The sequence below is a fragment of the Lampetra planeri genome, chromosome 1 (assembly GCF_965212315.1).
Source record: "Lampetra planeri chromosome 1, kcLamPlan1.2.h2, whole genome shotgun sequence".
Lineage (NCBI taxonomy): Eukaryota > Metazoa > Chordata > Hyperoartia > Petromyzontiformes > Petromyzontidae > Lampetra > Lampetra planeri.
Genome location: NC_136107.1, coordinates 26,421,647 through 26,492,102, shown reverse-complemented (window position 1 = coordinate 26,492,102; position 70,456 = coordinate 26,421,647). Strand labels below are relative to the sequence as shown.

At 46.7% G+C, this 70,456-nt stretch overlaps 4 protein-coding genes across 9 annotated transcripts; 2 read left to right on the top strand and 2 right to left on the bottom strand.

The window, feature by feature from the left end:
* The first annotated feature begins 11,940 nt into the window (after positions 1-11,940).
* Positions 11,941-24,813, top strand: LOC144720740 (uncharacterized). The gene is made up of 4 exons (XM_078597770.1): positions 11,941-12,405; positions 20,715-21,416; positions 21,776-21,870; positions 22,726-24,813. Exons 1-4 carry the CDS (start codon positions 12,076-12,078, stop codon positions 22,826-22,828), a joined length of 1,230 nt encoding a protein of 409 aa, XP_078453896.1. The 5' UTR covers positions 11,941-12,075; the 3' UTR covers positions 22,829-24,813.
* Positions 24,814-33,919: 9,106 nt separating this feature from the next.
* Positions 33,920-41,334, bottom strand: LOC144720727 (chromobox protein homolog 3-like). Of its 4 annotated transcripts, none has more exons than XM_078597728.1 (6): positions 41,056-41,334; positions 39,520-39,678; positions 39,209-39,274; positions 37,189-37,363; positions 36,425-36,510; positions 33,920-36,052 (listed from the first exon to the last, which is right to left on the bottom strand). In XM_078597728.1, exons 2-6 carry the CDS (start codon positions 39,666-39,668, stop codon positions 35,929-35,931), a joined length of 600 nt encoding a protein of 199 aa, XP_078453854.1. In that variant the 5' UTR covers positions 39,669-39,678; positions 41,056-41,334; the 3' UTR covers positions 33,920-35,928. The 4 variants fall into 4 exon arrangements, with proteins under 4 accessions (XP_078453854.1, XP_078453865.1, XP_078453875.1 ...); XM_078597739.1 differs by having other exon boundaries at positions 40,941-41,080; XM_078597749.1 differs by lacking the exon at positions 39,209-39,274.
* A 2,673-nt stretch (positions 41,335-44,007) lies between these two features.
* LOC144720719 (heterogeneous nuclear ribonucleoprotein A1-like) lies at positions 44,008-58,304 on the top strand. Of its 2 annotated transcripts, XR_013585792.1 has the most exons (12): positions 44,008-44,146; positions 47,077-47,193; positions 47,958-48,104; positions 48,779-48,989; positions 49,214-49,312; positions 50,548-50,622; positions 50,718-50,774; positions 51,347-51,484; positions 51,621-51,758; positions 52,142-52,250; positions 52,594-54,075; positions 54,261-58,304. XR_013585792.1 is itself a non-coding variant. In XM_078597714.1 (11 exons), the coding sequence occupies exons 1-10, from the start codon at positions 44,135-44,137 to the stop codon at positions 52,219-52,221; spliced, it is 1,074 nt and encodes a 357-aa protein (XP_078453840.1). In that variant the 5' UTR covers positions 44,008-44,134; the 3' UTR covers positions 52,222-52,250; positions 54,261-58,304. The 2 variants fall into 2 exon arrangements, 1 of the variants encoding a protein (XP_078453840.1); XM_078597714.1 differs by lacking the exon at positions 52,594-54,075.
* On the bottom strand, positions 57,302-69,657 carry LOC144720709 (uncharacterized). Of its 2 annotated transcripts, XM_078597689.1 has the most exons (3): positions 68,967-69,657; positions 62,240-62,555; positions 57,302-60,647 (listed from the first exon to the last, which is right to left on the bottom strand). In XM_078597689.1, exons 2-3 carry the CDS (start codon positions 62,429-62,431, stop codon positions 59,556-59,558), a joined length of 1,284 nt encoding a protein of 427 aa, XP_078453815.1. In that variant the 5' UTR covers positions 62,432-62,555; positions 68,967-69,657; the 3' UTR covers positions 57,302-59,555. The 2 variants fall into 2 exon arrangements, with proteins under 2 accessions (XP_078453815.1, XP_078453824.1); XM_078597698.1 differs by lacking the exon at positions 68,967-69,657 and having other exon boundaries at positions 62,240-62,589.
* Between the last annotated feature and the right edge of the window lie 799 nt (positions 69,658-70,456).

Sequence of the window (70,456 nt, the reverse complement as noted above, 5' to 3'; positions counted from 1 at the left end):
TCCGCTAAGTTGTCCCCACCTGAAGAAGGACGCTTGTGTTGCGCCCGAAACGTCGTGATTTAATTTAGTTTATTTTTTTACCTACGTGACTTTACCGAAAAAAAGAAAGAGTATGAATCCTCGCAGTCACGAAAACTTAAAATCTAGAGGCAATTAAAAAATCGCCATCGCACGCGCACAAGTACAAATATACACGACAATGTTTAACATTACAAGCATTACAACCTGCACCGTGAGAGATGGTGACGGCGTGGAGAAGGCCTTCATATACCAGTGGAAAGAAACTGGCTAATTGATGATTGATAGATGATGATGATGATGATGACCTCCACGTATGACCATTGTTTGTTGACTGCGCGACCCGAGTCGGTACTTACACATGCGGAATATACTGCAAGTACAACATTATTATTATTATTGTTAATTGGTTCTTTACCCTTCTATCTGGCAACAAAACTGACACCTTTTTTAACAAGGAGTCATGTTTGCATAGACCGCAATACCTGCAGTCATAATACAAACAAAAGAACATAACTCTGATAATGAGTTACACTGTCCTTGAAGTTGATTGGTCCACACCCGAGACAGCTTTCCTTAGAGCCTAGTCTCACATGGTGTTGGACCAGATGACACCAAAAGGCGCACAACTCAAAGACAATGCACCATCAGAGTATGAGAGCTCGGGGTAAGCATTTACACCATTGGAACCTCATTTGCCAGTAGCAAAATATGATAATTGTTTTTTACCCTTCTATCTGGCAACAAAACTGACACCTTTTTTAACAAGGAGTCATGTTTGCATAGACCGCAATACCTGCAGTCATAATGCAAACAAAAGAACATAACTCTGATAATGTGCACTGTCCTTAAAGTTGATTGATCCACACCCGAGACAGTGCACATTATCAGAGTTATGTTCTTTTGTTTGTATTATGACTGCAGGTACTGCGGTCTATGCAAACATGACTCCTTGTAAAAAAAGGTGTCAGTTTTGTTGCCAGATAGAAGGGTAAAGAACCAATTATCATATTTTTACTGGCAAATGAGGTTCCCATAGTGTAGATTATTATTATTATTTACCACGGCCAAGTGTTTAAATAATGTGGCGCTGTTCTCTATCCCTTAAAAGGACGCAGTTAGAAAAAAAAAGCCACGGGCTCAGAATCGCAGTCATAATTCTGCAGTCAATCACGTGCTCGGCTGTAAACACCGGTCGAAAGGTACTCAGGCAAACCTCGAGACCATTCTCAAATTAACCCATCACATCATCAGTCTTGACGGATATCCATTTGAGGCAAAGCAGCGCCAGAGTTCTGCTCCAGACTCAAGGTAATGTACGCCCTCTTTAGTAGTCAATCCACTGCTTCAGCCGTGTGGGTGGGAGCTGGTGGTAGGAGGTGGCGGCGGCATTCAGGGGAGGAGGAGGGGAGGTTGTTTGACTGAATTTCAGCAGCCTGGTCAGTCCGGGCTGGTGGTGGAGGGAGGGTCCGGGACTGGTTCATATCTCACTCGCCAATGACGTGAGTCGTGGCTGTGGGGAACTTACTCAAGTGGCCGCGTTCACACCGCAGAATTACGGACTGGACATCTGTGAATACTAGACATTTGTGAGATGAAGCTTCGTAGCTCATCGGATTCCTCCAGTATCAATACAAATCTTCTTAGGTTTTTTCGGTAAAGTCACGTAGGTAAAACATCAAAATGAATGAAAATAAAATAAAATAAAATCAAAAATCACGACGTTTCGGAGGCAACACAAGTCTCCGTCATCAGGTGGGACCGTCACAGCCAGATTAGCTGCATCAAGTGAGGCAATGATTCAAGATGTAATCCCTTAAAAGCGAGTTGAGGGGGGGAGGAGAGGGAGGGGGGAGCTCATCAGACTATGGTAGCCAATGAATGGAACGTATCGGGAGGGAGGGGGGGCGAGGCCAAAAGGGTGGGCGACGGCGTGCAAGCGATTGTGCGCAAGCGGCTAATTACTGCACACGCCAACACAATGGAGCGATTATGCGCAAGCGGCCAACTGCCGCACACGCCAACACAATGGGCAGAGAGGGGGAGGGAAGCTATAATACACATGATAGACAAAAGAACGAAAATGCCCATGTTAATACCAATGCTGGCTGAACAATGAAGAGAGTACTGTTAAAAAATAACTGGAGATGTTAACACTCGGTAAAGTAAAGTAAAATAGTGCCTGTCAGATAAGATGGTCCAAAAAATTGTAATTAAGTCTTTTTTGCGTGGTTGATAACATCTTTCCAATGATTACTATCATTGTTTTATTTTCATCATTTTATTGTTTTTGCCTGTACCACAGCGCCCCATGCTGGATTGTGCGAATAATGCGCCACAGGTCTGCAATGAACCAGTTCGGTACTTGCTAAACTGCTAAAGGGTTAGTGACAGCAGCTTCAAATCAGTTTCCCAAACTCAAGTCCTCGCATCCACCACCACCACGATGTCACGTATCTCCGCGTCTACCAGTTTACTCCTCCCATTCAAATACAAATTAACTCTATGGGACCTTTTTTCCAGTATCAAAATTATAAATATATATCAGAAGAGCATTGATAGTTCGCATTGAGCATTCATAGCTGGGGTTGAGCTATAAATGCTCTGATGCGTGCATTGTCTGTGCAATGTTCGCCTTTTGACGCTCTCTGGTTTAACGCTGGTGAGACAATGCCATTAAAAATACTTTCATGTGAAGGCCAATCAGTTTCAAAGACTGCATATATTATCAAAACGTGCTTTGATATTTTTTTGGCATGTTCTGTTCACGTGACAACCCTTACTAATTGGCTCCGTCGGGTGGTGGCGGGTTTAACGACACATTTATATTTACGCGATCTAACCCAATACACCTATATTGCATGTTTTTACACAAGTACGGGTGGTTAATGCAGACTCGATGCTTTGCAATATGTATCCATGTTTTTATTTGAACATCTTAACGCCTGCTTTACTGGTAGGAACCTCCTGGTTACACCAGCCCACAGGGGATTATTGTGTCCGTCCGTCCGTCGTGCAGGGAGGGGCTGGGTGGGGAGGGTGGGGTGGGGAGGGGCTGGGTGGGGAGGGTGGGGCTGGGTGGGTGGGAAGGGGCTGGGTGGGGAGGGGCTGGGTGGGGAGGGTGGGGCTGGGTGGGGAGGGGAGGGTGGGGAGGGGCTGGGTGGGGAGGGGAGGGTGGGGAGGGGCTGGGTGGGGAGGGTGGGGCTGGGTGGGGAGGGGAGGGTGGGGAGGGGCTGGGTGGGGAGGGTGGGGCTGGGTGGGGAGGGGAGGGTGGGGAGGGGCTGGGTGGAAAGGGTGGGGCTGGGTGGGGAGGGGAGGGTGGGAAGGGGCTGGGTGGGGAGGGGCTGGGTGGGGAGAGTGGGGTGGGGCTGGGTGGGGAGGGGCTGGTCACCCAGTGGTGCCCTTAGAAAACTCAACGTTTAACCTGCTCACGCCGGCTTGTGCCCGCCCTCACAGTCAGGCATGATTGTGGAATGCACCACGCCGCCGTTGACTCTGGCCATTGACCGAGCAACCCAACGTTCCTACCAGCTCCTTCCGCAGGAATGTGTTATTGTCAGACAGGGTAAAACCTATTCTTATTCACGGGACCTCCTTTGCCAGTACCAAAATATGATCATAGGTTTTTTCCCTTTTTTCTGGCAAAAAAACAGCTGTGTTAAGATGTTAAAACACCAAACTGAAACCTTTTACAAGGAATCATGCGTGCATTAACCACAATACTTGTGATCAGAATGCAAACAAACATACTCTGATAATATATGCATTGTCCTTAAAACTGATTGGTCCACACCAGAGACAGCTTTCATTTGAGCCTCGTCTCAAACGGTGTTAGACCAGAGGATGCCAAAAGGCGTACAGCTCAAAGACAATACATATATTATCAGAGTATGTTTTTAGTTTGCATTCTGACCACAAGCATTGTGGTTAATGCAGGCATGATTCCTTGTACAAGGTTTCAGTTTGGTGTTTTAACATCTTAACACAGCTGTTTTGTTGCCAGAAAAAAGTGTAAACCCTATTATCATATTCTTATTATTTCAACAAATTAACTCGTTTCTCGCTACACGCGCTCGATAATTGTTTAACACATGTCGCGTGCGTGAAGTTTGTAATCGGGTACGATTCCGTCGAGACAAACGCATCTTCCTTGTTGGAAATCAGAGCTGGAAAAAAGAAGAAATATTAAAAAAATACTTTTTTTTAAAACACGCTTTAATGAAATGTACCGTACGAGTAATGGCAGAACTCCACGACTCCAGGAAGTGGCCCCGCAGCTTGGCACAGCATAAGGGACCGTGGTGATTTACAGGCAACGTGAGTTGAGCGTGGACAATTAGACCAGTAAAAATGATTGTTTAAAAATCTATCTTTAAAATGTTTAATGATATAATATAGTATTGTCATCAGTATGACATACCTATACCAAGTTTGCAGTCGATACAACATCGGGAAAACGGTTGAAATTGAGTTACAAGATTTGAGGATACGACAACAGAGTTAAATAAAAGCGTGTAAAATGTTTAAAAATATATGTTTTGGATTTTTTTTTTATGATAAAATATAGTCTTGTCATCAGCTTCTTAGGTTTTTTCGGTAAAGTCACGTAGAAAGTAAAATAAAATTAAAACAAAAATCACGACGTTTCGGAGGCAACACAAGTCTCCGTCATCAGGTGGGACCGTCACAGCCAGATTAGCTGTATCAAGTGAGGCAATGATTCAAGATGTAATCCCTTAAAAGCGAGTTGAGGGGGGAGGGAGAGGGAGGGGGGAGCTCATCAGACTATGGTAGCCAATGAAAGGAACGTATCGGGAGGGAGGGGGGGCGAGGCCAAAAGGGTGGGCGATGGACGTGGAAGCGCTTGTGCGCAAGCGGCCAATTACTGCACACGCCAACACAATGGAGCGATTGTGCGCAAGCGGCCAGCCACTGCACCCGCCAACACAATGGGCAGAGAGGAGGAGGGGAGATCTAATACACATGATAGACAAAAGAACGAAAATGATGATGGGTACAAACTTAGGGGGAGCTCATCAGACTATGGTAGCCAATGAATGGAACGTATCGGGAGGGAGGGGGGGCGGGGGGGGGCGAGGCCAAAAGGGTGGGCGACGGACATGGAAGCGCTTGTGCGCAAGCGGCCAATTACTGCACACGCCAACACAATGGAGAGAGAGGGGGAGGGGGGGGTCTGATACACATGATGGACAAAAGAACGAAAATGCCCATGTTTATACCAATGCTGGCTGAACAATGAAGAGAGTACTGTTAAAATAACTGGGGATGTTAACACTCGGTAAAGTACAGTAAAATAGTGCCTGTCAGATAAGATGGTCCAAAAAAATTGTGATTAAGTCTTTTTTGCGTGGTTGATAACATCTTTCCAATGATTACTAAGTTTGTACCCATCATCACGGTTGAAATTATGTCTGTGTTTGTATATTTGTATGGCTTCGTGTACAAACCTTTGATGGTAGCCGGGAGGTTTGCAGAGAACCTTGGTCTCGGAAAAGACAAGTTCATGAGAGCCCACCGAGTTGTAGCAATGATCGGCCACGGCAGAAGAATCATCTTATCTGACAGGCACTATTTTACTGTACTTTACCTAGTGTTAACATCCCCAGTTATTTTAACAGTACTCTCTTCATTGTTCAGCCAGCATTGGTGTAAACATGGGCATTTTCGTTCTTTTGTCTATCATGTGTATCAGACCCCCCCTCCCCCTCTCTCTCCATTGTGTTGGCGTGTGCAGTAATTGGCCGCTTGCGCACAAGCGCTTCCACGTCCGATACCCACCCTTTTGGCCTCGCCCCCCCCCGCCCCCCCCCCTCCCTCCCGATACGCTCCATTCATTGGCTACCATAGTCTGATGAGCTCCCCCTAAGTTTGTACCCATCATCATTTTCGTTCTTTTGTCTATCATGTGTATTAGACCTCCCCTCCTCCTCTCTGCCCATTGTGTTGGCGGGTGCAGTGGCTGGCCGCTTGCGCACAATCGCTCCATTGTGTTGGCGTGTGCAGTAATTGGCCGCTTGCGCACAAGCGCTTCCACGTCCATCGCCCACCCTTTTGGCCTCGCCCCCCTCCCTCCCGATACGTTCCTTTCATTGGCTACCATAGTCTGATGAGCTCCCCCCTCCCTCTCCCTCCCCCCTGAACTCGCTTTTAAGGGATTACATCTTGAATCATTGCCTCACTTGATACAGCTAATCTGGCTGTGACGGTCCCACCTGATGACGGAGACTTGTGTTGCCTCCGAAACGTCGTGATTTTTGTTTTGTTTTATTTTATTTTACTTTCTACGTGACGTTACCGAAAAAACCTAAGAAGATGATTCCTTGCAGTCACGAAAGCTTCAAATCTAGAATCTTGTCATCAGTATGACATAAGTGTACCAAGTTTGCAGTCGATAGCTCATTGGGAAGTGGGTCAAAATTGAGTTACAACATTTTTTAGAGGATACAACAACGGACGGATTGAGTTAAATAAAAGCGTGTAAAATAATAATAATAATAATAAAAATCCTGTCCTATGTAACGACGTCACTAGAGAAACAAATAGGCAAATCATGAATAGATACTAAATCAGTGTTTTTCAACGTCAAAACCTAAATCTATATACGTCACTTTACCATCACACCGAGTTTGTCAGTGTCACGACAACTCTTTCCGACTGTCTTCCCACAAATTAAATGCTGCGGTTGTTGATGTTCATTTGTCGTCGCGAGCTCGTGGCGGAAATTCCACGTTCCCGTGGCGAGGGTCAGTCCATCCCGAAGATAACCTTCGTTGACCTCCAAAGAAGCGCTCATGAATGTCTCGAGTTCCAATCTGTGAACTGCTCACAAAAGGCTGAGAGTTACAATTCTCGGTCGGAGGTCAACTCAATCCATCAGACTTAAGGGGTCGATAAAATATTTCGCTTCATAATAGGGTTTTTCTCCTTTTTTCTGGCAACAACACTGAAACCTTTTTACAAGGATTCATGTCTGCATTAACCACAATACTAGCAGTCAAAATGCAAACAAAAAACGCTCTGATAATATATTGGCAATGTCCTTGAAACTGATTGGTCCACACCAAGGGACGGCTTTCTTTTGAGCCTCGACCCAATTGGTGCTCGACCAGAGGACGCCAAAAGGCGTCCACAGCTCAAAGACAATGCATTATCAAAGTAACGAGGGCTCGGGGTGAGCATCTACATCATTAGACCTCCTTTGCCAGTACCAAAATATAATAATAGGGTTTTCCCCTTTTTTCTGGCAACAAAATTGAGATATGCTTCGCTTGTTTAAACCAGGAAAAGCCTCGCTGAGCCTCAGGACTCCTTTTCAGGAGGGTCCTGCGACGTTTTTGAAGAAGCGATGTTGCTGTCATGCCGATTGGGGTCATTTTCCGGAACATTTTTACGCATCGTGATGTGTGACCAATACCAGGAATGCAGGAGAAACCGGACAAAATCCATGCGAAACAGGGGGGAGAAGCACAAACTCCACCCAGAAAGGCGCCCCCAGTCAGGCATCGAACCCAGGCCCTCCGTGCTGTGAGACGCGAGCATTACCGTTGTACCGCCCAGCCATACAATGCAGGCGAGCACCACTGTGCAAACACTTTCCTGTTAACGTGGGTAGACTGCTGCCCGCCATGAGAATGTGGAATCTCCCATCTCAGTGCCACCAACATGGACGCTTTGATGTGGGACTCTGCTCCGTTCGCACCAAGGTCTCATTGTGCTGTCCGGCACGGCAGCAGCGCCATCTGCTGGCCAATGATGGCATTCACAGTCGAGGTTTACTTCAAGTTTTCAAGTTTCAAGTTCATTTATTAGGCATAGCCCTGTGAGCCATTCGGCTCTTGAATCGGGTGCAACCGCAACAAACAAAAAACTAAAACATGAACAAGTAAACATCTTAAAGTGACTATGTGCAGAAAGAAAATCCAAGAAAAGACAGCAAAATATTGCAGTAAAAGCACCGTACACCAACACTGTGTGTAAAAATCCCAGTGGGATGCAAGTCAAACAACAACAACAACAACCAAAAGACAACTTAGATTAAGGCCATCAGTCTAACTCTGTACTACAACAAACAAACATGGCCAAACCAATATACTTTTCGAAAATCACCAAAAATAAAGCCATAAAAGTCAAACAACAACAACCACAAGACAACTTAAATTAAGGCCATCAGTCTAACTCTGTACTACAACAAACAAACATGGCCAAACCAATATACTTTTCGAAAATCACCAAAAATAAAGCCATAAAAGTCAAACAACAACAACCACAAGACAACTTAAATTAAGGCCATCAGTCTAACTCTGTACTACAACAAACAAACATGGCCAAACCAATACATTTTTCGAAATCACCAAAATAAAGCCATAAAAGCAATGAAACAGTGATCATAGGAACTGTGACCGAATTTTCACAATAAACGACGAAAACAACATGTACTACCAAACTCTGCAGCCATAGCTGGCTGCATGAGTCACTCCACAACAGCAGGAGCATCAGTCGGCAAGTACCCACAGTACTTAGCACTGCGGGGGTCAGGCACACTGAACATCTCAAGAACATGCGTGTTCAGTACAGCTTTGTATGCCTGCGAGACTTGGATAATAAAAAAGAGACTGACAGAGATAAGATATTTGCACTCGAAATGTATTGCTACAGAAGGATACTGCATCTAAGCTGGATCCAACGAGTGACCAACGTAAAAGTTAGACAAATTTAGCACATCTTCTTAGGTTTTTTCGGTAAAGTCACGTAGAAAGTAAAATAAAATAAAAACAAAAATCACGACGTTTCGGAGGCAACACAAGTCTCCGTCATTGTGTTGCCTCCGAAACGTCGTGATTTTTGTTTTTATTTTATTTTACTTTCTACGTGACTTTACCGAAAAAACCTAAGAAGATGATTCCTTGCAGTCACGAAAGCTTCAAATCTAGAATTAAATTTAGCACATATGTAGTGACATAGGTCGTCACTACTGTGTCGGCCCGTACGAGAGCTAGGGGCCCCAAGGGGGTGCCTGGGAGGTCACGTGGTGGAGGGACCCGGACCTTCCCAGAGGTGGGGGAAGGGAGGCGTGGCCTGGGAAGGGAGGCGTGGCCTGGGAAGGGAGGCGTGGCCTGGGAATGGAGGCGTGGCCTGGGAAGGAAGGCGTGGCCTGTGAAGGGAGGCGTGGCCTGGGAAGGGGATATAAGCGGGGTGTGGATGCAGAGCGGGCTGTTGAACTCCGAAGTGAAGACGACATCATCGGTCCTCAAGTCCCGGGTCGTCGTCCTGGACCAGGCAGCTCGTCGCCTGCCTGGTCCACTCTGTGTTGTGTTCCAGAGTGTTAGTGAGTTGAGGAAGGTGGTCACCACCTCATGTACAGTGTTATATTACTTACCGTTTAACAGGACCCTGCGGGGTGGGCTGGTAGGAACGAATAACCAAAGAATAAAATTATTACACTTGTTTAGCCAGGAAAGCCCCACTGAGTCTAAAGGTTTTTGTAGGGTCCTGCCAAGTGCTTGCAGTAGGGGGCGATGTTGCTACACCTAATCGGACGATACGAAGGGAGAGTTTGAGGCCTTATTCTAGGCTTTAGGCCTAGCTGTAGGCTTTAGGCCGCTGTGAGTCAATTTTTTATTTAAATGTTTTAATTATTTATGTAAAAGCTTTGAATGTAAATGTTTCTATTTAAAAACATCAGGGAATGTAACATTGTTAAACATTAACTCTCTTTCACACACGCGGGGGTATGATACGAAGGGAGAGTTTGAGGCCTAGTTCTAGGCTTTAGGCCTAGCTGTAGGCTTTAGGCCGCCGTGAGTGAATTTTTAATTTAAATGTTTTTATTATTTATGTAAAAGCTTTAAATTTAAATGTTTCTATTTAAAAGCATCAGGGAATGTAACATTGTTAAACATTAACTCCCTTGCACACACGCGGGGGTACGATACGAAGGGAGAGTTTGAGGCGTAGTTCGAGGCTTTAGGCCTAGCTGTAGGCTTTAGGGCGCTGTGAGTTAAATTTTAATTTAAAAGTTTTAATTAAAAGCTATCTCAGGGAATTATAAGGGAATGTTACACTTGTTTAGCCAGGAAAGCCTCATTAATTTAAATGTTTTAATTAAAAGCTATCTGAGGGAATTATAAGGGAATGTTACACTTGTTTAGCCAGGAAAGCGTCACTGAGTCTAAAGGTTTTTGTAGGGTCATGCCAAGTGTTTGCAGTAGGGGGCGATGTTGCTACACGGACGGACGGACGATATAATCTATTGTAGGCTGGTTCACTTCGTTCCTACCAGTAATAGTGTTGCCTCCAAGCTGTGTGTGTGCACCTAATTCGAACCCACTACACATAGAAGAAGATTTGATGATGCAGGCATTGATGAGGAGGAAACTGGCACGATCTGGACAAATATATAGGATGGACAACAACTTGAAAATGAATAGTGTGTTGTTCGGAATAATCCCTCCTGATATGTGTGCAAACCTTGTGGCCAACTACAAGAAACGTCTGACCTCTGTGATTGCCAAAAAAGGTCTTGCCACCAAGTACTAAGTCATGTTTTGCAGAAGGGTCAAATACTTATTTCCCTCATTAAAATGCAAATCAATTTGTAACATTTTTGACATGCGTTTTTCTGGATTTTGTTGTTGTTATTCTGTCTCTCACCGTTCAAATAAAGCTACCATTAAAATTATAGACTGATCATTTATTTGTCAGTGGGCAAACGTACAAAATCAGCAGAGGATCAAATACCTTTTTCCCTCACTGTATACCACCTTGAGGGTCCACTAGTGTAGTGCAATCTATGTAAGCCAGGACGCGCTCTATGCTTGCTATGTGCAGCACGTGCTTGATCTCGCTGCTGTGTGCAGCTGTGCAGGGCACAGTAATTGGCAATTAATTTGTTGAATTGCTCGTACTTGGTGTGTGCTGTGTGGCGCTAGTTGCAGTGGTGTGTATTTGTCCAGTGTGCAAGAGACGTCTCTGTGCGTACAGCGTGCATCTGTGCATTGTGCAGGGTGTCGCTGGGTGCAGGGCCGCCTGCAGACTGCCTGTGTGTGTGTAGTGGTGTACGTGCATTACGTGGAGCCGTGTGTTCGGTGCGCATTTGTGTGCGCAGAGTGGATCTGGTGTGTGTGTGAGTGCAGTGCAAGCTGCGTGTGAACGGCGAATTGCCCGATGATGGTGGATGTAATTACCAGCGAAACGTCACAGTACTAAAAAAATGTAAATGTTGTGGATTCACTCTTCAACACACCGGTGGGCTAAAGTAGTGAACCATTTTGTCTTTTGTCAACGTGACACTTTTTTTTTGCTGATTGGCCGTGTCGGGTGGTGGAGGGTTACGGCACATTTATAAATAACGCGATCTCACCCCAACAACGTTGATTATGAACGGTGTGAATCTGTCTCCAGCCTGCGCATCTGAGTGCAGTGTGAATATGTGGGTGAAGACTGAACCTGTGTGTTAGTGTACAACGTGAATCTGCGTGCAGAGTGAATCTGCGTGCAGAGTGAATCTGCGTGCAGTGCAGAGTGAATCTGCGTGCAGTGTGAATATACGTGCATGCAGTGTGAATCTGCGTGCGGAGTGAATCTGCGTGCGTGCAGAGTGAATCTGCGTGCAGAGTGAATCTGCGTGCAGTGTGAATATACGTGCAGAGTGAATCTGCGTGCAGAGTGAATCTGCGTGCGTGCAGAGTGAATCTGCGTGCGTGCAGAGTGAATCTGCGTGCGTGCAGAGTGAATCTGCGTGCGGTGTGAATCTGCGTGCGTGCAGTGTGAATCTACGTGCGGTGTGAATGTGCGTGCGGAGTGAATCTGCGTGCAGAGTGCGAACTTGTGGGTGCAGTGCGCCAGTGGCTGAGCTTGGTGTCGCTGTGCAGCACGTTCCTGGTCTCCTCCTCCCTCTCTCCTCCCTCTCTCCTCTTTCCTTCCGGGTGACAGACAAACACACACGAGCACACCACCACCCACCATCGCCACCAACACCACCAGCTCATAGCTGGCGCTGGTGGTGCAAGGAGGGGTCGGGCGGACCCGGGTAAAAGGATGCAGGCCAATAGGCCCGGCCACACCACCATCAACACCACCACCGCGACCACCACCGCGACCACCGCCACCACCTTTACCACCAAAACCACCACGAGGAACGGCGGCAGCAGCAGCAGCGACAGCAGCAGCAGCAACGACGAGTTGGGGCCGAACGAGCTCACGGGAGACTGGGAGGCAGCCGAACCCCGGGACCAGCAGGGCCTCAGCTCGGGGTCGAGCCCCAGCAGGTCGACTGACCCCCCTCACGCCGGGGCCCCGGGCGGCGACAGAAGACCGCGGCCGCGCGGCCACGTTCCCCGGCGCTCCACGAGGCCCAGTCGGTACAAGGTGAGGCCCTACCTGGTGGTGTGGGGGGGGGGGGGGTGAGGTGAGGCCCTACCTGGTGGTGTAGGGGGGGGGTGAGGCCCTACCTGGTGGTGTGGGGGGGGGGTGAGGTGAGGCCCTACCTGGTGGTGTAGGGGGGGGGTGAGGTCCTACCTGGTGGTGTGGGGGGGGGGGGTGAGGTGAGGCCCTACCTGGTGGTGTAGGGGGGGGGTGAGGTCCTACCTGGTGGTGTAGGGGGTGGGGGGTGAGGTGAGGCCCTACCTGGTGGTGTAGGGGGGGGGTGAGGTCCTACCTGGTGGTGTAGGGGGTGGGGGGGGAGGTGAGGCCCTACCTGGTGGTGTAGGGGGGGGGTGAGGTGAGGCCCTACCTGGTGGTGTAGGGGGTGGGGGGTGAGGTGAGGCCCTACCTGGTGGTGTAGGGGGTGGGGGGGGAGGTGAGGCCCTACCTGGTGGTGTAGGGGGGGGGGGTGAGGTGAGGCCCTACCTGGTGGTGTAGGGGGTGGGGGGTGAGGTGAGGCCCTACCTGGTGGTGTAGGGGGTGGGGGGGGAGGTGAGGCCCTACCTGGTGGTGTAGGGGGGGGGTGAGGTGAGGCCCTACCTGGTGGTGTAGGGGGGGGGTGAGGTCCTACCTGGTGGTGTAGGGGGGGGGGGTGAGGTGAGGCCCTACCTGGTGGTGTAGGGGGTGGGGGGTGAGGTGAGGCCCTACCTGGTGGTGTAGGGGGGGGGGGGTGAGGTGAGGCCCTGCCTGGTGGTGTAGGGGGGGGGGTGAGGTGAGGCCCTACCTGGTGGTGTAGGGGGGGGGGTGAGGTCCTACCTGGTGGTGTAGGGGGTGGAGGGTGAGGTGAGGCCCTACCTGGTGGTGTAGGGGGTGGGGGGTGAGGTGAGGCCCTACCTGGTGGTGTAGGGGGTGGGGGGGGAGGTGAAGCCCTACCTGGTGGTGTAGGGGGTGGGGGGTGAGGTGAGGCCCTACCTGGTGGTGTAGGGGGTGGGGGGTGAGGTGAGGCCCTACCTGGTGGTGTAGGGGGTGGGGGGGGAGGTGAGGCCCTACCTGGTGGTGTAGGGGGTGGGGGGTGAGGTGAGGCCCTACCTGGTGGTGTAGGGGGTGGGGGGTGAGGTGAGGCCCTACCTGGTGGTGTAGGGGGGGGGGGTGAGGTGAGGCCCTACCTGGTGGTGTAGGGGGTGGGGGGTGAGGTGAGGCCCTACCTGGTGGTGTAGGGGGGGGGTGAGGTGAGGCCCTACCTGGTGGTGTAGGGGGTGGGGGGTGAGGTGAGGCCCTACCTGGTGGTGTAGGGGGGGGGGTGAGGTGAGGCCCTACCTGGTGGTGTAGGGGGGGGTGAGTGAGGTGAGGCCCTACCTGGTGGTGTAGGGGGGGGGGGGGTGAGGTGAGGCCCTACCTGGTGGTGTAGGGGGTGGGGGGTGAGGTGAGGCCCTACCTGGTGGTGTAGGGGGGGGGGGTGAGGTGAGGTCCTACCTGGTGGTGTGGGGGGGGGGGGGTGAGGTGAGGCCCTACCTGGTGGTGTAGGGGGTGGGGGGTGAGGTGAGGCCCTACCTGGTGGTGTAGGGGGGGGGTGAGGTGAGGCCCTACCTGGTGGTGTAGGGGGGGGTGGGTGAGGTGAGGCCCTACCTGGTGGTGTAGGGGGGGGGGGTGAGGTGAGGCCCTACCTGGTGGTGTAGGGGGTGGGGGGTGAGGTGAGGCCCTACCTGGTGGTGTAGGGGGGGGGGGGTGAGGTGAGGTCCTACCTGGTGGTGTGGGGGGGGGGGTGAGGTGAGGCCCTACCTGGTGGTGTAGGGGGTGGGGGGTGAGGTGAGGCCCTACCTGGTGGTGTAGGGAGGGGGTGAGGTGAGGCCCTACCTGGTGGTGTAGGGGGGGGTGGGTGAGGTGAGGCCCTACCTGGTGGTGTAGGGGGGGGGGTGAGGTGAGGCCCTACCTGGTGGTGTAGGGGGTGGGGGGTGAGGTGAGGCCCTACCTGGTGGTGTAGGGGGGGGGGGGTGAGGTGAGGTCCTACCTGGTGGTGTGGGGGGGGGGGTGAGGTGAGGCCCTACCTGGTGGTGTAGGGGGGGGGGGGTGAGGTGAGGCCCTACCTGGTGGTGTAGGGGGTGGGGGGTGAGGTGAGGCCCTACCTGGTGGTGTAGGGGGGGGGGGGTGAGGTGAGGCCCTACCTGGTGGTGTAGGGGGGGGGGTGAGGTGAGGCCCTACCTGGTGGTGTAGGGGGGGGGGGGTGAGGTGAGGCCCTACCTGGTGGTGTAGGGGGGGGGGGTGAGGTGAGGCCCTACCTGGTGGTGTAGGGGGTGGGGGGGTGAGGTGAGGCCCTACCTGGTGGTGTAGGGGGGGGGGGTGAGGTGAGGCCCTACCTGGTGGTGTAGGGGGGGGGGGTGAGGTGAGGCCCTACCTGGTGGTGTAGGGGGGGGGGGGTGAGGTGAGGCCCTACCTGGTGGTGTAGGGGGTGGGGGGTGAGGTGAGGCCCTACCTGGTGGTGTAGGGGGTGGGGGGTGAGGTGAGGCCCTACCTGGTGGTGTAGGGGGTGGGGGGTGAGGTGAGGCCCTACCTGGTGGTGTAGGGGGGGGGGGGGTGAGGTGAGGCCCTACCTGGTGGTGTAGGGGGGGGGGGTGAGGTGAGGCCCTACCTGGTGGTGTAGGGGGGGGGTGGGTGAGGTGAGGCCCTACCTGGTGGTGTAGGGGGGGGGGGTGAGGTGAGGCCCTACCTGGTGGTGTAGGGGGGGGGGTGAGGTGAGGCCCTACCTGGTGGTGTAGGGGGGGGGGGTGAGGTGAGGTCCTACCTGGTGGTGTAGGGGGGGGGGTGAGGTGAGGCCCTACCTGGTGGTGTAGGGGGTGGGGGAGTGAGGTGAGGCCCTACCTGGTGGTGTAGGGGGGGGGGGGGTGAGGTGAGGCCCTACCTGGTGGTGTAGGGGGGGGGGGTGAGGTGAGGCCCTACCTGGTGGTGTAGGGGGGGGGGGGTGAGGTGAGGCCCTACCTGGTGGTGTAGGGGGGGGGGGGTGAGGTGAGGCCCTACCTGGTGGTGTAGGGGGGGGGTGATGTGAGGCCCTACCTGGTGGTGTGGGGGGGGGTGAGGCCACGGGGGCTCTAAGGGGATACAACAAACAACAGCGCGCTGCTAAGATGATGCGACGGGGGGGGGGGGTGGTGGGCAGGGGAGAGAGAGAATGGGGTTTGGATGGATGAATGATGAAGGGGGGTTGAGTGTGGTGAGCGGGTAATGTGGGTGTCTGGGGGGTGTGTGTTGTTCACAAGGGGGTGAGTGGGAAGACAGAGAGAGAGAAGTGGGGGGCCAGCCCCCCATTGTGAGTGTTTGTCGAAGGGACTGGAGCAGTGACTGTGTGTGTGTGATGTTGGTCGTGGTTATAATTCTCGGCGTCAGCACTCCCCACAGCGCTGTTTTATCGTAACACGACGACACAATACCAATTACAATAATCGCCCAGCATTGGATACGACTGATGATGATGTTGATGATGATGGTGGCGATGATATAATTTAAACTATACACGTGATACACACACACATACACCGAGCAGTGTTTCGTTATTGCAATATACGACATCCATTAAAATGCACTGTACGCAATGTACACAAACACAAAGATCCCCCGTGTCGCCTTTTAACAGACCTCAGAGGCAAGTGCCTCTACGCCACACACATCACCCACACGAAGTGGATGATTTGTGTGGAGAGAAGCACCCCCCCCCCCACAACGCTCTCTCCTTGCCACGGCCGCCTTTGTCTCCCCAAGTGCTGATGGTTTAATACACACTTCACCGGGGTGCAGTGCTCGTTTTAAAGCCGAGTCGACCTAATGCGAGGCTCGGGACCGCTTCGGGTATGCCGCCGGAGAGCCGGACGTACAACACGTGTACAGATATAAATAAATAAATAAAGCCCACCCCCCCTCCCGGCCTTGTGAAAGAGGAAGAAGAAGGGGAAAGTCAGAGCCATTCGGGGTGGCGTGGTTGGCACGTGCGCACACACACATATACATACACACACACAGATACACACACACAGACAGACACAGACACACACATAGACACACAGACACACACACAGACACACACACACATATATACAGACACACACACACAGACACACACACAGAGACACACACACAGACACACACAGACACACACATAGACACACAGACACACACACAGACACACACACACATATATACATACACACACAGACACACACAGATACACACACACAGACACACACAGACACACACATAGACACACAGACACACACACAGACACACACACAGACACACACACACATATATACATACACACAGACAGACACACACACAGACACACAGATACACAGACACACACACATACACACACACAGACACACACAGACACACAGACACACAGATACACAGACACACACACATACACACACACAGACACACACACACAGACACACACACAGACACACACATAGACACACAGACACACACATACACACAGACACACATACACAGACACACACACAGTCACACACACAGACACACACACAGTCACACACAACAACAACAACAACCGCCATTCGCCACTAAGTGGCGGTGACGTCACCACGACGCTTGTGCCAGGCCATGTGCACCCTGAGGCCACGTGAAGTGTCGAACGCCCGCTGGCAGGAGGTCACGGGGCAGACCCAGGTGCCACGGGTCGACTGACCGAGATGACCGAGACGACTGGCTGATGCACCACCTGTGCCCCCTACTGTGCCAACTTGCTGTACTTTAGCCACCCGGCGCTCCGCTCGTTGTTGTGAGCGTCGCTCCTCCGCCCTCCGTTGTTGTTGGAGGGCGACTGCCTCCAACTGCCCAGTAGCGTCCTTCACGAGCCTCCTCCACTGAGGCCGATCTTGACACCGCTGGTACCAGTCATCGGCAAGTCCACTCAGCTCCACGTCCTCCTGTACCACATCACTCCATCTCTTCTCTAGCCCGTGCCGCGCCCGTTTAGCCCCCTCGATCCGGCCGAACAAAAGCTGTTTAGGCATGCGGTGGCTGGGCATGCGGGCTACATGACCCAGCCAACGCAGCCTTGCCTGCCGGAGGAGCTCACTGATGGGACTTTGCCCAGATCTTTCAAGGACTTGTGAGCTCCTCACACAATCCAGCCTGGTTAAACCCAGGATGGATCGTAGGCAGGCCAGCCTAAATGTTTCCAACCGGCAAAGATGCTCCACTAGGGGGGTCCACGTTTCGCAAGCGTAGAGAAGGGAGGGAATGACCGTGGCCGAGAAGACTTGAAGCTTCGTGCGGAGCGACAGACCAGGTAGCTTCCACACAGCGTTACGCAACCGATGAAAAGATATTGCCGCTCGACTGATTCGGAGTGAGACCTCTGCTGATAAACTGGAGCCGGTCATAAGCACACTGCCCAGGTATGGGAAACTCTCCACTCTCTCCACAACTGCCCCATCACCGATTGGGAGTTGTGGGGGTGGAGTGCCCGATGGTACAAAATACCCAGGCAGGTGCTTAGTTTTGGTGGGGCAGATGGTAAGGCCCCACCTCTTAGTGGCACGCTCCAGTCTCAGCAGCAGCGTCTCAAACTCCTCCTCTGAATGAGCAGCTATTACCAAATCATCGGCATACATAACGTGGTTGACCAATAGGGAGCTATCCCTTGATCGCACCCGGGCATCGATCAGCCTCCCATTATATCTGTACCAAATGGAAATTCCCCCGGTACAGCTATTGAAGGCTTCACGAATTACGCGGTCAAAATAGATGTTAAATAATGTGGGAGCCAGAGGACATCCCTGCCGCACCCCAAGGTGTACAGGAAAAGGCTCTGACTCCCGGCCACGTAGTTTTACCCAGGCTCGCTCACCATCATGAAGGTCCTTAATGATCGTGAGCAGAGGGTCAGGGACTCCGAAAGCACGAAGAACAACCCAGAGCCCAGGCCTACTGATGGTATCATAGGCCTTGACCAGGTCAATAAAGCAGAGATGTAGGTCTTGTTGGAATTCCCTAAACCTCTGCTGTAGCAGACGGACACACAGACACACACACACTCGCCCAGTTGATATGCGGCACGTACACGTGTTTACCTTGTGTGTGTGTGTTACCGGTGCGTACCTGTGTGTGTGTCTGTGTGTATGTCTGTGTGTGTGTTTGTGTGTGTGTGTCTGTGTGTGGGGAGCGGTGCGTGCGCTGCGCTACGATCCCGGCAACCCGGGTTCGATTCCCGCTCACGGCCAACACCCAGTGACGATTATCTGAACCGGTCCTGGGCCTCCCCTAGGTCGACTCGGCCTCAAATGAGTACCTGGTGCGGTGTGTAAAAACATCGCTACTAGAGAGACAAAGGCGGTCGGGCGTGGTGTTGGCCACCCACCCCCTCGTGTGCCGTGCCGGCCTTCATAGGTTCTCGCTTCCAGCACTTGCCCCTACAGTCTGTTAAGGCTATACGGGGGATCTTTGTCTTATATCTTTGTGTTACCGGTGCGTACCTGTGTGTACCTGTGTGTGTTACCGGTGCGTACCTGTGTGTGTTACCGGTGCGCATACCGGTGGGGACCGGTGGGGAGCGGTGGTGTAGTGGTTAGCGCGCTGCGCTGCGCTACGAACCCGGCCACTCGAGTTCGATTCCCGCTCACGGCCAACACCGGTGACGATTATTTGAACCGGCCCTGGGTCTCTCCTCTAAGGTCGACTCAGCCTCAAATGAGTACCATGCGCGGTGTGTAAACATCGCTACTGGGGGAGACAAAGGCGGCCGGGCGTGGTGCTGGCCACCTGCCCTCTCGTGTGCCGTGCCGGCCTTTCCGTGTAAGGCTATACGGGCGATCTTTTATGTTTGCCCTGTGACATTGTAGCTGACACCACCGCTCACTCAACAACAACAGCAATCCGCCACGAAGTGTGCGGGGACATCACCACGGCGCTCGTGCCAGGCTAGGTGCTGCACCTTGAGGCCATCACGTGACGTTTGGAAGGCTCGTTGGTGCTGGGCAGGAGCTAGCGAGGTCACGGCACAGACCCCCCCCCCCCCCCCAGGTGTTATGGGTTGACCTGTGCACACACACACACATCCCCTGTGTGTTTGTGTGTGTGCGTGCATTTCGTGGCATACTGCAGAGGTTACAAGTAAGATATGGGCTTCAAGGGGGACGTCGGTACAGCAAGTAGGCTGCTGAACTGTAGTAAGTACCGTGTGTCTGGTTCTGTATGCGCCGACGTTTATGTGCCCCGCTTCGACCAACTCGCGTTGACCAGCGTGGTGAAGTACGGCTAGAAATAACCTCCGCGAATTGCGCGGCGTAGGGGAGGCTCTCATTCAGAAGTGTATTGACACTAATGCTGCACATGTATGTAACCCAACATGTGCGAGTGTTTAGAATCGATATTTCTTCATCTCGTAACATGACGCCGATAGCCCAGTTGGAATAGAATTGGAGAACCGACAAAAAATGTAAGAAATGTTTGTTTAATATTTTTTTTGTATCACTGCGCTCACCTATATAGCCTTCTGGGATTCAAGCAATGGGCCCGGCAAACACCACCACGCTGCTCGGCTTCCACCACACACACAGCTCGTCAGCAACCTCACCGTCACCACCACCACCACCACTTGCCTGGCTTCCACTACGCTTTCCTCCACACACACAGCTCAGCAGCAAGCCCACACACCACCACACTGTGTGCCTTGCTTCCGCTATGCACAGCTCATCATCAACTCTATCATCGCCACCACATTGCCTGGCTTCCATCTTCCACGGAAACAATGGCTAGCACTTAACCGGATCCGCACAAGCCGCAGGAGATGCGGATACCTATGCACAAGTGGAAAATAGTTTCATGTCCTTCTCCCACACCTCCGATTTGCACAGTTGGTTTCATACGGTGTGAAACAAGTTCAACATACATAACATACGTACAAACCTAAGAGATTGCGATTGTGAGAACTTCGTATTTCCCCGAATATAAACGTGAAGCTGGTGTATCTGCAATTCACCAACTCTCGTACAAAGAAATTGAATGGCAGAACTGAATATCTGACGTTTGCCTTTCATTGGCCATTCAAAATCATCATATTATTATTGTTTTTCTCGTTCGTTTTTCGAGCATGACCGTTTCCTTCACCCATATCTCCCTGCGGCGGCCTTGCCACTTCTCCCTGTCCACCGCTGAGTCGATCAACTGAGGTAGCATGTGTTACAATTCTGTATTATGATGCGTTATGGACATTTTAACAAGCATGCACAGTATTGCTTAATTTGGCTGCTATGTGATCACTGATGGTAATGTCTGCATGTGCATGCCTCTTTTTGTTCCAGTATTCCTTGTCAGAGATCGACTGGAGCGATGGCAGTTCAGATGAGATGTACGAGGGCGATGGAATAATGGAGCAGGTCAACGATCAGCCTGCAGATGAGGGCACTCCCGTTCAAATATTTGGCTTGGCAGAGAGAGAGGATGATGATGACGATGACGACGATGACGATAACTTGCCCATCACAGAAGATTCGGAAGATTATGGGTGTCACTCACTTCTGGATGAACAATTCAAGCAAGAGGAGGATTCATCATGTTGGGATTTAGAGCAGGATTTGGAAGATCTTAGGCCCAGCGAGGAAGATATTCAGAAGGAGGAGGAACTGCCGGCGGGAGACAATCTCACCGACAGTTGGTCTTCACAAAAAAGCGAGGAGACGTTCGAATCCTCGCCTCCTGACAAAGACGCGGGGGACTGCCCACCGTCCGCCAGCCAGCAGGAAAACAGTGCCGTGGCGTCAGGCGATCAAGGGGATTCGTTCGCGAGCGCGCGCGTGGACTCGAAGGCGCTTGACGTGGAGGTGAAACGTGAAGCGTGCGATTTCAAGCCCAGGGAGGACACGCAGTGTGGAGTTCGGCCCAGCACGGAGGCCCTGGCACGCTCCGTAGGGATGCCCCTTAAAATGCCAAAAAGGAAAAGGGGACGTCCTCCGAAAGCTCTGACCACGAGAACGGAGTGGCAGATGTACAGGAGGGCTGTGGAGGTATGTGTGTGTGTACATGAATTATATATATGTGTGTATTTTTTTTTTCGTTAGCTTTTAAAACCTAGCCGTCGAAAATATTCGGCTTAATTTGCGTTTCGTTTGAGTCGAGTTTCTGCATTTCTGATGTATTGTGAAATTGTTTCGCTGTGCTATGTTTTGTATTGAGTTATTTTACCTGTTTATTTTCCTTTGATTTGTTTTCAGTTGCTGTGATTTACTTTCAAGCTCATTGGACTTCCACGTAGTTATAAAGGATTTATTTTTAACAATCGTATGATGTTATTTTCATCGTTGAAATTACATGGGTAATTTTTGCAACAATTTGAGGATGTGATAACACGAGTGTTTTTTTTCAGGGAAAGATGGTGCATGGATTTAATCGTGGATTGGAGGCAGAAAAAATCTGTGGCATCACCAAGAGGACGGGCGAGTTGATGTTTCTGATGAAATGGTGAGTTCATTTTGCAAGAGTATTATACGGTAATACCCCAATTTCTGCCCTCCCGTTTTACGTACTTTCACTGTAACGTACTCAACTTATTGATACCCAATCGCGTTTTACGTCCCGCGGTGCCTCGCTGTGACGTACTCGAGATTTACGAACTACCACTGAGACACACATTTTGTACGTTTCACAGAGACATTCATGCCCCAGATGGTACCCAAGTGTTCGCATCCCAGACTGGCAATATTCTCTTTCAACTGTACTCTGTTAATATTTTTGTCCCACATTTTAAGGGCGACTATTTTTATACAAGTGTAAACAATTTGTATACGATAGACTAATAATACATACAGTATAATATACAAGTTAATATATCTGAGATTGCAATGGGTTACTGAGCATTCTCTGTTTAGGGTGGTCTTGGGTTCAATCCTGACCCTGGCGCTTGTATATTTGGAGTTTGCATGTTCTCCCTGTTGTCATGTGCTTTTTTTTTCCGGGTCCTCCGGTTTTTCCTACCACATTTAGAATCAACACGTGCTTAGAGTTATTTAGCTGCTATAAATTTCCACGCAAGTCACTTGACTAAGCTATCATTTGTGGCTAGGTCGCTCCTGAAAAAGAACTACACAGCTCAGTGGGCCTTACCTGTTGAGATAAAAAGTTTAGTTTAGGTACTGTACCACGTTAAGATCCAACATCCCATCTCTTTGCTTCGATTTAAGTACTTGATCATTTACATTGAGATTTTTAGCAACGCATCCTGGGCGTAAACTGGGCTAGCCATTAACCGTACTGGCTAATATCTACTGTGTCAACATGACAGTAAACGTGTTTTTTTGCTTTTACATCTCATTTCAGGAAGGGCTGTGCTGAAGCAGACTTGGTGCTGGCAAGAGAAGCTAACTTGAAATGTCCTCAAGTGGTGATTGCGTTCTATGAAAAGAGGCTAACACTTAGATGAATAAAACATTTAGTAAATTTAGTAATTGCACCAATTGGGTTGCCGATACACTTTTCTGCATTTTTTTATTTTCACATCCAATGAATGAGTACGTTGATTCAAAATAACTTGACATAAACCCATCGCAGGTGTTCTGTCAAAATGCATGTGGCTCTCCTTACCCCGGTATTTGCTTGACACGAATAGTGTCAGTGTAACGATTTTAACCCCTCTCGATGGGTTTTGTCCCAACTCGGGGTCACAATTCACTCATTAAGAAATATTTTCATTTTTCTCTAATCATTGTGATCAATATCGTCTGCACAGACAACAACAATGCTCGAATCGGAAATTATTGAATGCTAATGCATCGGCTTTCGATTCCGTACATTGCGATATGGAATCATCTGAATCGGTCCGTTGTAATAAGCTCTCTAAAAAACGCGCGTGAAGTTTCTTCACTCGTAAGGAGACTGTAGTCGGTTGAAATGTACATGTGTCGTGGGTACAAACTAGAAGGGAGACTTCTCTTTAGAGGCAACACGTTTATTTTACAAGTAACAATACAGAACACGAAGGGGTACGGCCCCTTCCACCCGCTACACTAGGGAGGTACGTCCTCACTGGCGTGCCCTACACACACACACACTCGGGACCAATCTCTATAGAGCCCTCCGCTATCGGGGTCTACGGAGGCTACATTGACCCGACCCAGCCAAGGCCCTCTGCTCCGGCTCCTAGGTCATCAGGGCAGCTTCTTGATCTTCGAGTGGACGACAACTGCCGGTTCCGTTCAGGGGTCCGGCTTTTATACCCAGTTCCTGGCTCACTCCACCCCTAGCCGCCACTCCATTCTGGAACCGTCTAGAGGGGCTTGGAGTGTGACGTTATCCCCCAGCCCCCCTCTTGGGGGTCTGAGGTCTGCACCTCTGGTCACGAGCTACCCTGGGGGTTACCTTGGCCCAACGGGCCGACTCCTCTCCATCAGCCTCCCTTCCGCCCCCTGTTGACCCGGAGCCGTTACACTTGTAGTAATCAGACAGTATAACACTAAAGTGTGTCTAAATCTGTAATTCGAATGGTCTTCTACAACTTTAGACAAAAGGTTGGGGAAACTATTTTCGGCAATTGCATGAATATTTAAAACGCGCGCACACACAGGAACATAGTGCTACACTATCGATCGTTACACTGTATTCTTCCGCACGGCGCAAAGTTACTCGCCTGAAAGTTTGAACGAAACTATGGACCGGGATTGGAACAGAACCGCAACTGTGAGCAAATGCTGGTAAATACTGGAAGTACATACTGTGCATATCAACATTTTTTACATAATAGTCTTACAAGCCGGAATTACCTTTTGTCAATTCGACCGCATGCCGAGACAGAGCATTGTAGATTAAAATACCGCAGAGACAGAAGCAGCATCGTCTAAATGTCAACGTCTCACACTGATTTGTCGTTATTTAATTAACGATCTTCAAGACCTTCAATTTTTTTTGTTCTCAAGAATCCTATTATGAAGGCTAACCAAGCAAGTGTGCTTCCTTGAGTTATCAGAGATGTAATCATGAATTTTTCATTCCTCCCCAGTCGAATTCCGTTCAATCCAAGCATCTATTAACCATTTCGTAAATAGTTGCTAAATACTGTGTACCACATTATATTTGCGGTTTAGTGATGTGCATATTTGCTGTTCAATTTCATTGACTTGGTTTGTCAGATAGGATCCCATTTCATTGATATTGTGATGTATATTTACGAGGTATTCGTATTTTAAAACTTCATTTGTAAAAAAGAAAGAAACCGCTAAATGTAATGGTTGGCACAACGATGGAAGGGCTTTCGTGAACGTTTGGTTTGTTGTGATTTGTGCAAAATAAGATGCGTGAATTTTTAACATGTTCTGTATTATTTATTGGATTTTAGAACAAGCTGAAAGGATGTGTACTACAATCATTGTCACTTTTTGTACATTTGTTTTTAATACATGTTTTAAAAAGTTGTACACGACCCACTGAGTGTTTTCATTCCGCACAATTATATTTCCATGTGTACATATTACATGTTTATATATACTGACGTTTTATATCCTGTATATATTTTTTATAAATCATTTAATGACTGCATGGGCCAGTGATGAGCAATCCCAAATTTAAAAAAATGCACAATGTTAATCATGAACACCACCTTTTACAGCAGAAAATAACAATACGCTAGGGTTTTGGGCGATTCAATCTTCAGAGCAGAGAACAGGGACTAACATACTTCTACAGAACAGTGATACCTCGGTTCACGAACTTAATTCGTGAACTGACTCTGGTCGCGAACCGAATTGGTCGTGAACCGAGGCACATTTTCCCATAGGGTTCAATGTAAATCTGGTTAATCCGTTCTGACCTTTTTTTGGGTTTTTGAAGCACAAAAATATGAAACAAATTACAATACACATTAGTACTGTACAGTATAGTAATGTATAAAGAGAGAACACTAACCTTGCTTGAGATGACTTCAGTAAGCACTCAAACGGGTGAACTGTACAATACAGTAAGTACAGTATTGTACAGTACTGTATGTGCTAAAAAGCACACCAAAAAGCAAAAAGTCACTGAAAGTGTCTTCACAGTACTCACAGTACTTCTTTCTGTGTCTCTTCTCTCCACGATCTTCCTACAGGAAGTCACGACCATGTGACAGCCTGGAAATAGCATTAAAATGGCCGCGGCTATTGTTCGTGAACAGAAGCGGAGTTCGTGAACCGGAGCATATTTTTATGAACTTTTCTGTTCGTGAACCGAGTTGTTCGTGAACAGAAGCGTTCGTGAACCGAGGTATCACTGTACTTGGATAAGAAAACATTGTGATACTGCATTGGAAGTGGTGCACAAGCACAAATAACACAAACTTAACACATCTGTTAATAACACTACTCATTCTTTGCGTCTTTCGGTAAAGTCACGTAGATAGGTTCAAATTAATAAAAACGTAGTTTTTTGTTTAATTGTATTAATTTGAATAAAAACGTAGTTTTATTTTTATTAATTTGAATCTAAATCTTGACTTAAAGCTTTCGTGACTGTAGGAATTCATATTCTTGGGTCTTTCGGTAAAGTCGCGTAGATAGGTTCAAAGAAAATTACCAAAAAAAACTACGACGTTTCAATCGCAACTCAAGCGGTCGTCTTCAGGAAAAGGGGGTTAGCTTCCAAGGCAAACTATTTATAAGGGTTTGAAATGGGCGTAGCCCAAATGTCAGCAGCCAATGATAATGCGAGTGGTGGGCAGCCAACCTGAAGGTGGTTACTTTTCCACCAATCAAAGGGCTGCCAGGTAAAAATTACCATATTAATGAGAGATTAGCATGTTAATTGGCTGTGATGTTCCCATCCTACCACCTTCCGATGTTAGTTGTGTTTTACGCCCATTTCAAACTTGCGCTTTCATAGTCACTTCGCGTGCCGACCCGTGCGTTGCGGCCCTGCAATCTCCATTAACATGCTAATCTCATTAACATGCTAATCTCTCACATTAACATGCTAATTTTCACCTGGCAGCCCTTTGATTGGTGGAAAACTAACCACCGTCGGGTTGGCTACCCACCACTTACATTATCATTGGCTGCAGACATTTGGGCTACGCCCATTTCAAACCTTTATAAACAGTTTGCCTTGGAAGCTCACCCCCCTTTTCCTGAAAACGACCGCTTGTGTTGCAATCAAAATGTCGTAGTTTTTTGTTATTTTCTTTGAACCTATTTACGTGACTTTACCAAAAGACCCAATAATATGAATTTGAACCTATCTACGTGACTTTACCGAAAGTCCCAAAGAATATGAATTCCTGCAGTCACGAAAGCTTTACGTCAACATTACTCAAAGGAAAAAATACGTAATGTAACGTCTTGGGAAATGGTCCTCCATTGCACATGGACTGTCTGTGTGTGTACAATATCAACTGTAAAAAATTAACCCGTAAAAACTAAGTTTTTCACTATAAATCCTTTATATGCGTGTTCAATGGGCCACAACCCAGCCCACATTGGTCTTTGAAACGGGCGGCTAGAGTCCTCTCGTCCTCTGGCTTGAGATGGCTGCCACCTATGGGTCAGATGATTGCCTGCCACCATTAAGCAATTGGTAATTAAATATAATTATTTTTTACCTAAAAAGTGTAAAATTTTGGAAAAAATTTTCACGAAAATAAATTGTCACGCACAACGAGTGTGTGTGCAAAATGTCAGCTCGATTGGATCACGGGAAGTGGGTTAAAAAACGACCGAAAGATTTGCACGGTCGCAAGCAAGCGAACTTAATATAAAGGATTTAAAAATACACACCGTCCACTTTACTCCGGACGTTTAAAATCATGTAACGTCATTCACAAGAGTAGGCCATTTCTTTAGAACTGCTTTTTGTGTTTAGTTTGTTGTCCTTCCCCCACACCTCGGACTAGCACGGTTGTTTACGTACGGTGCGAAAGAAGTTCAACATACTTTTGAAACATTTGAAAATTATCTGCAAATTACTCAACACTGCCCCGACTACGAGCGTACTGCAGACTTATGAAACGGCACCTGTGAGAGAAGGCACAAGAGTCCATAAGAATCGCCCTAATATTAAGTGTACTCAATTATTGATAACGTTATGAATATAATTATCAGGATAAATGCCTAAAACGAGAGGCTGTGTCTTGCTTACCCGACACGTTACATGTTATATATGTTGGATTTGTATATTGTACCTATACAACGCAGTGCCTTTAAAACTCTTGATGAAAATCTGGAACTTCCCTTTCACTAATTTTTTTACAAACAGATATTGTTCCCCAAACAGACCGTCAAAGTGGGTACAGTCTCAATGTCACTTAAAATAAAACTTTGACTGGTGGGCAGTGCCGGATTATCCAAGTAGCAAAAGTATCTATATATATAAAATCGCAAATCTGTCTGTCTGTCTGTGTGTGTGTCTGTGTGTCGCCGGACCATACGCAGTTTCATTGGATGGTGGTTGCCCCTGGCAACGGGTAACGATGCATTCGCTGCGGGGTGGATGCCATTTTTATTCCCGTAAAAAATATGTGCACGCATTAACACGCGACTCTCAGGTTAATTCATCAAAGTTTCACGTCCTCTTCACTCCCCCCCCCACCACAATGTGTGCAATTACTATTATAGGGTCGGTAGATAATAAAATTATAGCGATATCACAGTATTATTGTAGCGCGGGGGGGGGGAACGGCACCCGTACCCAGCCTCAGCCGGATGGGCAATTTAGGCGAGGCCGGAGGCTCTGCACGCTACTAGGCCTCGACACCCACGACGCGACTCTGAGGTAAATTCATCAAAGTTTCACGTCCTCTTCACTCCCCCCCCCCCCCACGACAATGTGTGCAATTACTATTATAGGGTCGCTAGATAATAAAATTATAGCGATTACACAGTATTATTGTAGCGCGGGGGGGGGGGAGGGGGGTAACGGCCCCGGCACCCAGCCTCAGCCGGGTGGGCAATCTAGGCGAGGCTGGAGGCTCTGCACGGTACTAGGCCTCGACACCCCACCCGTGTCAAGCGACGACTTTGTGGAATAAACTCCATATACCCAGCGTTGCCCGGGGGGAAAATACATTTAAAATCTTCTGAAAACTTTCAAACATTACATACCAATAAAAATACAACTGTGTAATTACTTTTAAACCCGACGCGCCAAGATTCGATTCTCTGAATCGCGCAAAGGAATCGAAGGTTGTAGATTCCTTTAGATTCTGACGATTTCCGTTTACTATAAGTTGGTTAAAGTCGATATAAACTGCTACGAACGGGAAATATCCGGCGTTGACCGGGGCAAAAATGTAATTAAAAACTCCTGAAAACATTAAAACATAACATACCAATGAAAATGAAACTCTATCATTCAAAATGTAAACCCCCAACATGCCAGGAATCGATTCTTTGAATCGCACAAAGGACTAATCGAAGGTTGTAAATTACTTTAGGATCGCGCTTCCTGTTTAATATAAGTTGGTTATAGAGTTGATATAAACTGCTACGAATGGGAAATATCCGGCGTTGACTGGGGCAAAAATATAATGGTGAGGGCGGTTGTGAGTGGCGATTGTGAGTGGTGATTAGTGAGTGGTGAGGGGAGGTTGAGTGGTGAGGGTGAGTGGTGAGGGTGAGTGTTGAGGGTGAGTGGTGAGTGGTGATTGGTGAGGGTGTGATTGGTGAGGATGAGTGGTGAGGGAGAGTGGTGAGGGAGAGTGGTGAGGGTGAATGGTGAGGGTGAGTGGTGAGGGTGAGTGGTGATTGGTGAGAGTGTGATTGGTGAGGATGAGTGGTGAGGGAGAGTGGTGAGGGAGAGTGGTGAGGGTGAATGGTGAGGGTGAGTGGTGAGGGTGAGTGTTGAGGGTGAGTGGTGATTGGTGAGGGTGTGATTGGTGAGGATGAGTGGTGAGGGAGAGTGGTGAGGGAGAGTGGTGAGGGTGAATGGTGAGGGTGAGTGGTGAGGGTGAGTGTTGAGGGTGAGTGGTGATTGGTGAGGGTGTGATTGGTGAGGATGAGTGGTGAGGGAGAGTGGTGAGGGTGTGATTGGTGAGGATGAGTGGTGAGGGAGAGTGGTGAGGGTGAATTGTGAGGGTGAGTGGTGAGTGGTGAGGGTGAGTGTTGAGGGTGAGTGGTGATTGGTGAGGGTGTGATTGGTGAGGATGAGTGGTGAGGGAGAGTGGTGAGGGAGAGTGGTGAGGGAGAGTGGTGAGGGAGAGTGGTGAGGGTGAATGGTGAGGGTGAGTGGTGAGTGGTGAGGGTGTGTATATATGTAAGGTTATTAAGAAATATATTTTTCACCCGGGCAACGCCGGGTACTTCTGCTAGTCTACATATGTAGCTACGGGCCCCGCACTTTTAAGGGCCCCGCGCTAAAGGCTTTCAAGCTATCAATTCTGCACTTGCTCTATTACTATAGTACTAGACCACCTTCAACTTTACGAACGACTGGGTGTTTAAGGTTAGCGATTTGTCGTATTATCTGGCTGTATAGCAAATTAAAAAATGCAATTACTTTACGATGCAAGTAAAAAAAAGTGTTTTAATATTTAAGTGTTTTTTTTTCATTTAGGGCCCCTTATAACATATGCTATAGGCCACGCACGAGCTTAATCCGGCACTGCTGGTGGGGGGAGCAGGGCTGTCCATGTCTCACTAGCAGTATGAGAGGAATGTTGGTAGTCAAGCCAATGCTTACTCTTTGTTTTTTTCGGTAAAGTCACTTGCTAAAAAAATAAATTAAACCACGACGTTTCGGAGACAACACAAGCTTCCGTCTTCATGAAGATTTAATTTAATGAATCCTTGCAGTCACGAAAACTTCAAATCTAGAATTAAGCCAATGCTTTTGCGTCGTGTTGGAGAGAAGCAACCGGCAAAATGTAACCGTGTCGATTTTGGAAACCCATTCTGTGGCGTCAGAGGAGTTGCTCGATACACATCGTTCAGTACCTCCTGTGGATGGGTTATGTACATTGTGTGTGTGTGTGCTGACCTGATCGGACCACAGTAATGGGGTCAGCAGTGGTCGGTTGCGTGACGAACAGGCGTGTGCACGTATGTAGAAATAACATACAATTTAAGTAAATCACAAATAAAATTAAAATAAGATGACCACAATTTAGCAGTCTTTTGAAATATTGTTCAGCCAGGTTAGTGTCTAACTGTGTTGTTGGCCGACTGGTTTGCATCGCATTAAGATTATAATGTTTGTCTCCCATCTTCCTATTGTATTTGCCTCCGTGCAGTTTGCCGTTCTCTGTGTGCTCTGTGTGTGATGTCCCCCCTCTGTGTGCTCTGTGTTTGATGTCCCCCCACTGTGTGTCCCCTCGCTGTGTGCTTTGCCCCATATCCGCCTGATGATGAGCGCTTGTGTTGCGTTCGAAACGTCGTGATTTAATTTAATTTTATTTGTGATTTATTTAAATTTAAATTTTATTTCTACATTCGTGACTTTACCGAAAGAACCATTGGGTGTAGGTGTGTGCACGTCAGGTTTAGCATCAGGGCGACTGCAACTTTCACTTCCTCGTTTGCGAAGGAAACGACGCGATTGAGCGCAGCAGCGCATTGCGGATCAACGTAAACATGAAATCTGGTTCCTATTCTTGGTTCTTTCGGTAAAGTCACGTAGAAGGGAAATAATGTTATTTTATTATTAAATAATATTATTTTATTACAAAATAATATTTTGATCATTGTTTTTTTTACCCTTTTATCTGGCAACAAAACTGACACCTTTTTTTACAAGGAGTCATGTTTGCATAGACCACAATGCCTGCAGTCATAATGCAAACAAAAAACATAACTCTGATAATGTGTGCACTGTCCTTGAAGTTGATTGGTCCACACCCGAGACAGCTTCCCTTAGAGCCTAGTCTCACATGGTGTTGGACCAGATGACGCCAAAAGGCGCACAACTCAAAGACAATGCACCATCAGAGTATGAGAGCTCGGGGTAAGCATTTACACCATTGGAACATCATTTGCCAGTAAAAAATATGATAATTGTTTTTTTACCCTTTTATCTGGCAACAAAACTGACACCTTTTTTACAAGGAGTCATGTTTGCATAGACCACAATACCTGCAGTCATAATGCAAACAAAAAACATAACTCTGAAAGGTGTCAGTTTTGTTGCCAGATAAAAGGGTAAAAAAAAATTATCATATTTTTTACTGGCAAATGAGGTTCCAATGGTGAAAATAATATTTTGTTATATAATAACATAATATTCGTTTATTATTAAATACTATTAATTTATTATTTCCCTTCTACGTGACTTTACCGAAAGACGCAAGAATGTGAATCCCTGCAGTCACGAAAGCTTTAAATCGCAATTGAAATCGGGTTGTTGCCAATCGCCTCTCCCTCCGGGGGCGGCGGTGACTGCGGCTCCACCGTGACTGCGGCTCCACCGTGACTGCGGAGGGGTTAGTGGATCACCGCACGCAGATGTTGTCAAACCCACGGTGGGTGTCAAGGTGCCATGCCCTGGCTTGCCAGCAACAAATGTGGACTCCTATCATCGTCTGTTCCTTGTGCATGGAATCAAGTGTTGACCCAACCCTTCCAAGTGCCGGATTAAGCTCGCGCGGGGCCGGTAGCATACGTTATAAAGAGGCCCTATATAAAACAAATTTAAACACCTTCTTTTTTACTTGCATCGTAAAGTAATTGTATTTTTTCATTTGCTATACAGCCAGATAATACGACAAATCGCGAACCTTACACACCCAGTCGTTCATAAAAGTTGAAGGCGATATAGTACTATAGTAATAGAGCAAGTGCAGAATCGCTGAACCAGAATTGATAGCTTGAAAGCATTTAGTGCGGGGCCCTTGAAAGTGCGGGTCCCGTAGCATTTGCTACTTTTACTACGATGATAATCTGGCACTGCCCCCCACTCTTCGTTCGTACACGTGGGTTTTATCCATGGCCACATGGAAGTTGGACAATCATTGCAATTTAGGGCCAATGTTGGTCCTGCAAATTCCGATTGGCTGCCTTCCCACTCGTCTCTGCTTTTTGCCCACAACTCTGAATATAAAGAAACTGGTGTGCAGTTAATTAAAATCAATTTTTACCTTTACACTTCGGGATACAAACGAAAACCTGTTTTACCTAAAATTCCACATTGGAAAAAAAACCGTTCTCCATTTTGTATCTTACCTTGCAAAAATATGTTTTAAATCAACGTGTGAATTTATCTTAAACACGTTTCATATACACTCAGTTAATGGGGAAGAAATCACCTACATCGCCATCTAAAGTATATGCATTAATCAATGTACTTTTCAACACAATATACACTTCTGCATATACAGCTATACTTGGTGAAAAACACGTGTCTACACACAAAGATGGCAGGTGTATTCTGCGTGTTATATTTGTACGCAATTGTACATTATCATCAACCATGATCTCTCCACTGTTGAATTAAGGATTCCCCAAGCCGTCACCATATCACTTTCTAACAAAGCCAACCGTGCTTATCGGAGGTGCGGTGGGGGAAGGACAACACATGAAAGGCTAAAAGCATATTGGCTACATAGTAGGCTTGAACAGGAAATTGTACGTACAAATGTCTGACGGGTTTAATAGAGTTGTTAAAACAATTGCCGCTCTTGTCAAGGCCAACATCTCCAGGCAGTGATGTGGCTGTCCAGTGCGGGAGCCGAGCCATGGGTCGGTGGGAGCCCAACGCGCTTGGGGCCACCAAGAGGGAGGACTTTTGCACAGGCCACCAATTCATTCCTCTCAGAGGCCCATGCAAAACACGCAACGCCACTGCTTCTGGGCATGCAGATTGTTACCCCCCTTCAGCGATTCAATTATTGCGATGACAGTACGGGTGCAAATGTAGGACTCTATAAGGATGGCGAGATGGACCTCAAGGATGACAAGACCCGAGATGGTGGATGAATGCAAGAATGGTACCAACCCAAAACGGCCAAGCCACACCGCGTGAGAAGAGAAAACTCGCAAAAGGGGAGACGATTGCGGCAAGACCAGAGCAGAGACTTGAGAGGAAAGCCCTTGAGGTGGTTCAAAGTGAGAAAACCGGGATGCAACGTTCGACGTGGAGATGGCCCAGGACATGAATAAGCGGGGGGGCCGAGAATATCGACCATCAAGAGCAGCAAAAATGCAGTCGGAAACACTCGCAGTCAAATACTATCAGAGGTGGGTTATATCTGGAATGCAGAGCTGGTTCTTTGAAAATGGTTTAAAGTACGCCATTGTTATATACAGGTTTCCCCGGCTTCATGCAGTTGTATGTGTATAACTTCTTTCGCACCATACACAGCCAACCGTGCTGACCGGAGGTGCGTTCCTAAAAAAAAGGCTGCACAAGTAGCGCTAAAAGTACACACAATGTTGTACCACGTCCGACCGCATAGCCGGATCTAGAGAAAATTCACATCACATGCAATAGCGCATTTTGGGTGGAAAGGAGCAGCATTATACAGCGAGAAATTGCACAAACCGAACCCACAAAGAAGCAAGGTAAAGCTGTTCCCATATGTTGAGTTGCATGCATCAATACAACATATACTTGGACCAGGCACAAGTGTGAAAAGATGCTTTTATTTAGCATCGAAATTTTTATTTTCAAAACACAAAAAAAAGTTTTTAAAATCAATACATATGGAATAAAATTGATAATTTGAATAGAATACACCAAAACGTAGTATTTTCCACTTGGTCAAGTACATTACATTATACGGTAAAGCACAGCGAGAAAGGCGCCTCACCTCTTCCAGATCCCAGAACTTTTCTAAACACCGGACCTTCGGTCAACACCGGACCTTCATTGTACGCTCTCAACAGGATATGGCTCATGTTTTTGTATCGTATATACAGCAATACCTTGATTTACGTCGCCCCCTTTTTTCTGTCGTTACTTTTGACGTAAAACTTGTGCGACTGCAGGAATTCATATTCTTGTTTTTTTTGGTAAAGTCAAGTAGATAGAAAAAATAAAGTAAATTAAAATGATCAAATTTAAGAAAACACTAATGTATACTGGAGCTTGGTTCTAATCGGAGTGTACTGGCAGTCTATAATGTAGACTGCAGCAATGGTTATTAAACCGAGCGCTAGACTTATTCTGGTTTTCGGTAATACAAAGATTTTCATTCATTTTTTGAATTACCGAAAGTACCAGAATAAGTATACATTATAGACTGCCAGTACTCACCAAGGTTACGAACCAGGCTACAGTCTACATTATAGACTGCCAGTACACTCACCGAGGTTACGAACCAGGCTACAGTCTACACTATAGGCTGCCAGTACACTCACCCAGCTTAATAACCAATGCTAGTCTAAATAGACTGCCAGTACACTCACTCCGATTAGAACAAAGCCAGTCTATATTAGTTTTGTATTTTATTTTATTCACTTTATTTTCTATCTACATGACTTTACCAAAAGAACGAACAAATACATCGTTACTTTGTTAACACAGCTACATGATTTGCGTCGCCTCGACCCGCATTTACATGACGTGGCAGCATCATCATGTCTCTTATCTTGATCGATCTCTTCAGCCTTTGCCTCCACCTCCTGCACAGGAAATCGATTGTGATTTCTGTCGTTTCGATATTCGTCTTCGCACCTTTCAGGAATGCCATCCCAGACGTAAACCGGGTTATTACTGTACAAACCTTCCCCAAGTCATATTATCATTAAATGTTTTGTCACATTGCCAAGAATATTTTACACACATTTTAAATTAGTTTACTCTACCTGCTTGTAAATCTGTATTCGTTTTAAAACTATTTGAAACTATTTGCAACAGTTTGCACGTTTCCTATTTTAAATGTTAAAAGATTTTCTACGCTTGCGTAACGTGTATTTGTTATGAACGGATCTACAATGTTTTATTTCCAGCAATGCCCTTTTGCCCATTGCTCTACAATAAAAACGGTAACATTTATATTTTTCAGCTCAAAAGATTCAGGAATAAAATGAACAATTATATGTTTGATTATGTGAAGCTGACAAACTAATTAAAATATGAATTCTATTTTTTATGCAGTTCCTGAGTTCCCAAAGTTTTGTGAAGTTGCCCAAACACTGCAGACAATTGCATTTACAACAAAGAAATGAATTAAATATTAAACTTCCAAAAAAAAAACACTCTTTGCAATAAAAGTGCATTTATTTTTTTGGAATGTAATATAAAATGGATGACAGCAAACAAGACTAATTGTGGTCAGGTATTTAATAACGTTCCTGAGTGCACAAAATAGTAAACACTGGCCAGTGAAATGACCCAGTCAAATTAAAATCTGCCATGATATTTCGTCGTGCGTGCTTGTGCACTAACAACTTGCTCTATCTCTCCCAGTGTATAATGTATGAATTATTTAATGACCTAGTAAGATACCATAAGCAACACATTAAATAATTCTGCGTACAGCACCTGAGGGCTAAACTACACGTTTGTTGGTGGAGTTTAGTGCAATGCTCATAACAGAACGAATAATGAAAAGCGTATCAAACAAGACAGGTGGAATTTGATGCCAACACAGAAGGTGTCTCTCTCGCACCAGGTCACAACGCTTATCCCCCCCTAGGCTTTATCATTGTCGGCCGCGCTCCAGGTGAGCCGCTTCTCGTAGAAAGCGATCACTGCCTGGGGACACTTCAAATTGGCCTCCCGGGCTGGCACCAAGTCGGCATCGTTACAGCCCTTCCTGTCGTGGACAAAAACAACAAATAACGTGCAACACAATTTAAAACTTAAAACAGCTTTCAATGCAATCGTCTAACTTTTGTTCGGCATTACGATTAGTAAACGTATAGTTCAATCTTCTGGTGGGTTGCTCAAGATACAAATAAGATTGAAGAATGTTTTTACGTAACACATTTGTGTACAAACATGAAAAAACAGGGCCAGCCATGGGGGGGTGCAGGGCCTGGGACAAATCATACTGTGTGGGGGCCCCCCCTCAATGCCTTCAAATAAAACCGGATGTATTACATTTGACACCTTGACATCGAAGCGCCGTAACCCTGGGAACGGATCTGCATCTATACATATTTAAAGATGTAGGAAAGTAACTCACCATTTAATCATGAATCTCAGCTCTCCTGAGGAGTCTGTGGCCCCAATAATCTTTTCTGGCTCCAGACCACGATCGAAGCCCTTCGGCTTGTTGCAATGGAAAGACACAATCACCCACAGCAGGCTAAGCACAATGCTTAGACGTACAGCAGCATACATACACACATAACATTAATAACACAATTACAGCACCGTTTTTACATGTGATTGACATGTTTTCTGTTGCTCCTTTTTATACTTAAAATTGTGTGAATTTATATTAACATTTCCAGAACTACAAATTAATTTCCCTCGTATATCTACATACATATACCCATTAAATACCTATTCGTTATATATTAATGTAACTTAAATACAAAACCCTAAAAGTATTATATTCATGGCCAAGACTATTGTCCGTGCAGATGCGGGGCAAGGAACGTGGTCTTAGATTCAACTGTCCCAAAACATAACCTCTGACCACTAACACTACAAAAAAAACTATTGTTACATCCTTCATCAACGGAAAGCTAAAACAGCGGCAATTGAAGATACCACTATAGTCTGCGATTGGAATATATAGGGAAGCGCATTCCCAAGGAAGTTCTGCGAATGGATGAACATTACTGGACATTTGTGAAAAATTGCTGTATAGATCATCGGATTCCTCCAGTCTAAATAAAGACTCTACACAATTTGTTATATGATTGGATAAACATTTGAGGGGTAAGTATTCATCACTCACAATGCTTTAAAAAATATAGCATGACATTTACATCCACTCACTTCTGTTTTTATCTTCTTTGTGTCATCACTGTCTTTATCTTCAGATTTTCTCTTTCCCTTGTTTCGGTCTGCTTGGATTAGCAACTCTTTGGCTTGCCGCTGCTTTTCCAGAAAGACATTGATCAGCTCCGGGCATTCCAGGTTGTCCTCAGGCTCCCAGGTGTTGTCATTGCTGCTGTTGTAGGGAATAAAAAGAGTAAAACAAAACCAATTTACTATTTTGTTAACATTTGCATTGAGATTTCAATTAAATATGCCATAAGTTAAAACATGACAACAAAAATTATCCACGCGCAATGTTTATACAATATTGCATATGAAGGTCTCTGTTATTCACAGAGTTTATTTGAAAGCTGTCGTGTTGATTGATAATCCAGCACTTACTGATTCATGCCAATCACCCGCTCACCAGCAGTCAGTCGCGTCCTGATCACTCTTCTATCGCTAAATATTAAGGTTACTATTCCTGAGAACTTCACTAATTATTTCCTCCATCCATTTAACACGTGTAGACTATCGCGACCAATATTAAGATTTACAACAGATTTGTGGATCAGATTGTGCCAGCAAAATGTGTGTCGTAAACACTCCTCCACCCGAAACAGCAAATTCATGAAATTGGCATGTGAACGAACGTGGGAATTTATTACTGCTTCAGCATAACGGTGTGTTGGTGAGAAATCTCACAACATTTAATAAACACGAAAGACGTTTAGCTGAGTTGCAACCGGCATCATCAGCCATTTGCGAGAATGATTCAAATATCCTCCAGTCTTTGGCCTTAACCAGGGGGTGGGATGTCATCAATTAATGCACAAGGGGGCATAGAGCGGCGGCAAGTGATAAGAGTTGAATGCAGTCGCATAAACATTTATTTTAGCTTGCAACAAATGTTAGATATGGTAATAAGGTGATGAAATACGTAATAGCTAATTAATCGTACTCAATGGTTAGATTATAATAAATAAATCAAGTGAGATATGTTAACATAATATTCACATTTATATGCTTATACATTACTTTTAATCACTTTTTACCTTTACTCCCAGATTTGACATGCAGGTGTGTTTAGTTTGTTGTCCTTCCCCCACACCTCCGATTAGCATAGTTGGCTACGTATGGTGCAAGCTCAACATACACAAAAAAGTAATACTAAATGGGTAGTAATCTTAAAATAATAATTTGGTTGTATTAATGTAAATAAATTTTGATCAAGGTTGCAATGTGTTTACTTAATGTTGTGTGCTTCCAAGCTGCACTCGTTGAAGTTAATTTGATTTCTCTCAATTTTAACGGTGTCTAATTAGTTTTGGCCAATAATAACGGTATAGAACATCAACCTTATTTAAATCAACTGAATGTCCTTTGTTGGCAAGCATGTTCGGCAACTGCAACTAATTGTGTTTGATGTTCCCCTGGTGTTATTTTATTCTGGCACAGTACACACAATATTAGCCAGTACCAAGAATAAACTACCAAAACTAACAATAGGAGTTTACCGGATTAGTTGCACAAGCTAAATTCAATACCGGCCAGATCAGTAAAAAAAAAAGTTGCAGAAATTAGAACATTAACGTAATTCACTGGAAGCTAAAGTAAAATAATTTACACAAATACACGAACCTCTTAAGTATCACTTCCTACCACTCCCTACTCTCTTGTGGGTGCACATTGATGGCATCACACATTTTCACATTTCTAGCAATAGCCTGATGATGCTGGTTATAACTCAGTAAAATGTCAAATCACATTTTTTTATGTTGTGAGATTCTCACCAAAACGCCAGTGTTCTGAAGAAGTAATAATCTGGCACGTTTGTTCACGTGACAACTTTATTCATTGGCCATGTCGGGTGAAGCAGGGTTCATGACACACATTTTACTTGTGCAATCTTGACCTAAAAATCTATTATGAATCCTCCACCCATGTTGAGTAGTCTGTCTACCAGCGTGACGGTTTCGTCTCATCTGTACCATGTTCAACCACCAAGCTTGCAGGTCACAACAACACTCGCACTCACCACACTGCAGGTCTCTCGCACTGCTCCACTTTAGAATTCGTTTCCATCGTCTCTTTTCCAAAGCTCCTATAATAATCGTGTTCAATTCAACAAAACGTGTTAACTCAGATCTATTACAACTGCGACGTCGTGGGTTTGGTGCTGGCCAATTGACGCTCTAAGATTTTGTGGACCTGCGCTCAGCTGTGTGATTATAAACGTCACAACAAAAATGCGGAGGCAAGCTGTGATTATGACAATGGAAAGCCTCAGCCAGGCAAGGCAGCAACTGGGGCTGGCTGGTGATGCCCCCCCCTCCTCTGGCTACTTACTCGTTGAAGCCCTTCCACTTGAGCAGATATTCCACGCGGCCTTTGACCACCCGCCGGTCCAGCACCTTCTCCACGATGAAGTCACTCTTAGGAGAGTCCACAGGCGCCGCTGCGACGGCCTTCTTCCTGCCACCTTTGCTCTTGCCCATTTTTATTGATCTGCCAGCGAATGCACATGGTAAATCAGCAAATCAGCCATGATTCATGCACGGCTGGATCAATAATGCCTCCCGAAACCATGGGGCATTTCTCACGGTACTGCGATGCCAACACTGGCAATCGTTACAGCACAACTATAAATAAATGGCATGGTGTGTTACAGAACTGAACCGGTCTTAGTGGCCTGTCTCTTGTTCATGGAAGCGATCAAGGCTACTACTAACTTAGCAGATATCACGAATAATGTAATTGGCTGCGGTAGCAACTTCCTGACGCTGAGTGACCGAATACTTTGGACTCAGTCCATGAGGAAGGAAATCAGTCGAGGCGTGGTAGGAAAAGCCATTATTCTGTTACGGGATGCCAAAGGACATAACATTAAAATGGGGGGATGGGTACAATACAATACAATTAGCACATTTTACAATCACTTGGTGTTCGCACCTCAGATATGCACGGTTGGCTACGGACGGTGCGAAAGAAGTTCAGCATACTGTACAACATATGGATGTAGGTCTAATTTCTTAAAAGGTCAAGGCCATGTTGATTCTCCAGAGGGCTGCCACGATTAAAATGAAACTTTATTTTAGGGCCCCTTGAAGATGGCCTACGGGGGGCACAATAGAACAAAGCGTGCTAACCATCACAAACATTCGCTTCAAAGTTAACAACAGTTATGTTAAAGCCATTTAACGTAATGGTACGATAACAAAAGCATTTGTGTCCCCCCCTTTACCTTAATCGCGAACGATTAAATGGTAAAGCAGCGGTCGGTGTGAGAGACTTTAAACACCGTTCACTTTGGGACGCGTTTCGTGACATTTGGCAAAATAATAAACCCACGAGGCCTAGTCAGGCCTGCGCCTAGTGTCTGGGGTTTATTCTTTAGATTAAAAACAACACATCAGAGGGGCGAACCGCTATTATGATAATCACAAGTAGTATTTACCACGACGTTTAGTATAATTGCGAAAACAGTGTGAATTAGATGTGCCTCGTTGTTAGCACCGCGAACACTAAATACCGAGCGGCCGGTCGTGTCGTGGTGCGTGTGGCGTCGTTCGTAATCTAAAAAATATAAAACTCCAAACCTCTCTAAAGGCATAATGAACGTCTACTTTCCCTTAAAAATATATAATTAACACATCGGGGAGGGGAAGAACAAAACAGAAATATGGGGTATTGTGAAAAAAAATATGCGGCTGAGATGTAGAAGAAAAAAATAGTAATGGAGAGAGGTTCTTGTTATAAGCTTCACTCACCCATAATAGAGGTCGATTTTGATCGCGTATTTCGCGTAAATACGCGATCTAACCCCCCAAAAAACGACCTATTATTAGCCGCGAAAGCCTACGTGTTAAACCAAGCTGCACTCACTTCACACGTAGAGAGAGAGAGCCTCGTCCGTGGGGCACCAACGCTTCCAAGATTATTTCGGAAGACGGAAGAAAACGCGGGGGGTGGGCGGCGTGGACAATACCGCGTTTTGTTCAACAAGATGCCCTCTCCAGCCTCTGGAACTCCTCCTCCTCCGTCTTTACCGTATTGTCTCGATTAGAAGGGACGATTTCGCACCCATCGATGGCCCCCCTCCACCACCAAAACTCGACACTCGCCCCGAAAAAAGTAACTCGTAAAAACAAAGTTTTTCACTATAAATCCTTTATATGCGTGGCGGCTAGAGTCCTCTCGTCCTCTGGCTTGAGATGGCTGCCACCTATGGATCAGATGATTGCCTGCCACCATTATGCAATTGATAATTAAATATTTAAAAAAATTTTGGAAAAAAATTTTCACGAAAATAAATTGTCACGCACAACGAGTCTGTGTGCAAAATGTCAGCTCGATTGGATCACGGGAAGTGGGTTAAAAAACGACCGAAAGATTTGCACGGTCGTAAGCGCGCAAGCAAGCAAGTGAACTTAATATAAAGGATTTTAAAAGGTTGTGTTGATCCGTGTGCCAGACTAGGTGCTTGTCACGTAATTATAATAAATATTGGGGGACACATTCCCCCCCAATATTCAAATATGCTCAAAATATCCCCCCCAATATATTGCTATAAAATAGATTTCTGTTTATATAATTGTGGTTATGGTTGTACTTTATTAATCCATAATCTCTGCCTTTACATTCAATGAAACAGAGCAATGTAATACAATACACTAGTAGACATTATTGTAAAAAATACAATAAAAAGTCCATCCTATGTGTTCGTGAATTTCTTAAATATTTTAGGCAGGAAATTCGTTTTCAAATTTAGATTTTTTTTTCTGGGGGGGGGCCTCAGACCCCCTGGAAGATTTGGTCCCCCCCAATGTTTTGCAAGCAAAATGTTGACTTTTTTTTTTATAGAGGACGTTTCGCTGTAAATTACATTATGAAGTTGTTAAGTCAGATCTCTCATGAGATCCCAACTTTGGTTTTGAAATAACAGGGCGATCGGTGGTGGCTATTCACGTCGCCTGCAATCCACCACACAAATTGTCGTGAAATTTCAATCCCGTGGACTCCCATCTGTGTCCATCTGTACGGGGATCGAGTGTTGCCCCATCGCGCGCGTGGGTTTTCTCCGGTTTCCTCCCACTTGTTTCAGTTTCATGAAACAACAAACATTAATTGGCTGAAAACGTCTTGTAAAAAAACCTAATACATTACCCTCATGAAAAATAGTCATACAACTCAGCATAATGGCTCTCCTGGGCAAATAAGTAAGTTATCATGAACCGATAAGGTGTGCAATATAAAAAAAAATAGTTTCGTTTTGTATATTTTGAAAGTGATTTTAAATTTCGATTTAAAGCTTTCGTGACTGCAGGGATTCATATTCTTGGTTCTTTCGGTAAAGTCACGTAGGAGGGAAAAAATTTAGTTTTCTTTTTATTATTTTATTATTTCCCTTCTACGTGACTTTACCGAAAGAATCAAGAATATAAAGTGATTTTAGTTTTGCATTCCTATACTTTGCAAGCCTTTCGTATCGTTTGTTGTTGTAATGTTCTCAACCGGCCCTAATGGAAATCTGTGAAAACTTAAAAACAACTTGCTGTATATGAAGGGGTACCGGATTCCTCCAGAATAAATAATTACAACATTCTGGATTTGAAGTTTTCGTGACTGCAAGGATCCATATACTCTTTGGTTCTTTCGGTAAAGTCACGTAGATGAAAACAATGAAAATATCTAAATTAAATCACGACGTTTCCGAGGCAACACAAGCTTCCGTCATCAGGTGGAACAGCCACAGCAAAATTACTGTAGTATTTATTTTATTTTTCATCTACGTGACTTTACCGAAAGAACCAAAGAGAATACAACAATCTGATTCTGTCTTTCGGTAAAGTCACGTAGAAGTGAAATAAAAAATAAACATAATAAAATAAAATGTATTATAAAACATAATAAATAAATTGTATTATGTTTTATTTTAATTTTATTATTTCCCTTCTACGTAACTTTACCGAAAGAACCAAGAAGATGAATCCCTGCAGTCACGAAAGCTTTAAATCTAAATTCTGATTCTGATCATCCGAAGTTAATACGGTAAACACGCGTGACCCCGCGTGGCCGGGTCATCTTCCGGAAGACGCGCGTGCGCGTATTTGCGAGTTCACGCTCCTTCTGGAAGACGTTGACGGCTGATCTTCCGGAAGATATCTACCTCTTCTAGAAGATTAAATCCGATTTTTTTTTGTTATTGGCGTGGCATCTTCTGGAAGAGGAAAACAATCTTCATTTTGGTTTGGTTTATTTTAGAACAGGAATAAAACCACTTTGGGCAATACATTCTCGTTTTTCGATCGGCAACCTGGTTACACTATTGAAACCTGGTTACGGCAAGACAACAAAACAATCCATAAGCGATTGTCTACTTTACATGGTCAGGTTTCGAAACCGTCAACACTGTAGAACCAGCACCAATCATTCTAGATTTCAAGTTTTCGTGACTGCAAGGATTCATACTCTTAGTTTTTTTCGGTAAAGTCACGTAGGTATAAATAAATAACTTTTATCACGACGTTGCGGAGGCAACACAAGCTTCCGTCTTCAGGTGGAACTGTCACAGCAAAATACCTGTATCGACAAGTACAGCACCAATCATACAACAAGGCTGGTAGAACGCATCTCCCATACGGTAAAGTCACTTAGGTAAAAAAAAACTAAATAAAATAAATTTAAAACAACTACATTAAATGACGGAGGCTTGTGTTGCCTTCGAAACGTGGTGATTTGTTTTAATTTAGTTGTTTTCATTTTAATTTATTTTATTTAGTTTTTTCATCTACGTGACTTTAGCGCACGTGTATTGCCAAAACGAACGCCGTCTTCCGGAAGACGAAGACAACATCTTCCGGAAGAGGAAGACGTCTTCCGGAATTCATAAAAACACGCGCGCGCTTCTCCTCGTCGCCCATTTCGTCGTCGCTGTTTGAAAGACATCGTCCAGGCGGGAAACATGCCCGGAGACGTAAGATCGCTTCTACCACCACCACCACCCTCACTCACCCGCTTAATATTTAGTTGTTTTATTCAGCGGAGATGTTTTTTTTTTTTAAATCCTCCTCGCTGTCTGGTTGTGTTTGTGGCGTTTGTGTGTTTTTTGTTGTCTTTTTACAAAGTTAACCCTGACCGCGAAATGTAAAATGGCGGCCGGCGGTGCGTGCATCGTCAAGGCAAGGGCATTGGGGGGTGAGGGGAGTGGGTGAGGGTTGGTTTGTGACAGTGAATAGGGGGGAATAAGCTCTCTTCTTTCTTTCGTACGGCTGTTGTGGATGCAGAGCAACGGCCAGACGACCGCGTTCGGATCAAGCGGGGGGGGGGGTGGGATAGTGTCGCTATGATCGTCCCCTTCGTTTTGTGTGTGTGGATCGGACATTGCGTCGTTACACGTGGCACGGTCTGTCCTGGATGGACCACGGTCGCACACCGTCGAGAGTAACAATGCTGAGAGAGCGTCGATGAGTACGGTGATGGTATCGGAATTGTGTGAGGAAGCATACGGTGGGTGAGGGCACAGGCGAGAGTGATGGGGCATTGGCGATTATTGCCATGGTGGTGGCCGCATGACTGATGGCGGGCAGCGTATTATCCGAATGTGTAATGTTAACTATGGCTGTGGTTATCGGTGCACTGCTATATGCGATACGGTGCATGCAGTCGGGGATGTGTGCATTTTTAAGTGTTGTGCACCGTCCAGTACACGTGTGTGCGTTATTGGTGTGTGTGTGACTGCTTCACTCTTTATACGCCTGAAACCTTTGTTCAAAAAGAGGACCGTGCATCAATGACCCATGGTGGCGAGATGTTAACTCGCCCGGTATACAGGAGGTCGTGGGTTCGATCCCCCGACCCTTCGTGGGCTCCCCGTGATCGCGTGGATTTTTCCCCGGGACCTCGAGGGTTTCCCTCCACTTTTAGAGACATGCGTTTTAGAGTATTTGCTTGCTATACGTGTCTTAATAATACGGCACTTCGTTGAGCTATCGTTTGTGGTGAGATCGCTCTTAAAAAAAGAGCTATATATATCAGTGGGAATTATCTGGTAAACATTTTGTAGATCCATTGTCCTCTACGTAAATACTCCGCTGCGCCTTTAGAAACCCTCACTGAGCAGCGTGGTGAAGTCTTAACGCCCTTACATAGTTGAGAAGTAGATTTATAAAGGGCTGTACATTGCTCCTCTCGAACGCGTTCTCTGCACATCTTCAGATGCTGGTGGTGAGACATTGCCATGTGTCGGTGCCGTTCATCGTCATAACTAGGCGGTTAGCTTTGTATCGTTAAGCACGTGGACAGACAGGTCTGATTGCTCTTGGTATGCTGTTGTGTCCAGCAGCAGTGGGTAATTGAGCCGATCTGTAGCGCTCAAATGACCCAGCGTGTGCAAGTTTTAATGTCAAACTTGAGGTGTGTGTGTATAGAACCAATATTGTCAACGGACACCTACTTGTAATCGATATTCTTAGGTTTTTTCGGTAAAGTCACGTAGGTAAAACATCAAAATTAATGAAAATAAAAACAAATCACGACGTTTCGGAGGCAACACAAGTCTCCGTCATCAGGTGGGACCGTCACAGCCGAATTAGCTAATTCGGCTGTGACCTACGTGACTTTACCGAAAAAACCTAAGAATATGATGCCTTGCAGTCACGAAAGCTTCAAATCTAGAATTAATACTTGTAATCGAATTATTGCATGGCCATTGTGTATTCACAACAGTGCGTACTGCGATCTAGTCTTGCTCTCGATATGTTTCATGAGCCACGTGCAACGATTTTTACTTGTTTTGCTTGCAATTGCTTTTTCAAACAAACTAGACACTTATCGTGCCACGCTGGCCAACATTTGATTAGAGCTTTAGTATCATGGCAGTAGATGTGTTACTTTCCGTGTGATGGTTATATTTTTTAAAGTTTAAACTGAACTGGAAACCCAATAAAACCCCTTTTTATCATACCGTGCAATATTATTGTTTAATATACTTGAAATCTAATGATTGGGTAAGTTGCTGGTACTGTTGATGTTTAACCTTCATAAAATTAGCGGCTTCAAACCATAAGAAACCTTTTTAGGTTTCTTATGGTTTGATTAAATATGGTGAATTGCGAATGCACGTTATGATGTTAAAGTATGGTAATTATATGCCAATTCATTTTCTATGTTTTGTCCCAGAATTTGAGAAGTAAGCTTACAAAGTGCCACGTGTTCACGCAATACAGGACTCTACAGTTGCCACCTGCTGGAAAATCACGGCCTGTTGCGTAACAGTGCCCTTTTTATATATCCACGAGCAGACCTGCACGTCCTTTGGACGTGACCGTCCCTCCCTTAGGCCAGCCAGCACCCTCCTCGCCCCCCCCCCCCGACTAACTCCCAACCCACGCTTCCCCTGGTACCCCCCCCCCAACTTACTGAACCCCCCCCCCCCGACCGCGCGTCACCATCCGCGTGTCGGCCACCCGTACTCTTGACCCTCCAACCCCCGACGAATGCCATCGAGTCAAAAGGCGCGACGGGTTAGCCGGCCAGTAGTACGGTAATAGCACTGCTGATCGCGCATTTGCGTGGGATACACGGCGAAGGGGGAGGGGAAGGCGTGACGTCGGCATGCACGAACCTGGCAAAACGCCGAGGGGAGTGGGGGGTGGGTTATGCGGTCGACGTCATCACGCAGATGTACGCGGTGACGTCACTACCGCCCACGCACACATGATGGAAACTGTACAATCACCCCAGTTTCCCGTCAAGAGCACTTGGTGATATCCTGAATCCATTGGGGGAAATGTGCAAACGATGGTTTGAAGGTCCTCTTTTACTGGAAATACGTTACGTTATGCAGTACATTTAAAATGTGTCATTGATTACTTTATAACGTTTTGATTTTTGCTTACTTTACAGCACTACTCTCCAGATGAGCAGCAGCGCAAGCTGTTCATCGGTGGCCTCAGTTTCGAGACCACCGAGGAAAGCATGCAGAAGCATTTTGAACAATGGGGCACGCTGACCGACTGTGTGGTAAGTTAATTGTTTCGCCGGAAAACCACGAGTCGGGATTCTCTGTTGCCGTTCATAGTTTGTACAGTCGTTTTCCTATTTTGTTGACCCTGTCCCACTGGCTTCTGTGTGCTAAAGCAGGACTATGGGTTTGCCGAAGCCCTTTTGGCTGCATCTTATCAACCGATCCTTTTGTGACTTGGGGAAAGGATGGGGTCTCGCTTGGTGGCTTGCTATCGGTTGCCAATATGTGAATCGCAAATGATTGGATCTTGGGACTAGTCCGAAACAAACGCTAACATAAGTATACAACAGTTTTCGTTATGGCTGATTGCAAATAAAAAATCCCTTAGGCTTCATACACACAGATATGACTTCTTACTCTTAGTTCTTTCGGTAAAGTCACGTAGGTAAAAAAATAAATAAAACAATAAAAATCACGACGTTTGAGGCAACACAAGTCTCCGTCATCAGGTGGGAACTGGCTGTGACGGTATTGTTTTATTTTAATTTTATTTTTTATTTTATTTTTATTAATTTTTATTTCACTTTTTACTTGCGTGACTTTACCGAAAGAACTAAGAGTATGAATCCTTGCAGTCACGAAAGCTTCAAATCTAGAAAAGATATGACTTCCGCCAATAGATGGCGGTAGTACTCTGTCTCGTATATTACAGGGTTAAATCAGGGTAATTGTTGGTCACAGATTGTGGGTGGATCGTGGTACCGCTACACATTGCCTCTTTTAAGTATTCTTGACTTGATTCTTGTTCTCTGCTTGACAGGTGATGAGGGACCCCCACACAAAGCGCTCGCGAGGCTTTGGCTTTGTGACGTACATGTCGGCCGAGGAGGTGGACGCTGCGATGGAGGTTCGCCCTCATCATCTGGACGGCCGCGTGGTGGAAGCGAAGCGTGCCATCTCGCGTGAGGTGGGTACCCCCTCTCGCAGTCTTTGAAATCGCGCTGGGGATTGTCAGCTTCAACAGTTATTGTGGCCGCCTCTAAACCCTTAATCCTGTTAAACCCTTTATCCTTCTGCAGGATTTTTAATCAAATCAATTTACGAGGACATTTATTTTTCGCCTCAACCTTCGAGTACAAGGATATTGCAATAGTGCTACGCAGAGGTGTGGACTCGAGTCATGTGACTTGGACTCGAGTCAGACTCGAGTCATGAATTTGATGACTTGCGACTCGACTTGGACTTGCATAACAATGACTTTGTCCCACGTCTGGTGCTACGTGTCACTGACATAGGTTGCAGTAGTTTAATAGTAGGGGATGACATTTCTACGCGTTCTCATAATGCCTTTTAAACCCCCTATTGTCCATGAACCACCTTTTGAGAGCATTTGCATTACACCATTGTTAAAATAAATGTATGTTGTGCGAGCACATTCGAGAACAACCTGGGTGTTGATGGCAGTTTTGTGGTGCCATTTATTTTCCATAATGCAAAGCAATATTAAGTTGTGTTCTTGCCAGTTCCATTTTATATTTGTGCATGCTGAACGTGTTTTTGAATTGTATGTTCTATTTTAATCTCTGTAAATGTTGTGCATCATTGGTAGCTGGTGTAACCTGTTTCGTATGCCTTTCACAGGACTCTCTCAAGCCTGGTGCCCATCTGAAGGTAAAGAAGATCTTTGTGGGTGGCATCAAGGACAACACGGATGAAGACCATTTGCGAGATTACTTTTCAGAATATGGCATGGTGGAGTCTGTGGATGTCATGGAGGACCGCCAGTCTGGCAAGAAGAGAGGTTTTGGCTTTGTCACGTTCTCTGACCACGACGCCGTTGACAAAGTGGTTGGTAGGTCGCGCTTTGTACACCGGCAATGCTCTGCAGTAGTTTAAAGCTGTAAGCAAACTTGGCTTTGCGAGCTATATTTTTTTGAGTATTATGACCAAACTGGCTTTTTAAGTGTTTTGCACTCTTGACACTTTCCAACGAACTTGCATTGCTTGTGTGTGTTTTTTTTTATACATGGGGGTGGATTTATAAGTTGTATTTTCTGTATCCTCGTTCTATTTTAGTTCAGAAGTACCATACCATCAATGGGCACAAGGCTGAAGTGCGGAAGGCTCTCTCCAAGCAAGAGATGAACTCTTTGGGAGGAGACCCAAGACAAGGTGGTAAGTAACAGAGGTGTGGACTCGAGTCATGTGACTTGGACTCGAGTCAGACTCGAGTCATGAATTTGATGACTTGCGACTCGACTTGGACTTGCATAACAATGACTTTGTCCCACCTATGAGATGTGGACTCGAGTCATGTGACTTGGACTCGAGTCAGACTCGAGTCATGAATTTGATGACTTGCGACTCGACTTGGACTTGCATAACAATGACTTTGTCCCACCTATGAGATGTGGACTCGAGTCATGTGACTTGGACTCGAGTCAGACTCGAGTCATGAATTTGATGACTTGCGACTCGACTTGGACTTGCATAACAATGACTTTGTCCCACCTATGAGATGTGGACTCGAGTCATGTGACTTGGACTCGAGTCAGACTCGAGTCATGAATTTGATGACTTGCGACTCGACTTGGACTTGCATAACAATGACTTTGTCCCACCTATGAGATGTGGACTCGAGTCATGTGACTTGGACTCGAGTCAGACTCGAGTCATGAATTTTATGACTTGCGACTCGACTTGGACTTGCATAACAATGACTTTGTCCCACCTATGAGATGTGGACTCGAGTCATGTGACTTGGACTCGAGTCAGACTCGAGTAATGAATTTGATGACTTGCGACTCGACTTGGACTTGCATAACAATGACTTTGTCCCACCTATGAGATGTGGACTCGAGTCATGTGACTTGGACTCGAGTCAGACTCGAGTCATGAATTTGATGACTTGCGACTCGACTTGGACTTGCATAACAATGACTTTGTCCCACCTCTGGTAAGTAACACTTGATCTGTCATATATCAGCACAATGCAGGAAGTCCCCTACCTCAAATACTGTTCTTAAAATTACATTTAGATACAGATTATTCATTTTATGTTTACAATCCCCGATGGCGCTGCTATTTAATTTCAAATACTTTTCAGCCGCATGCTTCTTCTGCAACGCGTGTTCACTTTTGGTTATATTTAATGAATGTATATACAGTAGCCTACTATATTCTTCCCTGGTTTTAAGTCAATATTCATGACAAAGGTGGCGAGGACTTTTCGGTCTCCTGTTCACTGCACCATCACGGTAAGGTTAAAAAAAATATTTGAGAATCCTGATATTTAAATACCCATTTATTTTATGTATTTTAGGGAGTAAGTGAAATGTGGAAAGAGTTAATGGGCTCGGGTTGAATCTGCGCTTAAAATATGTTTTTGTCCTTTCCTGTGTTTTCAAAAGGGAGAGGAGACCGCTCCGGTGGCTATGGCGGAAGAAATGGAGGCGGGGGAGGAGGATACGGAGGCAGTCGTGGAGGTAAATATGTTATCAAGTTCTTTGACGGTTGTGTGTTTACATGATTCGCTGATTGTTGATGAATATGACATCAATTATGATGTTCTTTCTTGAAGGTGGTGGCTACGGTGGTGGTGGATATGGGGGTTCAGATGGTTACGACAGCTATGGTGGTAAGTACTGGCTTTTTTTAACAACCTAAGAATTTGGTGAATAAATGCTGGTTCGTGTTGAGTGTTTCCACAATTTTCTATTTTCAAAACCCATTTTTAAGTAACCTCGTGTTAACTTGGTCATTTTGCTTTAGTAAAAGGAACACTTGTGAATACAGTTTTTGCCAGATTAATGTTACACATTTTATGCTTGTACATTTTATACTTGAAGCATGCTATGTGGGGTATGAAATATGCATATAAAGATTCGCAAATTATATGTCACAATTACTCCCACAATGCTTCAAATGTGTTTTCTATTAAGTTTTTGCATAATTAAAATAATTCCTCTAAAGAATGGTCAAAACAAACTGAATTGGAGCAAAATTAGTGTTGGGTGGTGGCGGGTTTAACGACACATTTACACGATCTAACCCTAAAAAACCTACTATGGATGATATTGCTCATGGAAGGATTACGTGTTAAAAAGACATGGGTTCTTGTGGTGAATCCTTGACGTGCGAGAACATTTTGGGTGACTATTTACGAGTAGTATTAAGTTGTGGTGCCTGTCTATTCCCCCCGCGCCCTAGGTGGCGGGTATGGAGGTGGTGCGGGCGGTGGGTATGGAGATCGTGGCGGCAGTTATGGCGGAGGTTATGGCAACCACGGAGGTGGATATGGCGGAGGTGGTTATGATGGCTATGGGGGTGGTGGAGGGTATGGTGGTGGTAAGTTTTGCAACACTTACATTATAAATTTGCCAAACATTCAATCAAGTCACTTGTACATTTTTTAGATTTTTTTTTTTACTTAAAATGTTTGGGATGTGGAGAATTTGTCCTAAAATGTAACTGTGCACAACAGGTAACTATGGTGGTGGAGGTGGTGGTGGTGGGGGCTATGGTGGGAATGATTTTGGTAACTACAACCACCAACAGTCCAATTATGGACCCATGAAAGGTGGAAGCTATGGAGGAAGGAACTCTGGAGGTCCATATGGAGGTATGATGAAGAAAAATATTTGTAACTAGTAACTAGTTTTTTTTTAATAACTGGTAAGATCTGATAATATTCAACTTTCCTTACATGTCGATTGACTGTTATTGTGATTAAATCCCCTTTCTACTTTTGGAAGGAGGATCTCAGTGGGATGAAAAAACTCTAAAATGCGAGATTCCTGCATTTTACAGCAGATGTTACGTCAAGGAAAGATAGTTTCAAAGAAGGCTAAGGGCAAATTTACATAAAAATCCATGCGCATTTTGAAAAATTACACTATGCAAATCGGTGCGCAAAAATTGCAAGGGTCTTGTGTATTGCACAAAATAAATGATTGTCTTATAAATGGATATGGCATAGATATTTACGTAGATCTTTCTATTCAGGTGGCTACGGCTCTGATGGTGGTGGTGGTGGCGGCGGCGGCAGTGGTGGTGGTGGCTACGGAGGACGTGGGAGATATTAAGAGTGGATATGGTGGCTCAGTATCCCAAGGTATGTATTGCTATTATTTATGCATTACTGTAATGCATATCACATAAACTTACATTTTAGTATTTTCATGTTCCTACCATGACATTTTCAAGATGTTGGTTAACCATTTCATCGCAAGATAATGTTTTTGCACAAAGCATTTCAAAGAACAAAAAGCCTTCGCGTTAAACTTAACAAAAAGGCGTTGGACTATTTAATAAAGTACACAAGTCAGTACCATCAGTTGCCTTTGTGACTTGTGTAGAGCACCCTCTATATTTCAATGTTTTTGTGTAGTAATTTTGGAAGTCAATTAACAGATTTACAACTGTTGTTTCGTCTTCTATTTTTTACGTTTCAACAGGCCAGAGTGTAATTAGCCAAGACCAGCCAAGAGTGACAGGACAGCCTCAGATTTGTGGGCTCCAAAGTGACAGTCCCCCTTCAGGCAGACAACTCCATAGAACTTTTTACCTCCCTTTCCATAGCCCGTGGCATGTGTGAGTTCAATATTGTGCCTTTGTGGTGGTGGTGATTATAAAACATTTGTCTGTAGTGTATGCTATAAAACCGCTTTGTGTGAAAATTTACACAGCATTCCACGTATTCAAAATAGTGGTAAATCCTAGTCGAGCTTTTTCATATTTTCCATTGTAGTTTCATGTTTTGATTTTTAAATCAGTTTTGAGTACAGACTGACATGTCCATTGTCTAGATTGCTTTAACACTGCGTAATTTACAGATATAGTGCACGTAAACGGGATGATGTATGCTTAACAGGTTGGTTTCTACGAGCCAATAAAAATCATGTTTCGTGTCGGCCTCCATACAACAATAAACGTACTAGCAACACACTAAGAAATGCTTTGAACATATGGCTTCCATCATTGATGTTACCACAGACCTGTCAGCTCAAATGCTTTTTCATATGAATGAATTTTAATATTATGTTCTAATGATGTTTTAATTGACTTCAAGACCTTACTAATAAGTCACATCTCTGACCTGTTTGGAAAATGTGTTGTCAACCTACTACAGCGAAATATAAATTTTTCAAAAAACCTTTTAAAGATTAGATTGTTTTCATTTCCTAGAATCGTGCGTAATTCGCCGTGAACCGCGCGCTCTTAGTTCGTATCGTCATGGTTTCTTGAACGTAGTCACGCAGTCCGTTGGGTGTTTTACTTTTCACAAGACCGACCTACCGCTCGGCTATTTGCTCAACAACTTATCGTTGCGCCCAAGCGATCTTAGAAGAGGGAGATGTCTTCTGCACTGCGGAGAGCCAAGAGGTCCCCGTCGAGACTGAACGTGTAGCTACGACAGCCAGCCCCAGCGTTTCTCAACTAGGTGACCGCGGGAGCCATCGACGTCACGTTTTATCACAGACGACAGCTTAACGGCGCACGCCTCGACAGCGCAGCCACTGGAGTTAAATCGGCGTCCAGAAGAATCTTAGTTGCCGCCGCCACCTGCTTCTAGAAAACGGAACGTGACGCAGCTGCCCCCCCGAAGGATGTCACTGCATGTTGTTTCTAGCACCCCACTCTACCGGGATTCCTCCCCCTTACAGGTTCGCTAGACGTTCCAGCCCCCCCCCCCCCCATCCAGTGAGCTCTGTGGACGCAGAGTAGCGATCTGGACGCGAGGAGGCCGCAGGAGACTAGCTGCAGAGGCCCCCTACAACAGCTGCGACCGTAGCAAGCAAGTTGGTGTGCTTGTAGCGGCAGTCCCTTCAGCCCAGCGCAGGGATAGGCCGTGTGGACTGATCGTCAAGCCGAGCTTGTGTCCTGATGTAGCAGCTTGAAGCTCCGTTTAGGACAGATATCAACCAGTGTGGTAATAGGTAAGATTTGCAGAGCACCTTTATACAAACATGTGTTTAGATGTTTACAAATCAAATATGCAATTTCATTGTTTTTTTATTGAATTGGTTGAAAGATTGATTTCTAAATAGCGAGTGTTTTTTTTATGCTGTGCTTGTCGATGGAGTTGTTTTTAATAACTTTTTTTTATCAATTGCTGCTGCAGGTGTAAAGAAAGAAATATTATTCTGACCGAAAAGGTAAGTGTCTACAATGCATCAGGTAATGGACTAACACGTAGGCTTTTTGTGACGAATATCCATAATAGAGGTTTTTGGGTTGGATCGCGTAAATATATAAATGTGTCGTTAAAACCCGCTACCACCCTACACGGCGAACTAGTAATGGTCACGTAAACAACGTGCCAATTCGTCACCAGTACAGCACGCCGGTGTGTTGGGAGAGCCAAGCCACAACATTTACAAAGAGTACAATGTTTTCGCCAGTAATTACAACTGGCTTCATCACCCACCGGTGTGCTGTACTAGTGACGAATTGGCACGTTCTGTTTACGTGACAACCCCCTTAATAGTTGGTTGTCGGGTGATGGTGGGTTTTACTGGTAGGAACGAAGTGGACCAGACCACCAATAGATTATATCGTCCGACCGTTTGTCCGTGCGTCCGTTTGTCCGTCCGTCCGACCAAGATGGCCGCCCGCTCCCCCTGCGCGTGTGTGTGCGTGTGTGTTTGCGTGCGTGTGTGTGTGCGTGTCTGTGTGCGTGTGTGTGCGTGCGTGTGTGCGTGTCCGGCCCACTCGAGCGGCGTGATGAATGGGCGCTATTGGGCTTCGGATCGTTATTCACGGCGAACTGGAAGCGTAGCAACACAACTTCATTACGTGTGCGTGTGTGCGTGCGGTGTGTGTGCGTGTGTACGTTTATGCGCGTGTGTGCGCGTGTGTGTGCGGTCGATATCCCTGTACCGGTATTAGTATTATTCCTACCAGCCCACCCCGCAGGGTCCTGTTAACGACATTTATGCGATCTAACCCAAAAACCTCTGGACCAAAAAGTTCTGGACAAAGTGAAATGCTGGTGAATGGGAATGACTCGTGATGCGTGTTAAGTTTCCATGTTTGATTTGTCTCTCCATTTCCAACCCTCTTAACCACAATTTTAAAATGCTTCCGAGAATTGTGATGCAGAGGTGCTAGATCAGAAAAAAATTGCCATTTTTACATGGAATGAGTGGATTGCACCCTACAATAGTTTAGGTTGAGTTTTATTTTTTGGGGGTATACATTTTGCTGCAAATTATTTTGCAATCCGAATAATTGTAGGTTTCTGGTTGATAACGTTTATGAATGGGGTGTACACGAGGTGGTGTGTGCACATGTGGATTGCGTTCTTATCAACTTCACTCGTGCTCGATAAAAGAATTCGGTTAGATCATGTAAATTTGTCAACACACCAGTGTGTTGTGATGGTAAACCCACAACTTAGTGCTGTTTGTTGCTACCCGCTTGGCATATTGGGGCCTGCTCTGCAAACAAAAACCCCCAACATTCTTTGAGAACTAAAACTTCGTTTTTACACAGCTTTTCCACCCATCCAGACCAGATTTCGCAGCTATTCAGCACGACACTGGCTGAGAATGCCCGTGCCATCTCGTCAGCTAAAGCTGGCTTTGGTTAAATCCTGAGTTTGAGCTTTGACATAGCCACCTCTGATTAAATTGGACTTTTGGTATTGTCCCATGTCTAGAATACAGTATTAGGGAACATTTCCAGCTCTTATTAAATTAACATCTGCACAGAGCAGGTGAAACGATACAGCACAGTATGGATAGGAGGCAATTGAATATAACTTGGAAGTATCAACTGGGAATGTGCAATACTATTTAGAGTTATGGATGGAAATTACTTTAATGACAAAGAATCTGACATGCCCATTGGGCCTACTTAATTATTAAAGGGATACGTAGAAAATGCAAGATACAGCAATATTGAGGAATGTAAAACAATTCCCCCCCCAGGGATATTTGATGAATGTCACTCCAGAGCAGGAGAACAGACTTTTTTTCCTGTGCAGTGAATGTAAAGTTGAAATGCGCATTTACATAATTCGATGCTTACAAACGAACTTAATATATTTTAATCTCTTGATTTTGTAACGTACCTGGTATTAGCTGCCGCTGAACATTGCTGGAATGCAAATGGTAATTTTCTTTGCATGTGTAATGGGTTCCTACACATGTATAATGGTAAATAGGCATTTACATCATGCAGCATTTAAATGGGATTTCGAAGGTGCAAACTTTTTTTGCCATTGTGAAGAAACATTTTGGAAGTCTTTAAGCACAATTCATTGTGACTCACAATTACGTTTATTAAAGAGGTGTGCCAATGGCGTTGATGTCTGATTTTTTATATATATATACATAACTGCTGTACTGAATCCTAATTCGGTGCAACCGTTTGAAATTACATATTTGCTCAGAAAAATATGAATGTGCAGTAAGATTGTATTGCCTTCAGCTCTGCACTGCTTCGTCCTGTGATACCACAATCTCTTTGCTGCACATGAGCTAATCTCTTCGCTCACATCTCCACGGTCCTCGTTTTGGGTGCGTTTCCTCTTTGTGGCTGAGGATCCGTTACTACCAGTCTCCTCTATCATCCCTTCTCGCAACGTGCTCTACGCAAGGCCACTTTTGTGTACCCAAGACTTGGGGTGCCGCGGTGGCGACATGTAAACTACCTCGCCTGGTATGCAGGAAGGGCATGAGTTTGATCTCAACCCTGACGGGCCTGTATTTTGGATTTTTCGCCGGATCCTCCGGTTTTTGGAAACATTCATTTAGAGTAGTTGGCTGCTCTTCATTTCCACGTGAGAAGTCACTGCGTTGAACTATCATTTGTGGCCAGGTCACTTCCGAAAAAGAACTATGCACCTCAGTGGGCCTTAGCTGGTGAAATAAAAGAACTAGTTTACACAAAACGAGATGTCGTGTAAGTTGCATGTGTTCTCTCATCCATACGACGTTCTCTGACGGTGTGTTTTATAAACATGCATCTCATAATTCGTGTACTTTTCAAGTGATGTCTTGTTTGCTAGTCCATGTCTCCGATCCATGTCATGGAAAGGTAATGGTTGAAAATAACTTGGTCGCTTTGGTACGTTTTTCACTGTCATTCAATTTTACTGAAACTCCATCTTTGTTTTGATTGCAGTTTGGCTTGATTTTATGTAGATACAAATAATGTGTGAATGTTTATTCTTTTACATTTTTAGGACAATTTCCTTTTTATTGTTGCTGTTAATATCCTTGTTGAGAGCATGTACCCTTGCCTGACTTTTAATTTGTAGTATGCTTCTGCATGGATATCTCCCTGGAGGTGTTTCACATTGATACATTGTCATCTATATATTTAGTTTTATTTAGCAATTGCTTTGTGACGGTGTGGATGACTGCATCAGTATCCACTGAATGGAATGATATTTCATATTCTACAAAAGCCAAGGGTTCCATTTTGGTGTTGACACCTTTACATATTCGGTTAAAATTATCCTGGTTTTTTTTTTTTTAAACCAGCTCGACTTCTTAAACCTCCGATTAGCACGGTTGGCTACGTATGGTACGGAAGAAGTGCTCCCACATGTCTCGCTTTTTCGGGAAAATGGATCTGGAATCATCAGCGTAAACTTGCACTTTAATTAGGTGGTGGGTCGGCTGGTAGGTGGAAAAAAAAAATGATTTCTACGCAAAGTTCTGCAACGTACTGTGACCACAATCTTCACGGTAAACGAAAAAAAACTACAAGAGAAGCCACCGCATGTTTGAAAAGTTCAACGAGCATGTGCGTGCTGTTCAAGCAGTATTTGATGTTAACATATCCATTAGTGTGCTGCAGTGTATGTCAGATAATGCGTCTGAAGTTTGTATTCAATAAAGGTACGCGTTTGCCTAGTGGTTATTCGACTGCACTTTCTATTAGCACTTAGATGTAGTCTTTTGAAGTCATGGTTCGGCTTGCCAAAAGTGCGTGGAAATACTTTGTCATGCTTTAATTCAGAAAGCAGAAATACGCGTTCGTGAGTCACCAATTGCTCAGACGTTGCGCAACAGCTTTGCACAAGCAAACGGTGTCGGTCGTAGAAATTCAATGCGTTGGGTTTTGAATGCGACGGAAGTGTTTGACTGTGGCTCAACGATTTTCACGTGTATGCAGTGTACATTTTACTGCAATAAAGATCGTTTTAACACTCGTCGCGTTTTCACTTTTTCTGACCGTCGTTTACGAACTTGATAAAGTAGCATTTTAATCCATCAATACAATGAAATTACATTTTGGTTGGCGAGATCAAACAACTACAAGTAGATGTATTTGATCATTGAATTCTCGACGATTATCTTTAACTTCAACGATGCAATCGTTTTCTGTTGGTGAGGTGAGCGGGGCATCAGATTTTGATGAACAGATTTATTATTGAGCTCTGTTGTCACGAAGGCTGGTTATACAACCGACGTTTGGTTTCATTCGGGAGACACATTGTGAGATTCCGAACCAGCCGCCGTGGCCCTTGGGAGAGTGTGGACTTTACAATCGGAATCCCTGCATGGGGTCTATTTTGGCGTTCGATACAATTTACATTTTTAATGGAAAATCGGCACTTACGGTACGATGATGAGACTACTCAATTCCATAGGCAAGTGGAGTTCCAACTACTGGTTCGACTCCACGCATGGAAGATGAGTGACGCTCATTGCTTGTTGGAACTGACTGATTTCATAGTCTGTGCCCTTTAAACCGGATGAAAGGCAGTAACCATTTATTCCACTTGGAACACCGGTTGAAATATGGGGATTGTGACATTGTAAACATCCATAGGTTAAACATGTAATGACTTGACGACAACTTGCATACATTCACGACAGGGAAGCAATGTTTTCCCATTTTCCTGCTTTACTCCTAACGTGTGTATTACAAGTAGGATTTGCAACGCGTCAAATGGAATGCACTGGATTTGGAGGTGGGCACTTTTGGAAGGGGGTTTTTTTGGGGAAGTTGGATTGATGGAGAAAATAGAAGGGATTTTAAAAAATATATATATTAACCGAGTGAAACATTTTTGGTGGGTGGGTGGTGGAAATTACAATACTGATGTGGATGAAATGGGGAAGAATGCAGTTGGCCCGATTAACCGAAGGACTTTTTTTGGGTTTCCCGGGGTTGTAACGCCAGGGGTTGCGTTAAAGAGTGCGAATGTAGAAAATAGGAAATAAAGACGTACGGAGCCCGTCGTGAAGACGTGCTCGCCTATTTGGCTGAACATCGAGGTAATATTTGGGTGGCGGATGCTGCTCCATCAGAGGGAGACAGGTGAGTAAAAGCGAGGTGGGTGTGTGGGGGGGAAGGCAAGTGCGTGTAGGATCTGGTAAGCAATTTTGGCTGAAACAATCGTGGCCGGGAAACATAAAAAAAAAACCCCAAATGTATTCTGACACGCGCGCACCCCTCATGTCGCGTGCGAAAAATGGGGCAGCTCGAGGGGGAGACCACCGCTCGCGTTCGGGGCGAACACGCCACCCGCCAAATGTCCACCTACCCCGCGCCCGCCAGGCGCCACGTGTCCGCCGTGCAGCAACTCCTGGAGCTGCACGCGCGTGGCCCTCAGGGCCCCCTCCAGTTCCCAGCGTTCGCGCAGCAGCTGCTCGCGCTGGGCCCCCAACCGGCCCAGCTCGCCCTCGAGTCCCGCGAGGCCCTGGAGTTTGCGCTGCCGGCAGTTGTGCGCCGCCGCCTTGTTCTTGCCCCGTCGCCTGATGTCGCGCACGAGGCTCATCTGCGCCTCGCTCAGCGCCAGACGCGAACGCCGCTCGGCCAGTTCGGTGGCCGGCAGCGCCACGATGTCCGACACGGACATCGGGATCTTCATGGACCTCGCCTTGCGCTCGTCTTTGCTGAGCCTCGGCGACGAGGAGGACGAGGTGGTGGTGGTGGTGGTCGTGGTGGTGCCGGCGGCGATGCCATCATCGTCGCTTCTGCGCAACGCGGCGGCGCAGTCGCCCCACGGCCCCGCCGAGTGGGAGGCACCTGGGAGGCACGCGGATGAGAACCTTGAGTCGCCGCTCGTCAAAGCCGCGGCCTCGTGTCGCTGGGCCGTGGGAAAGGCGGCTCCTTGTTCGGGCTCGAGGGTCCCGTGCGAGCGCTCCAGGCCGTCCGTCGTCACGCCGAACTCCCAGTGTCCCCCCGAGGCTGGCGCGACATAGGGGCCGTCGACCTCCGGGGAGCTTTCGGGCTGGTGTGAGCTCAAAGCGAACATCTGGCTCGACGCGTAGCAGCCGGGAGGTGGTGGGATGTGATGGGCTGTCCTGTGGCCGTACGCCTGAGGCTCCGGGCAAAACGTGTCGGGCAGTGCCACGCTGACGCGGCTGGTGTGTTCGGCGTTCCCGAAGGCCACCGCTGGGTTGGGATTGTTGCCGGAGTGCGCGTGGTTGGGGAAGTCGTGGGGCAGGCACAGGGGGGACACGTGGAAGCAGTCGTCTTCGGCCACCGTGTAGGAGCTCTTCAGATAATGGCTCTCGTCAAAGGAGGCGCTTCCCATCGCCGCCTGTCGGAGACAACGCGTTTAAGGGGTTCATGGCTTGCTTCTCCTTGCAACGCTCTCTTGGATAATAATAATAATACTTTTTATATAGCAGCGTTCATAGTAACAGCATCCCACAAAGCTGTACATTAATTATATATATATGTATGAAAGAACCAATATTAAATATACGCGGTTGGCTTCACACGGAGCGAAAAAAGTCCAACAAACACACGCATACATACACCAAGCAAATGAAAACCCCACTGCCAAGCTAAATAACAAAAAATGATTAAACAAATTAAGAAATGGCACCAAAACAAGAAAGTACAAACAACAAAAACTAATAATCTCAAGTGTGGTGGGTTGTAGGTCTCAGCCTTGTCACCAATAACTGCAACCCAAAAAAAACACATTGCGTAGCAGTCTTTTGTAATTTTATATTTTACGTAATTTGGTGACGTTATCTCTTGAGGCCTGAATCAATGATTTGACTGCTATGTCACAAACACCTCCACGGCAGGGCAGAAGAGACGGTGGTTACCACCTCGTGTGGGTACGAAGCAATTAAAGGGACCTCAGAACTAGTTCTGTGAAGTTAACTTCCAGAGGCGATTATCCCTAACATGGAGTGGAAAACTACTCTGCGAAGCTTCGGATCGACGCTTCTTCTCCGCACCTCCGATTCGCACGGTTGGCTACGTACGATGCGAACAAAGTTTAGCATCAAATTTCACTAAATTTCTCTGAAAATGCAGTTGGAATTTGTTGGATATAACCCGATTGAGCGAACAGGAATAAGCGGTCGTACGGTTGCCTCTGCGTAGCACCACGCAAGGCGGGGATGCTGCTGGATGCTCCTAAATGCTACCCAAGCGCCGCAGTCTTCGCCCAGCCTGCGTACGCATCTCACGTGGCATCTCTGGCTGTGCTTTACCTTATGCAATACATTATACTGGTAGGAACCTCCTGGTTACACCAGCCCACAGGGGATTATTGTGTCCGTCCGTCCGTCGTGCATCCAAAAATGGGTGGGGCTGGGTGGGGCTGGGTGGGGAGGGGCTGGGTGGGGAGGGTGGGGTGGGGAGGGGCTGGGTGGGGAGGGTGGGGAGGCGCTGGGTGTGGAGGGTGGGGTGGGGAGGAGGGGGTTGGGTCGGGGGTGGGAGGGGTGGGGCTGGGTGGGGAGGGGCTGGTCACCCCGTGGTGCCCTTATAAAATTAAACGTTTAACCTACTCACGCCGGCTTGTGCCCGCCCTCACAGTCGGGCATATTAGCGGAATACACTACGCCGCCGTTGACCCTGGCCATTGTCCGAGCAACCCAACGTTCCTACCAGCTCCCTCCGCAGGAATGTGTTTTAGTATAACGCGATTTTTCCATAACGCGGCGTTCCTCTCGAACGCAATCACCGCCGCGCGAGAGGAGAGCAGACGGTACACGTGTATCTAATCCAGAGAGGAAATACCCCTCCCTGCCGTGCGAGTGAGTTTCAGTTTCCCAGTTTCATTTATTCGGTACAGCCCTGTGAGCCTGTGAGCCATTCGGCTCGTGTTGAGGCCAGCGGGTGTCTCGTGTTGGTGTGGTGTGCGCTGCGCTCGCGTAAACCCTTCTTCACCTGACCCTCGGCGAGACACAGCAGGTCCTGCCAGTAGCAGTGGCCCTGTTCCTCCGACGCGACGACGCACGACTGAGCTCCCAGCGCAGTGTGGTAGGGCAGGGGTCCGCCACCGCCGCCGTCGTCCTCTTGGTGTTGATGGCCCGCGGGCTCCGACGACGTCGAGTGATGGGGCGGCAGACGCGAAGCCATGTTGCGTGCGCGTGACTGGCAGCTCCGGCCGGCGGGTGAGGTGCCCAGGTGCGTTCTTCTCGCTCGCTCGGGAGGAGAATCGGGGTCTGCATACCTCCGCGGCGATCCTTGAGGTGGACGCGATCTGCGACGGCACGCGGACGTGAAATGCGGCTCGGACGTTGGCACGCCGAATGCGGCGTGTTCGCTTAGCGCGCGCTCGCGACGTGGTTTCGGCATGCGCACGGCTGGCAACGAGGAGGGATAATTGCCCCTCGTCGTGATCACATTAAAAAATGTGGCAGATCATGGGACCTTGCCGGAACCATCGTGGGAGGAGGGCCGAGGCTTCGTGTCGAAATTATATGTTGTACAGTATGTATGCTGAACTTCTTTCGCACCGTACGTAAGCCAACCCGTATTCCACAGCGAAGATGTGCAGCGGTTCAGAAGTGTCTTTCCCCGAGTAAGGTCAATTGAGCTAAGCAGATATTTGTGGGTTTTTTGCTCAAGGGTGACTCGTCCGGAAGACCTCATCAAATGTGCATTTAGGGTGGGGGCATCACTCCGAATTCCATCTCCTTTGTAGCCCGGCTCCACTGTGTGTACGATCCACATTACGCGTGAGCCATCCCCAGTGTTGGATGTTAGCCGAGGAGGGTTATTATGAACGACTGAATTGGGGTGCCTTGTGCTTTCGTGGTAGCGACAGTCATCCAGATTCTATGCCGGCCTCGGCAGCGTTCCCCAAAAATAACGAGGACGAAATGAAGCCCCGGTTCCGAGCGCTGCCAATGTGCTGAAGCCACCACCAGCATTTTAACAAACGCGTCCACTGTGAAAATAAGCTTCATAGCTCATCGGGGTTTCTCCAAAACAAATTCAACTCTGAACTGAGCAACTGAACTGCTGGAATGACCCGCCCCTACTGGAATATCTTAATAGCTCATCGAATTTTTAAATAAAAACACGAAGAATCCACCCTCCTCCAACCACAGCAAGTGCTGTGATCGAGCACCTACGAACGATCACGCGTCACACGACGGGGTGGGTGGCCGGCAACACGCCCGACCGCCTTTGTCTCCCCCAGTGCTGGCGTTTACACGCCACACTGAATACGCAACTACGGCTGAGTCGACCTAGGGAAGACTCAGGACCGGTTCAGATAATTTTCGCAGCGTAGTGCGCGAACAACGACACCACCGCTTCCCTTATGAATGTGTACACAAGCAGCACACGTGTCGGCATGGCTGGCCAATATTTATTTCATGCACCACGTGTACTCCGCGTGGGCATGACTTTGACAAATTGCGACTCTCGGAATAGAATAACAACAAACGAACTTGAAAACGAGAATTCCCGCCTCAGTGCGCTCTTGATTCAGCCCTTAATCAATCCACTGCTGGATGAAGGGCTCCCCACGCTGTCATCGGTTGTTGGTGCGGGTCGCCATACTTCACCACGTCGGTCAGCGTGGGTTGGTGCAGGGGCAGAGAGGCTCAGCCACGACCGTTTCAGACGTAATCGCTGCGCCCTGGCCGGGAATGGAACCCGGGTCGCCGGGTTCGGAATGCAGTGTGCTAACCTTTGCGCCACCGCTCAACCCGCAACGAGCTCACAAAGGTCACCAATCGCACACTCACGATGTCCACGTACTTTACACAGCTGCACTTGCTTAATAATAATAATAAAACATCAGTAGCAAACATGCTCTATCCACCACTGCACGAAAGCCTCCCCAAGCCCCCTGTTTATTAAACTAAACTTTATTATTTTTACCAGATTTGGCTGAGCTATGTAGCTCATTTTCAGAAGCGACCTGGCCACAAATGATAGCTCAACAAAGTGGCCCATCACGTGGACATTTATGGCAACCAATTGCTCTTAAGCACACGTTGATTGTAAATGTGGGTCGAGATCGAACCCACGACCTCCTGCATACCAGGCGAGGTAGTTAACATCTCGCCACCGCGGCTGGCTCTTGTTCCATGGTTTATATATATATTGTACTGTATTTAAATCACGCTCGTGCGGGTGATTCATTTTTAAGTGTGAAGTGAAGGGGCGGCAGTAGCCATCCGAGCTAATGGTGACAAACCCAGAGCGGGGGGCTCTTTAAGGTGATTCGATTGAGGCGGGGTAAGGGGATGGAGGCGCTGTCTAAATATTCTGTAGGGGCATGCAGATGAGCCGGTGGTCACTGCGGTGCAACTGCTACCACAGTGCATTCGTCACCGCAGTACACCCAATACAACCGCCATTCGCCACGAAGTGACGGTGACGTCACCACGGCGCCTGTGCCAGGCTAGGTGCACTTTGAGGCAACGCGAAGTGTCGAAGGCTCACTGACAGGAGGTCACGGAACAGACCCAGGCGCCATGGGTTGGCTGACTGAGATGACCGATAAATGCACCCAGCTGTAACCCCCTACTGTGCCAGGCTAGGTGCAGGAGGTCACGGGACAGACCCAGGTGCCATGGGTTGGCTGACTGAGACGACCGGTAGATGCACCAGCTGTACCCCCTTCCGTGCCAACTTTCTGTATTTTAGCCACCCGGCGCTCCGCTCGTTGTTGTGAGCCTCGCTCCTCTGCCCTCCGTTGTTGTTGGTGGGCGACTGCCTCTCACTGCCCAGTAGCGTCTTTCACGAGCCTCCTCCACAGAGGCCGATCTTGACACCGCTGGTACCAGTCATCGGCAAGTCCACTCAGCTCCACGTCCTCCCCTACCGCATCAGCTCCATCTCTTCTCCAGCCCGTGTCATGCCCGTTTAGCCCCCTCTATGTGGCCAAACAAAAGCTGATTGGGCATACGGTGGTTGGGCATGCGGGCTACATGACCACAGTACAACAGGCATTACATAATTAGTCACTGCAGTACAACAAGTTTCACAGTACAACAGTCAGTGCAGCACAACATGAATCGACTGTCATGTGCACGAATGCCTACTTTATTGAGGGCGATCCTGACACGCAAAGATTCATGCTTGTATGTCTGCACGTTGAACTTCTTTCGCACCGTACGCAGCCAGCCGTGCTAATAGGAGGTGCGGGGATAAATCGATTGATTGATTGAACAGCTTTCGCAGCACAGCAGTTACTGCAGCACAACAGTCACGGCGGTACTACAACAACAGCAGCAGCAACAGCAGCAGCAGCAGTAACAGCAGCAACAACAGCAGCAGCAGCCACTGCATTAACCGCGTGGTCGTAGAGTCGTGATAAAAGTCGAGTTTTCGTGCCGACCACGGAAACATCAGGCAGTGCTCCCCAGAGCAACCACAACTACTGTACCCGCCCTGCCCAGAGCCACGGGTTCACGGCACTCTACATTCTCTCTGCACGGGAGGGAGATGGTGCCCAGCACTTTGCAATGGGGAATATAACGATAGACTTTTAGTTTAATTAAAATTTCATCTGTCCACAATCCGTGTACTGATACTGATAATATACAATTATACATCTGAGATTTTAATCTGACCGTGGCATTAAAATACCGATATATGTTTTTGCGTGCAATATTATTATCTACTTTATATTTCTAAAAAGAGCGTCTTCACTCAAGGCGCTTGACATGGCTTACAAACCGATGATAGAATGGGATTATGTAGTCGGTCGGGGCGTGCGACAAGGTATTGAAGAAAGAGTGACAGCCATAGAGCGTAAATTTATTACTTAGGTATCACGAAAGGGCTATAGGGGAGGCACGGGAAGGTGTGGAGGGGCGAGGGGAGTGAAAAGGAAGAGAATGGGTAATGAAGAGGTGAGGCTTTAGGAGAGGAACGGAAGGAAGTTAAGGAGGGGGCATTGCTTAATGTACAAGGGAAGTGTTGAGTCTGTGGGCAGTGTTGAGTCTATGGGCAGTGTTGAGCCTATGGGCAGTAATAATAGTTGTTTTACCCTTTTATCTGGCACAAAACTGACACCTTTTACACAAGATCATGTTTGCATTAACCACAATACCTGTGGTCAAAATGCAAACAAAAAACAGCACTCTGATATTGTATGCATTATCTGTGAATATAATTGGTCCACACCAGAGACAGCTTTTTTTTAGAGCCCAGTCTCATATGGTGTTCGACCAGATGGCGCAAAAGGCGCACTCTATGGGCAGTTCTGAGTCTATGGACAGTGTTGAGTCTATGGGCAGTGTTGAGTCTATGGGCAGTGTTGAGCCTATGGACAGTGTTGAGTGTATGGATAGTATGAGTCTATTGGCAGTGTTGAGTCTATGGGCAGTGTTGAAACTATGGTTAGTGTGAGTCTATGGGCAGTTTTGAGACTATGGATAGTGTTGAGTCTATGGGCAGTTTTGAGTCTATGGTTAGTGTGAGTCTATGGGCAGTTTTGAGACTATGGGTTGTGTTGAGTCTATGGGCAGTTTTGAGTCTATGGGTAGTGTTGAGTCTATGGGCAGTTTTGAGTCTATGGTTAGTGTTGAGTCTATGGGCAGTTTTGAGTTTATGGGCAGTTTTGAGACTATGGGTAGTGTTGAGTCTATGGGCAGTTTTGAGTTTATGGGAAGTTTTGAGGCTATGGGTAGTTTTGAGTATATGGGTAGTGTTGAGTCTATGTGTAGTGTTGATTCTATGGGCAGTGTTGAGTCAAGGGGAGTGAAGTTTTAAGTCTATGGGCAGTTTTGAGTCTATGTGTAGTGTTGAGTCTATGGGCAGTTTTGTGTTTATGGGCAGTTTTGAATCTATGGGTAGTGTTGAGTTTACGGGCAGTTTTGTGTTTATGGGCAGTTCTGAGTCTATGGACAGTGTTGAGTCTATGGGCAGTGTTGAGTCTATGGGCAGTGTTGAGCCTATGGACAGTGTTGAGTGTATGGATAGTATGAGTCTATTGGCAGTGTTGAGTCTATGGGCAGTGTTGAAACTATGGTTAGTGTGAGTCTATGGGCAGTTTTGAGACTATGGATAGTGTTGAGTCTATGGGCAGTTTTGAGTCTATGGTTAGTGTGAGTCTATGGGCAGTTTTGAGACTATGGGTTGTGTTGAGTCTATGGGCAGTTTTGAGTCTATGGGTAGTGTTGAGTCTATGGGCAGTTTTGAGTCTATGGTTAGTGTTGAGTCTATGGGCAGTTTTGAGTTTATGGGCAGTTTTGAGACTATGGGTAGTGTTGAGTCTATGGGCAGTTTTGAGTTTATGGGAAGTTTTGAGGCTATGGGTAGTTTTGAGTATATGGGTAGTGTTGAGTCTATGTGTAGTGTTGATTCTATGGGCAGTGTTGAGTCAAGGGGAGTGAAGTTTTAAGTCTATGGGCAGTTTTGAGTCTATGTGTAGTGTTGAGTCTATGGGCAGTTTTGTGTTTATGGGCAGTTTTGAATCTATGGGTAGTGTTGAGTTTACGGGCAGTTTTGTGTTTATGGGCAGTTTTGAGTCTATGGGCAGTTTTGAGTCGAGGGGAGTGAAGTTTTGAGGTATTTGAAAAGACAGCGGTGTAGTGAACGGGAAACCATTGGAAGGAGGAGAGGCGACGTGTGAACAATGTAATTACAGTACTGTGCTGCTTTCTATGTTTCCAAACATCTTACCTTCCACAATGAACGTACATGATGGTGATGATAATGATGATGACCTCACGTGGTCAAATGACCTCGAGACGCGCACTGCACGGGAAGGGCCCCCCGTCCAGCAATGGATTGAAATAGGGGATCCTCTTTACGTGCACTGTACTCATTCACAATTGTTAAAACGTAGCTGCTTGACACATATATATAAAAGATGCGATCATTATAGCAGGCGTTCGTGCTCTCACCCTGAGCGTATGTTGTATTAGAATCTTAAGCAATTTTTCTAAGAGACAGAGAGAGAGAGAGAAGAGCACGTGGATTCACGGAGACTCACATTCGAACCCGCTACTGTTAAGAAATGCACAGTTAAGCTTGAGACAAGACACATTGCCGCTGGACCATGAGATCGATGATGGTGGAGACTCACGAACGGAATGGCAGCCAGAGAAGGGGGAACAACACACGTGGGAAGACGGCGGCACCGTGGGAGATGGTTTCATCTGCAGTTATATATTTTTTACTAAAACAAACTATTTTATCTTACCAGGTAAGGTCCACCGAGCTGTATAGCTGTTTTTCAGAAGCGACCTGGCTATCACAAATGATAGCCCGACGAAGTGGCTTATCACGTGGAAATGTATCGCAGCCGAATACTCTAAATAACGCATGTTGATCCTAAATGCGGAGGGACACGCAAACTCCAAATACACAACAGCAGGCGTCAGGCTCGGGATCGAACACGCGGCCTCCTGTACACCAGGCGAGGTAGTTAACACCTCGCCACCTCATGGCAGTACAGTAAGATGGTTCAGGAGCTAAATGCCCAATGTCGAGGTCTGCTGCTCGCCACGATGAGAGGGCTTCAGCAGAGAGAAAGAGTTCGTGCCGTGTTGCTGTTCCTCCGTCGAAGGAGAGCAGAGCACAGTTGTTGACTATTGGGTACATGGCTGCTGCTGATGATGATGACGATGATGAACCAGACGTTTCATCTCGCACGACGGAAGTGTGAATCACAGTGATGAATGTCAATGATGGCGCTCACCTCACTAGATCATGTCCAGCGCGTGGAATTGTCGCAGAAGGTCAGTCGCCCGAAACGTCGAATCTTCTCAGCGACGAATAATCTCAGCGGCGGTTATATCAAACAACAAGCATTGCTACTTTTCACTTGATTAAACCGGGCACTTTACCCATGCAATGTCAATCCAATTCAATGCGGCGGTTATCTGGCAAGTGTTGTGTTCCAGCGCAGTTAGACCCGATCCCAGCGTGCACATCCAACAAAGTGTTACTTGTCGGGCACAGCAGCGACAGCAAGTATAGCAGAGCGCCAATGAACGTAACAGTCGCTCCCCAACTCCAGAGGAGGCTGCTCGCTTGCGTGCGCGCACGCGCGCGCGTGTACATATATATACACACACGCGTGTGTGTATATATATACACGTGTGTATGTATATACATAGACGTGTGTACGTGTGTGTGTGAATGAACTCTGAGCCAGGCTAGTCGGCAGGGCTTGGCAGGCAGATAGCGATCGACGAGTGTCGCTCTTCTCGTGGTTCCCTCCACCACCCGCGAGTGGAACGTTCTGCACGCCTCTCCCTCCCTCAACTTGCCCACCACCACCACCTCCTTCCCCGGCTACCCCCCTCCCTCGATTGCGTGTGGGGGCTCCGATCCCTTGGCACGGCCGGTGGTGGCGGTGACACTTCTGGTAAACCCGAGGCCCGAGAGGCGAGGGGAAGCCGATCAGCCTTCTAGGAAATATGTGACGGTCCCAGCAAACTGCGTATTCCATTTTTTTTGTACTTTCCATTGTGCGATAGGTGCGCGCGCGTGTGTGAGCGCGCGCGTGCGTGCGTGTGAGTGCGTATAGCGCGTGCCACGCGTGTAACGTGTGGAGCGTGTGCCACGTGTGTCACGCGTGTCACGTGTGGAGCGTGTGTCACGTGTGTCACGCGTGTCACGTGTGCAATCCACTGCTGGATGACTGACTCGATGACCGCCTCCACACGCCAGCCGTTGCTGGCCTCGGGTCCGGATGGTGGTTATTAGACCATACTTCACCACGTTGGTCAGTGCGGGTTGGTGAAGGCGTGCGGGTCTTGGGGTTTATGTGGGGCCAGAGTAGTACAGCACAATAACGTGTGTGTGTGTGGGGAGCGGTAGCGTTGCGGTTAACTCCCTGCGCTACGAACCAGGCGAAACCCAAGTTCAATTCCCCGCTCACGGCCAACACCACTGACGATTATCCGAACCTGTTCTCGGGGCCTCCCGTCTCAAATGAGTACCTGGTGCGGTGTGTAAACATCGCGGCTAGGAAGACAAAGGCGGTCGGGCGTAGTGTTGGCCATCCACCCCATCGTGTTCCGCAAACAGCACTTGCCCCAACGATCTTGTGACGGCAACACGGGCTATAGGGGGAAGGGAGGGGGGAGGGGGTCTTGGCCTTTGTGGGTGAGATAACCGGCGACAATGCGCGTGACACTAGGTGCATTGCGTCAACCAACCCGTATGACGTGGTCAGGCACA

What these genes read in the sequence shown, in the direction of transcription:
- LOC144720740 (XM_078597770.1), top strand. Translation starts at nt 12,076, where the DNA reads ATGCAGGCCAATAGGCCCGGCCACACCACCATCAACACCACCACCGCG. An exon ending in CGAGGCCCAGTCGGTACAAG is followed by an intron (nt 12,406 to 20,714) that starts GTGAGGCCCTAC and finishes TTTTTGTTCCAG; the next exon opens with TATTCCTTGTCAGAGATCGA. An exon ending in TTGATGTTTCTGATGAAATG is followed by an intron (nt 21,871 to 22,725) that starts GTGAGTTCATTT and finishes ATCTCATTTCAG; the next exon opens with GAAGGGCTGTGCTGAAGCAG.
- LOC144720709 (XM_078597689.1), bottom strand. Translation starts at nt 62,431, where the DNA reads ATGGCTTCGCGTCTGCCGCCCCATCACTCGACGTCGTCGGAGCCCGCG. An exon ending in TGTGTCTCGCCGAGGGTCAG is followed by an intron (nt 60,648 to 62,239) that starts GTGAAGAAGGGT and finishes TGTCTCCGACAG; the next exon opens with GCGGCGATGGGAAGCGCCTC.
- LOC144720719 (XM_078597714.1), top strand. An exon ending in CGCCGTTGACAAAGTGGTTG is followed by an intron (nt 48,990 to 49,213) that starts GTAGGTCGCGCT and finishes GTTCTATTTTAG; the next exon opens with TTCAGAAGTACCATACCATC. An exon ending in AGGAGACCCAAGACAAGGTG is followed by an intron (nt 49,313 to 50,547) that starts GTAAGTAACAGA and finishes TGTTTTCAAAAG; the next exon opens with GGAGAGGAGACCGCTCCGGT.
- LOC144720727 (XM_078597728.1), bottom strand. Translation starts at nt 39,668, where the DNA reads ATGGGCAAGAGCAAAGGTGGCAGGAAGAAGGCCGTCGCAGCGGCGCCT. An exon ending in AAGTGGAAGGGCTTCAACGA is followed by an intron (nt 39,275 to 39,519) that starts GTAAGTAGCCAG and finishes CGATTATTATAG; the next exon opens with GAGCTTTGGAAAAGAGACGA. An exon ending in CTGAGATTCATGATTAAATG is followed by an intron (nt 36,053 to 36,424) that starts GTGAGTTACTTT and finishes TGTCCACGACAG; the next exon opens with GAAGGGCTGTAACGATGCCG.